This window comes from Lactuca saligna, chromosome 4 (assembly GCF_052625555.1).
Source record: "Lactuca saligna cultivar CGN05327 chromosome 4, ASM5262555v1, whole genome shotgun sequence".
Lineage (NCBI taxonomy): Eukaryota > Viridiplantae > Streptophyta > Magnoliopsida > Asterales > Asteraceae > Lactuca > Lactuca saligna.
The window spans coordinates 258,272,741-258,344,829 of NC_136420.1; the positions used below are offsets into that span (position 1 = coordinate 258,272,741).

The following is a 72,089-nucleotide window of genomic DNA, read 5'->3' on the forward strand; positions in this document are numbered from 1 at the left end:
TTAAAAAAATAGAAACTATGACTTTTCCAAAATGAACAAACATTTGAAATACTAACTTATTAGTTAAGATTGATTCCCCCACTCGACCGAATGGATAAGAACTAATATTACTCATCATCTTCTCTCTCATTTAGTGTGATTGTTTGAGTAATGTATTTTTCTTAATTTTCAATAAAGAGTTCTGGAGCAAATACATTAATTAATAACCAACAGTTAATTGACAACATAAGAGTTTTCATACATTAGTTAATAACCAACAATTAATTGACAACATAAGAGTTTTCATACCTATCTTTTTCTCTTAAAAGTAAACGATGAAAAAGAAACACGACTAGAAACATAGAAAGAAAATAAAAGTAAATAAATCATCATATTGAAGTCTTAAAATAAAAAATAACGATTCGACTAAACACAAAAAGCATAGCCAGTACAATTTACAGGATGAAGCAACATTGGCATAAATCAAATCACCATGTACATAGTCTGATTTTAAGATTAAAAAAGAATCAATCTTAACTGATAAAGATATATATTATTGTACTTAAAAAGACAAGAGTTCAAAGTAGCCGATTCGGATAGTAACCTAACACCTTAAGTCCCTAGCACCTTCTAAGCAATGAATAAGGTTCAAAGTGATGTTGTTAAGAATAAATTGGAAAAGGGTTTCGTCGTGGTGGTGGAGGGTATCGATGAAAAACTTTCGCACTGATTTTTCCAATTCATGGAGATTATGCCCTTAAAAGTGTTTTATGATATTATGTCCACGTAAGTGTTGATCTGGTTAAAATATGTAGATGTGACGTTTCTACGAGAAGATTTAGGTTAAAGGGACTAAAACGGTAGGTCACAACCCACCTTATGCCCTTATTAAGCCACATAAATACTTTTGGGACTAAAAGTACCGACACTAGAAACTTCATTGGGATTTGTTTCATTTCCCAGATATAAAATTATAATGAAAATATGGGGTTTTTTTCTCCTTTGTATTAATAAAAATTTTAATCTCATAAAACCAAGGTCGTTCATTTCCCCAAGCATGATAGAACTTGAAAACTGCCACACCCCAAAACAATTGAACGACAGAAACGTTCTGGGGCGGAGGACGTCACGTACAGTATCACAACAATGAAAAGTAGTAAACAAGCAACAACATCATCCATTGCATTAATAATATAATTTTAATACATGTGTGTTCTATCAAGTTATAATATAGACACTAAAGTACAATCAAAATAAAATATGAGTCTTGATCAGGCTCCATCTTCTCTAAACCTTGCATCGGTACCTGTCTATTGTTGACCTGAGGATACAAGTTATTTTGAAAGAGAGCATCAGCTTTAAAGCTGGTGAGATCATAAGTATTAATGTGTCTTAATTTGTAAAACTTGTAATTAAAGACTTGACATTATTTTGAAAGAAAGCTCGTATAAGTATGAAAATGTTTGTAGAACAACTGTAAATGTTTAAAAAACCCTAGAAATCCCTATGATTCCTACTATTATAAAATGGAGTCTTCTACCAAGACCTAACTGTTCGAAATGTAGACTTCTACCAAGACCCGACTGTGTTACTATTATTATTATTATAAGAAATTGTATCCTTTGGTACTAGTATACTCAATTATAATTCACCTCATCGGTTATGTGAACGAGTCACAAAATAAAGGTAATAATATAACTAACCTAAGTATTACCCTTTGGTAGTAGGGTAACTAACAGTGCTAACTTAAGACATCCGTAGATGTACATTTACCTCTACTGCTAACAGCTGGATGTAGGAATAGTTAATCCTTTAAAGTATTCCTGTAATGGTATCAACCGTTGACATCCGAGGATGTGCTTTTATCTTTGTAGCTAACAGAGATTCTAAGAATGGTTAATCCCGCAAAGTATCCTTTCGTACTAGGATATTACATCCAATCTATCTCGTCGATTATGTGATTGTATCACAAGGTAAAGATAAGAATGACGATTTTCTAACGTAATCTATACATATAAAATGTAATAATAACTCATCATATATTACTATGTAAATGTACTCATGTAAGCGTGTTTATGTAAATGTACTCATATAAATGTAATCATATAAATGTAATCATGTAAATGTACTCATGTAAATGTTCATATAAATGTAATCATGTAAATGTACTCATGTAAATCTTTTGCGTGTACTAGTTGTAACGTGTGTTCTCTCTCTATCTAGCAAGTATTGACTCATGAATGAACTGACTCATTGTATGATATTGTATTCTAATAATAGTTGTAGTATCTTCCTAAACTACCCCTATGGTAGTTTACTAGTAATATAACCGGTACGTATGAACATGGATGTATACCCTTGCTACCCAAGGGTATTGAATGAACTAGAAGAACCTTTATGACTATGTATGTACACATGATATATAACTAATATTTAAACGACCTTTGGATGGGTACCCATATCCCACCAGACCACATCTCAAGCGCGAAAAGGAAATAGGGTGGATAGCCTTCCTAAGTCTTTTAAACATTTCTTATATAACTATACATATATAGGCATGCAATTGATAATATAAAAGCATAAAATAAGTTTGCTAAAACCTTTGAACATAATTATTATCTAAGAAACGATCAACTTGATGTCAATCTATAAAATGGTTTGAAAGCGTGGGTTTGATAAAACAGTTTAAGTATAAAAGAACATTTGTTTGAAACACAATTATAAATGAGTTTGCTATTAAGCGTACAAACTAAAGTGTACAACTTAACAAGGAGTTTTAATCATATAAAATGTTTATGAAAATCATTTGAAGGAAACTGTTTGGTAAAATAGCTAATGAGTAGCTAATCATTTGAATGCTGCTTACTAATCACATGTGATTGATATAGTAACTAGCATAATTCTACTTGTATCCCCCCATAAAACATTTAAAAACAGTTAAAACATTGATTAAGGGGTATGAACTCACCTGTAGTAAGTGATTAGAATTGAATGAACCGTATCGTAAGGAAGGATTGGACAAGTACTTGGTGTCAAGTGAAGACTTTAGACGCACATAATGATCCTAATTACATATAAAGACATATGTGTATAAACAATTAGTGATTAAAACACTAATTAAACATGTATAAACATTCTAATGCGAGGTAAACACTTTGGTCAAGTGCTAGGAGGCTAATGGGTTGCAACAAAGGAGTGTAAGACCTCTCATGGAAGTTTATGGTCAAAAGACTATATATGTTGGAGTTTACGGCCCAGGGGAGTAAACTCCTGGCCGTAAACTCTCAATAAGGTTCCTAAATGAAGCCTAGCATTATTACAACTCAAGTGGTGAATTGCTTCAAGGCTTAAACAAGTGTTTGGGCTTCCTTTTAACTCCTTTGAGGAGTTCACGGCCCTGGGACCATATCCCTTGGAGATTACGGCCGTCATCTCCCTTGGGAGAATGTTTATGGTGTTTTCAAGTCCCTAAATTTACTAGGAACTAAACTAGGCTCTTGTACTAGGCATTGGAAGAGTTTATGGCACCATTTTATGGAGTTCACGGCCCTGGGACTTCTTGGGCCGTGAACAACTTACTCTTGGTGTTCTAAGTGTGTTTGCTAGTCCTAAACTCATTTAGGTACATGTCCAATTTAGTCTCTTGGCTTAAGGGGGTTTTTAGGGCATTTTGGCACAAAAACATGGAGTTCACGGCCCAAGAACTTCCTTGGCCGTGAACTCACTTCTAGCTTTGATTTTAAATTGTTTTGGTGGTCTAAACATGTAATGGTAGTCCCTATGTTGAGTTCCAAGGCTTTGAGGGACATTGGGCACACTTTCGGCCCTTAAAATGGAGTTTACTCTCCAAGTGTTGTTGGGTGGTAAACTCCCGAATCTTGGGGTTTTTGATCCGATTTTGATGTTATAAACTACAATCTAATCTATATAATATAACTAGATAGAAGTACTCATGATTTGGGATAAAAACCCGAAGATCCGTGAGAGAGAATTCGGCTTTTCTCTAGTTGGGAATGCAACTAATGAATGGATATGGTTCAGATTTCTATATATAGTCCTGAGATTTTTGGCAGAAAATATTTTATTCCCGGAATGAACTCTAATATCATAGAGTATTGGAATAACAGTGTTGCACAAAACCCTAGTGCATCCACTCTCCTGATATCTCCTTAAGTGTTAAACCTGAAATACTCAAACTTATACCTAAAGTCTGGAATTTCTCTGTAACTGTTCTAACTTCTATTGGCTTGGTATGGTTTGTTCAGAATGGAAATTTCGGGTTGTCACATCATCCCCCTATTAAAGGGAATTTCGTCCCGAAATTAGAATTTAGGCAAGGAAGTAGGTACGAATGATCAAGTTGTGAGGAGGAAACTTCCTAATCGACTGGTTCTAGCGCTCCTAAGTGAAATCGGGTTCTCAGTTGGTATCCCAATGAACCTTCACTAACCTACGACAGTGTTGCTTCGTCCGCTTGACCTCTTGGTCGAGGGTCACTACGGTTCTAATACGAAGGCGAGGATCTCGACGAGTGGACTTACAAGAGTCCTACCGGAAAGTTATGGTTTCACGATCGAGACGCGAAGAGTAGAATGTACGTCACTGAGTTTGCGGAGTAGATCTAGTCTACGAGATACAGGACCTATTCTGGTAAGAATCTAGGAGGTCCTATCTATCTTGGGTTTAGCTTTCCACGCTTTACGAAGCATATTGAGCCGTTCCCAGAGTGAGACTTTCTAAAGAACTTGGTCTGTCACTTGGAATTTCCAAGGTTTCTTTTTCTTGCTCAACCTCCCAGTCAAGGGCCACCCCTTGCTGGGTCAAAGTCATAAGGATTTCTGTAATTTGAGAGGATTTCTGAATGGCCTATGATAGTAGGTCGGTAAGACCTAGAATTTGACGAATGACTGTCGGCGTCTTTGGTTTCGACAAATTTTCAACAGTTTTGACAAATTGTAAGAGTAATCAAAATTTCCCACATCACTAATAGTGTGTCATAAAAATTTGACTCTTCAATTTTAAAACTCGTTCCTAGGGAACTTCGCGAAAAGTACCTCTAAAGGTAATGTTCCCATGGTTTTCTTCTTACTACGAGGGTAGATAAGTAAGTCGTTATATGGAGTAATGACGAACTGATCCAAGTAAGAAAGACATACCCTACTCATTTAGCTCATGAATACTATGGGCATATTGATCCTATCCGAGGGGTATCACTACGGAATCGAAGTGTCCGCATCGAGTTCGGAAGGTAGTGTTCCGGACATCCTTCCCTAACACTCGAACTGGTGATATTCGGATATCAGATCCATTTCTGAAAGTAATTCTTTCGTCGCGTATGCTCAACAAAATCATTTATGTGAGGCAGAGATAACGATTTCTACTGGAAAATATTGACGGAGTTCTCGATAGCCGAGGTACATACAATGCAATCCGTCGATCTCTGGAAGAATATGACCGGGGTTCTCGAGGGTGAGAAGCCTAGTCTTCTAATTCTATTTTTGTGTAGTTCGCTAAGTTGTCTGGGCTGTTCTTGTATCTCCGTAGGTGTTTAGACTATAGGGCAATCTGTTTACGGAAGTCATACTGGGTTCTAAGTTTTTTCACATGACGATGCGATTACTCGTAGGCTTGGGTAGTTCTCCGTCCTGAAGTTCATATTGGAATTCATACATGGTTTCACAATCACAATCTCGTGTATACGAGTCGTATATAATTAAGATTGAAAAGGTAGTCGAATAACTGATTCTTCTTTAAGCTCACATCCCATCGAGGAAAAAGAAGTTAAAGCGGAATCATCAATTCTAAACCTGTAGAACCTTGATTACATATCGTCCCTAGTATACATTCTTCAGCGATAGATTAACCGTATGGATCTTTGGATTGAACTTGACATACTATATGTGTGGTACTTCGGGGATTTCTTCGGAAAAGAAAAGAACTATGAGGTACTCCCTGCATGAGTACTTCATTGTTCTGATATGACGGCTTCGCTAAAACGATGTTTACTAACAAAGAGATGTACGTATGAAGATGTTTTTGTGAGGATCAAATTGAATCGAGTCGTATGATAATGTTGAATCATATAGAAACTTAAAGACATTAGATTTGAACATAAAACGTTTACAGACAAAAACAACCATGCAACCATGAATAGAGTTACAGTACTTTAGATTTACTACAAGACTATTGTTGCGAATAAGATATACTACAAAAGACAAGTATACGCAGCACGAGCATCCCTATACCGATAGGATCCCGCAAAAGATAAGACTCTAGTTACACTAGTTTTAAACATGTTTTTGAACATACAAAATACTGACGATTTGGAGGGAACCTATACTATATTAGGGTCCTTAATCGCCTCTTTCCATTCTGAGACCAAACTCCTCCGGGTTCGTCGTTGTCCTTCTCTACTAGACAGTCCCTCTTGAAGTGTCCCATGACACCACATAGATGGAATATCTGAGAGGTTTGGACATTGGTGGTTGAAGTAATGTGTTGGATCTGGATCCTGCAGCAGCTGGTAGTATGTCCATTCCTGTTGCACTTAAAACAGTGTAACGGACGACAACTACCTAGATGATGAAAGCTACACTCATGGCATTTCGGTAGGTTTCCGGCATATTGCCTGGCTGGTGTAGGGACAATTGGGACACCAGAAGGAATGGTAGTAGGAGGTGCAGATGTCGTAGCTGTGAAGGTCGTTACCGGTGGTTGTTTCTTATTCGTCCCTCGAAGCGATTTGTCCTTCTTTTTGGCCCAAAACTTCCGTTTGTTACTCTTGGTCCCTACACTTGGGGTATCATGGTAGTTTGTTGCTCGTTGAGGTACTGGGTTGTCACCTGGATTGGCATTGTTGTTAACAGCGCCACTAACATTCGCATCCTTAGCGTGAAGGTGGGTCAGAATAGCTGACACAGCAGCCGAGACTGCAGCTTGAAAGGTAGCCGCATCAATCTGAAGGGTCGGTGCTTGGTTGATGGGTTGATCGTTTTTCTTTGGCGACATGATTGTGTTTCACAGAAAGAAAATGAATTTGTGAGCGAGCATGATTGAACCTAGACTTAGTTCGATTGTTTATGAAAAGAATAGAAGTATGTTCTCGTGAGTTTTACCTACATCCCTATGATGCAGTCCTTGTACTGAGTGAGAGTAAGTTCGTAAAATGGTCTCAAGACGTTTGTCGTTCAAGCCGGGGTATCGATGGTTGGTGAATACATGATTCAACTACTAAAAGAGACTTGGAAATGTCTCTGAAGTTAAATTACTATAGTCCAATGACTTGACTAAAGTATGTTTCAGATAGACTCAAATGAAAGTATGATAAGAGTACTTGAATAAGGACTGACACAGAAGTTAGCCGACTGTCAATATCTTTGATATTCATGACGTAAAAGTTCGGGAAAATGACCTTGTAAAAGGTCTTACATCATATCTAGAGAAGATAGTCCTTGGCAGTATAAAGACCTAATCAAAAGTACTTACGGTACACGATAATTTCATAGAAAATGCCACTTCGGGAATAGACAAAAAACAATTCCTTTTAACAAGGAAAAATAAAGTAAAAAATTTATTACTGGCGATGGTAATCCCTCTGGTGAAGTCTTAGCTCAGCTAGTTGACGTTCCATATCAAGCAGGTATCTTTCGTATACCCTCTGATGTACTCGGAGCTCAATGACTTCGGCTCGGGTTTCAGCTAGTGTTTGCAGCAGGGATTCGTGGTTTCTATTAGATCTCTCGCGAGCATGTTTAAGGTTGTTGGTGCGAAGGATATGCATCCCTCCATTGGTGTCAACTTCCGCGATCCAACGTAGAGCTGTCCTGCCCTGAATTTCATTTCGGGAAACTCTACGGATCAGGATTGGTAGAACTCTATCTGCTATGCTCCCTTCATTTACGTTGTAGAAGCTTCGATCTCCATTAAATGGAATTGGTTGATCTTGATCTTCGCTCCATGTTTCCAAACATTTGACCCACGGAGGCGTCGGGCCATGAAAAGCCGGACGAGGGTTAGGAATTGGAACGGGAGCTGCCTGGGGTAGGTTCTTAACCTGGGGTTCGGAGTTAGAACCATCCGAAAGGTCTTCATCATGGTGATCATTCAAAGGAATCGGATGATCATTCTCTGGTTCTTCTTCAAACCATCCAGCAATGACTTCATTCGGAAGGTACTGGTTGCCGTGGGGATGGAGTCCAGCCATGTTATCTACGCGAGAATTGGGGTAAGAAAATAATTATTGGACGAAACTATCTAGATAATTATTTATAAAATCTTCATCAGTTACATTGCTATTTGTGAAGTGCATACCAGTTATATGTAACCGAAACAGGATAGACCTTCGAATAAGTGATATTAACTCCAAATTCACACATAACAGGGGTAAAGTAAAATTTTCACAGATTCTAAGTCTATAACATCCTAATTACATATAGCCTTAGTGTATCCACTTAGCAACTATCAACTTAATAATGATGATCCCGTTTTAGTTCTCAAGTATAAAGTACTTATAGTAACACCAAATACTCCTATAGTATTTTAAGTTTAATGTTATGTTCTATTGTTCTCATTGTGGTAGGGTTGGTAAGATTTTAGACTTGTTGCAACCACACAACTACACTTAGGCACATGCTAGTCAACCCTCAGATAATATAGGTGATCAGGCTATATCTTCCCAGTTTTGACCATATGTCTCTAAGCCCACCTGTGTTGCCCAACAATAGTAATTCTTTTGTACTGTCCTAGTGACACTGATTTTAGTATGAATGCAGCACATATACCTAATTAAATATTTTATTATTTAAGGTATAAACTCTTGGTCAGAGTGTTTAAATCCCTTATGTATTTATAGTTAGTATATCTTTTCTGGGTTGATATACTTAATTCACTATAAACAATGCTCTGATACCAATCTGTCACACCCCAAAACCATTGGACGGCGGAAACGTTCTGGGGCGGAGGACGTCATGTACAGTATCACAACAATGAAAAGTAGTAAACAAGCAACAACATCATCCATTGCATTAATAATATAAATTTAATACATGTGTTTTCTGTCAAGTTATAATATAGACACTAAAGTACAATCAAAATAAAAGATAAGTCTTGATTGGGCTCCATCTTCTCTAAACCTTGCATCGGTACCTGTCTATCCTTGACCTGAGGATACAAGTTATTTTGAAAGAGAGTATCAGTTTTAAAGTTGGTGAGATCATAAGTATTAATGTGTCTTAATTTGTAAAACTTGTAATTAAAGACTTGACATTGTTTTGAAAGAAAGCTCGTATAAGTATGAAAATGTTTGTAGAACAATTGTAAATGTTTGAAAAACCCTAGAAATCCATATGATTCCTACTATTATAAAATGGAGTCTTCTACCAAGACCTAACTGTTCGAAATGTAGCCTTCTACCAAGACCCGACTGTGTTACTATTATTATTATTATAAGAAATTGTATCCTTTGGTACTAGGATACTCAATTATAATTCACCTCATCGGTTATGTGAATGAGTCACAAAATAAAGGTAATAATAACTAACCTAAGTATTACCCTTTGGTACTAGGGTAACTAACAGTGCTAACTTAAGACATCCGTAGATGTACATTTACCTCTATTGCTAACAGTTGGGTGTAGGAATAGTTAATCCCTTAAAGTATACCTGTAATGGTATCAACCGTTGACATCCGAGGATGTGCTTTTATCTTTGTAGCTAACAGAGATTCTAGGAATGGTTAATCCCGCAAAGTATCCTTTCGTACTAGGATATTACATCCAATCTATCTCGTCGATTATGTGATTGTATCACAAGGTAAAGATAAGAATGAGGATTTTATAACATAATCTATACATATAAAATGTAATAATAACTCATCATATATTATCTATGTAAATGTACTCATGTAAGCGTGTTTATGTAAATGTACTCATGTAAATGTAATCATATAAATGTAATCATGTAAATGTACTCATGTAAATGTTCATATAAATGTAATCATGTAAATATACTCATGTAAATCTTTTGCGTGTACTAGTTGTAACGTGTGTTCTCTCTATCTAGCAAGTATTGACTCATGAACGAACTGACTCATTGTATGATATCGTATTCTAATAATAGTTGTAGTATCTTCCTAAACTACCCCTATGGTAGTTTACTAGTAATATAAGCGTTACGTATGAACATGGATGTATACCCTTGCTACCCAAGGGTATTGAATGAACTGGAAGAACCTTTATGACTATGTATGTACACATGATATATAATTAATATTTAAACGACCTTCGGATGGGTACCCATATGCCACCAGACCACATCTCAAGCGCGAAAAGGAAATAGGGTGGATAGCCTTCCTAAGTCTTTTAAACATTTCTTATATAACTATACATATATAGGCATGCAATTGATAATATAAAAGCATAAAATAAGTTTGCTAAAACCTTTGAACATAATTATTATCTAAGAAACGATCAACTTGATGTCAATCTATAAAATGGTTTGAAAGCGTGGGTTTGATAAAACAATTTAAGTATAAAAGAACATTTGTTTGAAACACAATTATAAATGAGTTTGAAATTAAGCATACAAACTAAAGTGTACAACTTAACAATGAGTTTTAATCATATAAAATGTTTATGTAAATCATTTGAAGGAAACTGTTTGGTAAAATGGCTAATGAGTAGCGAATCATTTGAATGCTGCTTACTAATCACATGTGATTGATATAGTAACTAGCATAATTCTACTTGTATCCCCCCATAAAACATTTAAAAACAGTTAAAACATTTATTAAGGAGTATGAACTCACCTTTAGTAAGTGATTGGAATTGAACGGACCGTATCGTAAGGAAGGATTAGACAAGTGCTTGGTGTCAAGTGAAGACTTTAGACACACACAATGATCCTAATTACATATGAAGACATATGTGTATAAAGAATTAGTGATTAAAACACTAATTAAACATGTATAAACATTCTAATACGAGGTAAACACTTTGGTCAAGCGCTAGGAGGCTAATGGGTTGCAACAAAGGAGTGCAAGACCTCTCATGGAAGTTTATGGTCAACAGACCATATATGTTGGAGTTTACGGCCCAGGGGAGTAAACTCCTGGCCGTGAACTCTCAATAAGGTTCCTAAATGAAGCCAAGCATTATTACAACTCAAGTGGTGAATTGCTTCAACGCATAAACAAGTGTTTGGGCTTCCTTTTAACGTAGTTCACGGCCCTGGGACCATATCCCTTGGAGATTACGGCCGTAATCTCCCTTGGGAGGATGTTTATGGTGTTTTCAAGTCCCTAAATTTACTAGGAACTAAACTAGGCTCTTGTACTAGGCATTGGAAGAGTTTATTGCACCCTTTGGCACCATTTTATGGAGTTCACGGTTGTGGGACTTTTTGGGCCATGAACACCTTACTCTTGGTGTTCTAATTGTGTTTGCTAGTCCTAAACTTATTTAGGTACATGTCCAATTTAGTCTCTTGGCTTAAGGGGGTTTTAGGGCATTTTGGCACAAAAACATGGAGTTCACAGCCCAAGAACTTCCTTGGCCATGAACTCACTTCTAGCTTTGATTTTAAATTATTTGGTGGTCTAATCATGTAATGGTAGTCCTTATGTTGAGTTCCAAGGCTTTGAGGGAAATTGGTCACACTTTTGGCCCTTAAAATGGAGTTTACTCTCCAAGTGTTCTTGGGCGGTAAACTCCAGAATCTTGGGGTTTTGATCCGATTTTGATGTTATAAACTACAATCTAAGCTATATAATATAAATAAATAGAAGTACTCAAGATTTGGGATAAAAACCCGAAGATCCGTGTGTGACATCCCCATTTTCACGGCTAGAAAAGACCGATTTTGTTTATGCTTTATAAAAATAAGAGTACCTCTTTTAATAAAAATGTTGCAGAATTTGTTCCCAGAAAAATACGATAAATACGTTATTAAAACATTTTCGAAGAAACTTATTTTATTCATTTCAAAACGTTTGGGATGTCATTGTTAATACAGAAACAAAAGCATAAACAGAACTTACATTTATTTATTCTAGTGATCTACATCTCTTTAAATCTCTCAGTGTAATGTGACTTCATATCAACACCTGTGATATAAATAAACTAAGTAGGTCAGGTTAGGAAACCTGGTGAGTACATAGAGTTTTCAACCCACAATAATATAATTATTATGTTTAAACAATCAAACAATCAACCCAATTACCCATCCCCATTATCTTCTTTAATCTTCAGGATCTACCCTAAGAATTAGCTATTCCTCGTTCATTCATTCCTAAGGAATCGGCACAAAGTCCATCGTTGCCACGGTTTACAACGGGCACTAAGTCTGCATAGTCGTCGGGGTTTAGGCATCAAGTCTGCATCATCACCAGGGTTTAGGCATCAAGTCTGCATGATCACCAGGGTTTAGGCATCAAGTCTGCATGATCACCAGGGTTTAGGCATCAAGTCTGCATGATCACCAGGGTTTAGAGTACACCGGGTGAACACATCGTTCACAACACCTACAGGTTGCGAGCCTGCTAGTGTTCCACTGACTGTCTAGAATAGTCTGTGGTTGTCATCCATACTCTGCTGAATGATGGGGCCATCATTAGGTAAAAAGGCTTCTCACATCATCCACGTCTCACTCTCACCTCGTGGTCTATAAGACCTCTCAACTCATCATTCAACTCATATTCCATCTATTATATCTACCCATGTTTACCCCCAACATTATCGTAGATATAAAATACATATACAGTTTAAATCATTTAAAATATGTATAAAATCGTTCATATAGCATAGACAACAAGTACTTAGATAATATGCACACATAGCATGTAATTTATATAAAATACTTCATATCTATGTGTACGATGAAAGGGAACTATGCACTCACCTGAAAGGTGGTGACTCAGCACTCGGACAACGCTTCGATACACTCAAAACAATTTCCTTCGATAAAACCTACTACCGATACCACTAGGGTTTAGTCTAACGATAACCGCGACAAATTAATTAGTCTGACTATTATTATTATTATATAAGCGTTAATAACACTCAATATAACTCATAATAATAGCCCAAGTAATTATTTTAAGGACCTAATAGCATTTCTATAATTATTCGAAAGCTATACTAAAAGTTGCGTAAGCGTAGCTCACTTACATCGAATTTTATCGAAAACCGGAACTTTATTTGGAGCAACATTTCGAAACCGAATGGCTCTTTTTCTCGGGACTCCGGGAGTCTCGGGGCTTCCCTCGGGAGCTAGGGGTTTTATCTAGGGCTTAGGGGTGTTTAGAGGTACTACAGAGAGAAAGTAGTGAGAGAAAGAAGAGGTTTTGGGGTGAAGAGAAATGGCAGCCTCGGTCATCTATTTATAGCCCAGACTTTAGACTTACGCTGGGCGTAAGTTCGGATAAGGTCTCCACATGTCGCAGTCTCGGTGGTGCTACGCGTTCACTCCTCGGACCAAGTAGAACAGCTGTACGTGAGGCGTACTCCGGACGCTAGGCGACCCTTTGCTACGCTGGGCGTAAACCTCACACCTGGTGTCACCATCCGAGGCGAGTTCATCCGACTGCTGGGAGCTAGGCCACATCATCAATCTATGCATCAGTTTCGCAAATCTCACCCTCAACTTCTAAAAATCGTAACTTTCACATACAAGTTCCGTTTTCGACATTCTTTATATCCACGCGAAGGTGGGAATGTACTCTACAACTTTCTTTTAGACTTCATCGGCTAATTTTGAATCGATTTTAAATTTTATATTATTAACAGGTCGGGACAGGATTGGTCCGTTAAATCCTCATAACTTCTTCATCTGACATCCGCTTTCACCCATCTTTTTCTCATTACGCTACTCTTAAAGAAATCTTCGATTCTTGTTCAGGTTGTGTTGGCTAGAAACCGCTCGATCTAATATTCGAATTTCGGGTTGTACATTGCTAGCTCGAAACTTCGAAAAATCGAAACTTCTTCATACGAAGTCAGATTTGGGCGTTCTTTTTTATTGATGTTCTTAGTTTAACATATTCTACGACTTTTGTTTAGATCACTAAGGCTAAATCTCGCTCTATCGTAACTTCACTATTTACGCTTTCCGGTGCCGTGCCAGTACCGTCGCGAAACTTCGACGAGTCATAACTTCTTCGTTATAACTCGGATTTTGGCGATCTTTATATGTACGGAACCCTTGTGACATAGTCTACAACTTGGTTAGGATTATTTATTCTAAATAATATTTTGTCAAAAAATCGTTTTCGACCCCTATTGCCTCTAAATTCACTAGCCCAGATCTATGGGCATTATAATTATCCCCCCTTAGGATGATTACGTCCCGAAATCATCAAAGAAACAGGGCTCACATGATGACTCCATTCATTATCTATTCATCCTACGTCATAACTTCGATGTTTCTTCGAACGTGTATCTAACTCTTAGACTCCTTCACTACAAGCGGTGCTCGATCTTACATCCGCCCTCTATCTCACATTAGACTCCAAATTATGACCTTCAACTCACAATCGTCAATCCTCAGTTGATACACATTTAATGGAACGATGCGTCATATTCTAATCACCTATCATCGTGCGATGCATTGCTTGGACTTAGGTCGTTTAGAGTCAAATTCCGGAACAGTCTATACCTTCCTTCATGTTCTAATTGACATCGTAAAAGGTAGAATTTTTAGCAACCGTCGCGATACGTGTACTGATCACTTTGATTAATTCTTCTGGCTTAAGTTGGTGCTACATCGAACTTGGTTCTCTAAACCACGTAACATACTTATCGTAGTCAGACTCAATTCGATATGACCACTCGGGTCGGAATATCAACAATCTTCTTGGTCATTACCGAAACGATGGTAACGACATGTTTGAATAAAACGAAATCATTTACTAGCTTCTTGGTAACCTTGTGACTTTCCCTGATCCAAGCGTGAGTCCTGTGCTTCCGGTAGTATATGCATCTACTACCTTTCACACCTACTCATACTCGTCCCAAGTATTGTCTCGCAGTTTTCTCAAGTCACCATACAAGAAAATCACATAACAGTTTAACACATCAGATAACAAAACGAAGGTTTTATTATTTCTTGAAACTATTACATAGGCGTTCAAGTTCACCCTAGACTATGCCTCTAATAGGCTACATCATACGATACTATGGCTACTGTATAACTCGATCTTCGGATACGAAGTCCTCATCCTTGATTCCTTGCACGGTTTTCTGCTTCGTCGAGGATCATGTGGAATGCCCGTGGTCTCGGTGGCGTTTCTGGTCTTGCTGCTTTATTTTTCCCTGGGCAGTCCCTTGAAATATGCCCTTCCTTGTTACATCCATAACACACCTTCTTGTTGGACGCACACTTGCTGGCATAATGCCTTGTCTTTCCACATTTGTAGCAAGTCACCTCCTCGCTACATTTCCCGAAGTGCTTCTTTTTACACTTCTCGCACCACTTGGTTTCACTTCCTCCTCCTTCTTCAGTCTTTGAGAATTTCCTTTCTTTGTTGGATTTTGAAGATCCTTCATGCTTCCTTTTCTCGCCAACTTCAGCTCTCTCCAGATCTTTTTCCCTAATCTGGGTCTCAACATTCCTGGCTGCCCAGATGGCTCCTTTCAAAGTGGTTGCTTGCTTGACCATTGGTCCAAAGTCTGCTGGTAATCCATGGGCAAACTTATTGACCTTGGAGAGCTCAGTTGGAACTAGGTAAGGAACAAGCTTCATTTTCTCTGTAAAACTTGCAGCATACTCGATGACACTCATCTTTCCCTTCTTTAGATTCTGAAACTCGTTGTTCATCTCTAGAAGATCCTGCTCAGAGCAGTATTGCATTTTTAACTGCACCAGAAAATCCTCCCATGACATCTTGCTCACTTCTTCTTTGGGCATCGAATCGGCTAGTAGCTTCCACTAACTTAGTACTCCAGATTTCAACAAGGGAACCACGAGAGCAGTATTCTGCTTGTTGCTACACTCGCAACTCTTAAACATCGTCTCCATCTCAGAGATCCAGTTCATGACTTCCACCGGCGTCGGGCTTCCAGATAGACTCGGTGGTTTAAACGCCATGAAATCCTTGTATTTGCATCCACGTCCATTATTTCCTCCATCCTGGTGGTTTTGCCTAACTATTGGTGGGTTGGCTTGACCAACAGTCCCACTGTAGTTTCCCTCCTCAGTCTGCCCTTCGTTCAACTCGGGCTGTTCGATCTGTATGGTCGCTTCTTCTCGATTTTGCAGGAGCAAACGTCTCGTTTCCTCCATTTGACGATCCAACATCGCCCGGATCATCGCTTGCACTCCGGCCATTGTTATTAGCTCAGCAGCAGCTACCACAACCGATATTTGCTTAATCACTGGGGGTTGGTTTCGGCTCGCATTTGCATTCATGTTTCCGCTACGGGTCCTTGCCATCTTGATCTATACACCGAATAAGGTGAATCTAGATCTTTATTTAGGATTGACGTTTAAATCATCCTTATCACTCCGAAACGTTTATATGCTAGTTCTAATATCGTAGTTAAATGCTTAGAATCCTAAACACATTAGGTTTCCAAATCCGGTCGGCAATAGACCATAGATCCGAACAAATTACAGCATATCAGGCACAAGCATTTAGCACATAAAAGCATTTTAGGCACAATCCCTAAAATAATCTAGTGCTCACACCTCACAATCATCGCTTAGCATTCTAAGTTTAAGTCTAGAAATAAATCCATATTCTTAGTTCGCTTAAACTAATGCTCTGATACCAACTGTGACATCCCCATTTTCACGGCCAGAAAAGACCGATTTTGTTTATGCTTTATAAAAATTAGAGTACCTCTTTTAATAAAAATGTTGCAGAATTTGTTCCCAGGAAAATACGATAAATACTTTATTAAAACATTTTCGAAGAAACGTATTTTATTCATTTAAAAACGTTTGGGATGTCATCGTTAATACAGAAACATAAGCACAAACAGAACTTACATTTATTTATTCTAGTGATCTACATCTCTTTAAATCTCTCAGTGTAATGTGACTTCATATCAACACCTGTGATATAAATAAACTGAGTAGGTCAGGTTAGGAAACCTGGTGAGTACATAGAGTTTTCAACTCACAATAATATAATTATTATGTTTAAACAATCAAACAATCAACCCAATTGCCCATCCCTATTATCTTCTTTAATCTTAAGGATCTACCCTAATAATTAGCTATTCCTCGTTCATTCATTCCTAAGGAATCGACACAAAGTCCATCGTTGCCACGGTTTACAACGGGCACTAAGTCTGCATAGTCATCGAGGTTTAGGCATCAAGTCTGCATGATCACCAAGGTTTACGCATCAAGTCTGCATGATCACCAGGGTTTAGGCATCAAGTCTGCATGATCACCAGGGTTTAGGCATCAAGTTTGCATGATCACCAGGGTTTAGGCATCAAGTCTGCATGATCACCAGGGTTTAGAGTACACTGGGTGAACACATCGTTCACAACACCTACAGGTTGCGAGCCTGCTAGTGTTCCACTGACTTTCTAGAATAGTTTGTGGTTGTCATCCATACTCTGCTGAATGACGGGGCCATCATTTGGGAAAAAGGCTTCTCATATCATCCACCTCTCACCCTCACCTTGTGGTCTATAACACCTCTCAACTCATCATTCAACTCATATTCCATCTATTATATCTACCCATGTTTACCCCAACATTATCGTAGATATAAAATACATATACAGTTTAAATCATTTAAAACATGTATAAAATCATTCATTTAGCATAGACAACAAGTACTCAGATAATATGCACACATAGCACGTAATTTATATAAAATACTTCATATCTATGTGTAAGATGAAAGGGAACTATGCACTCACCTGAAAGGTGGTGACTCAGCACTCGGACAGCGCTTCAATACTCTCAAAAAAATTTCCTTCGATAAAACCTAGTACCAATACCACTAGGGTTTAGTCTAACGATAACCGCAGCAAATTAATTAGTCTGACTATTATTATTATTATATAAGCGTTAATAACACTCAATATAACTCATAATAATAGTCCAAATAATTGTTTTAAGGACCTAATAACATTCCTATAATTATTCGAAAGCTATATTAAAAGTTGCGTAAGCGTAGGTCACTTATAGTGATTTTTATCGAAAACCGGAACTTTATTTTGAGCAGCGTTTCGAAACCGAAAGGCTCTTTTTCTCGGGACTCCGGGAGTCTCGGGGCTTCCCTCGGGAGCTAGGGGTTTTATCTAGGGCTTAGGGGTGTTTAGAGGTGCTAGAGAGAGAAAGTAGTAAGAGAAAGAAGAGGTTTTGGGGTGAAGAGAAATGGCAACCTCGGTCATCTATTTATAGCCCAGACTTCGGACTTTTGCTAGGCGTACCAAAGCCTTACGCTGGGCGTAAGTTCAGATAAGGTCTCCACATGTCGTAGTCCCGGTGGTGCTACACGTTCACTCCTCGGACCAAGTAGAACAGCTGTACGCGAGGCGTACTTCTTTCCAACGCAGGGCATACTCCAGACGCTAGGCGACCCTTTGCTACGCTGGGCGTAACCCTCGCACCAGGTGTCACCATCCGAGGCGAGTTCATCCGACGGCTGGGAGCTAGGCCACGTCATCAATCCATGCATCAGTTTCGCAAATCTCACCATCAACTTCTAAAAATCATAACTTTCGCATACGAGCTCCGTTTTCGACGTTCTTTATATCCACGCGAAGGTGGGAACGTACTCTACAACGTTCGTTTAGACTTCGTCAGCTAATTTTGACTCGATTTTAAATTTTATATTATTAACAGGCCAAGACAGGATTGGTCCGTTAAATCCTCATAACTTCTTCATCTGACATCCGCTTTCGCCCATCTTTTTCTTGTTATGCTACTCTTAATGAGATCTTCGATTCTCGTTCAGGTCGTCTCGGCTAGAAACCACTCGATCTAATATTCGAATTTCGGGCTGTACACTGCTAGCTCGAAACTTCGAAAAATCATAACTTCTTCATACTAAGTCAGATTTGGGCGTTCTTTTTATCGATGTTCTTAGTTTAACATATCTACGACTTTTGTTTAGATCGCTAAGGCTAAATCTCGCTATATCGTAAATTCACTATTTACGCTTCCCGGTGCCGTGCCGGTTCCGTCGCGAAACTTCGACGGGTCATAACTTCTTCATTATAACTCGGATTTCGGTGTTCTTTATATGTACGAAAACCTTGTGACATATTATACAACTTGGTTAGGATTATTTATTCTAAATAATCTTTTGTCGAAAAATCATTTTCGACCCCTATTGCCTCTAAATTCACTAGCCCGGATCTACGGGCGTTACACCGTGAAAGAGAATTCGGCTTTTCTCTAGTTGGGAATGCAACTAATGAATGGATATGGTTCAGATTTCTATATATAGTCTTGAGATTTTTGGCAGAGAATATTTTATTCCCGGAATGAACTCTAATATCATAGAGTATTGGAATAACAGTGTTGCACGAAACCCTAGTACATCCACTCTCTTGATATCTCCTTAAGTGTTAAACTTGAAACACTCAAACTTATACCTAAAGTCTGTAATTTCTCTGTAACTGTTCTAACTTCTATTGGCTTGGTATGGTTTGTTCAGAATGGAAATTTCGGGTTGTCACAAAAATAGGGACCATTCGTGTAATTTATAATAACTGGTTTTACAAGGATAAGTTAAAACTAACGAAACTGACTTAATAGAAAGATAAGTTGTAACTTTAATGACATAGTGTGCTAAAAATACTTTAGTGACCAAATCGATTCATATACATAACTATAATGGGCAACAATGACATTTTCCATACATAATTTGATTTGTTAGACGCGCCACATTCCTCTCTGGATAGGTTGTGTTCACGACGAGACTACAAAAATATAACTGTTTAGAGGATGCGATCTGTACCTTTCTCGATCTAGCACTTACATGCCCTAAACATATTCATTTTTTGTTTTTCATTTTATACATCTGAATGTGCTTTATTAACTTAGGCATTAGATTCAGTTTCATTAATCCATGCAATTAGTCTACTTGCATTCAACTTTATGATGATTAATTTAGGCTAAAAGTTGTAATCGAAGTTCAAATAATCGTTTATTTTAAATGTATGGATCCGATACACCGTGCCTCGACTTGATCTATGTTTTTTATGTTTTTTGTCAAAATTTTCGTCTTTGTGAACTTCATTAATTTTCCTTTTGTAATTTGTAATATTTCTTTTAAATGTAAAAGTTCTCTTAGGAATCTTATAAAATAGAATAGAAAATTGTAATTTGATGAAGACCGATGATGAAGTAAAGAACATAGGAGATTGAAGTTCTATGGTGTTCGAGCTAGCATGAAGAGTTGGTGGCTGATCAATTGGAGGATTTGAAGAGTCTCTATTTTTCCATAGCATGTCTTGTTTCTCCTTGATGGCTCATAGGGAGACATATAGGATCGATGATGACGGACTCGTTATTTGTACTTGATAAGTGTGTGATTACATGTTTCCTATTTAGATGTTTATATAAATTCAAAATTGATGCTTCCAACACAATCTTTTTCTTTAAAGCTATTGATGTTAATTACTTTTTGTTCTTTTCGTATACTTTCTCGAGGTTGTTTCTTGCAAGAAACAATCTTAGCAGACAACATAATTTGGTGGTAAGATTTTAGGGTCCACGAGGAAGTAACAATTGTTGCCACAAAATGTTTGTCGTAGAACTTTCACATGCTGAGGATGGTGTGTGCTTTTGCTACAAGTTGATGTATCCCTACTTTTCGTACAAAAATATTTTACTCAGATGACGCTCGGACTATAGTGAAGTCAACTGTAACATGTTTAGTTACTTTGCTGATGAGATATATATGCCAATCTGAATGGTCGTAAGATTTCTTCGATTAGCCGTATTCTATTATCAGAAACCCCTTCAATGAGCCTCTAGGACTACATAATCAATCTTTCCACAATCATGACACTTTTTGGAAGCAATGTGTTTGTGTGTGTGTGTGTCTATATATATATATATATATATATATATATATATATATATATATATATATATATATATATATATATATATATATATATATATATATATATATACATATATACATATAGAATGTATGTTGCACTCCCACCATCAAGGTAGACTATGCTGGTGTTCATGATATCACTTAGTCTACTGATTACTATGTGCTCTATTCCAAAGTGTTATGCATGTGTAGGGACCATATCTGAGAATTTGAGTTGATCTTTACCATGCTCATCATACTTCAGAACTCTAGGTACCAGTGATGTTTGGTCGATCATTACATTTTCCGGACCCCAATACACCTATGCAATTGTTCTCAAGGAACTCAACATGGTGGTTGCGGTAGTTGTGCTTTCTTGTCTCTAGACTTGATGATTTTGATATATAATGTTAAACACTTTCCTCTGTTACTAAGTCTTTTTTTGAATACTCCACAATTTTTTGTGCAATGTACTTACATTTCATTATATTCACAATACTTCGTATTATCTCGTGCACTGGGTTTCTCATTTGATCTGTTAGCGAACTAAGGTTTGTCAATTATCGCAAGGATTTCTACCGTCGATATTAGATTCATAATCAATATGTTATGATTTATCGATATACTTTTGATAGATTTATGTTTGTTAAGGGAACATTTAAAAGCAATGAGAAAAACATATGAAATTAAGGAAAAACTTTTTATGTTCAAAATGAGAAACACATTCGTACGAAAAATGAGAAAGACATCGGCAATGCAAATTTTAGTTACATAATTGCATAAAATTCTTATTATGCTTGAAAAAATTATAAGATGTTTCATATCACTTTATAATGTACCATGATCTTGTTATATGATTACGAATTAATCAGCTAATCGTATCTCGTTAATGACAGGTTCCTTTATTTCAATTTATAATATTAAAGATGTACCCTTTGCTATAGGGTGTTCATTAAATTGCGTAAACTGCTCACAACGCGATTTATAACATTCTGGTACGTTTTGAAGTTTAATTAACTGTATAATGCATTGCGATTTTATGGAGTTTTTAACCAAAACGGGGTTATTGGAAAAAATATTTACCAATCTAGTATAGTTTGAAAAATATTTACCAAATTAGTGTTTTTCTTCATTTTTATTAATTTTTCAATATTTCTTATTGTTTTTCTATTTATTTAAAATATCGACTATTTTACTTTTTTTTTTATTTCAGTTTTTTACTATTTTTTTGTTATTAAATACCACTTTATTTTTTATTTTATTTTCGTTTCAGATTTTTTTTAATATACATTTAACATAAACATCTAACACACAAAAGAACTTTATTATTTTCGTTCATTATATGCCTATTTGAGTAATTTTTTTCCACGGTTTATATAATGATTATGAGTTTACTTTAATTTCCTTACCATTTATTTATACATATATTTTAAAAACTTAATCCAAGAAGTTTTTTCTCATGTCTTTATTTATACAACATTTGCATGCTTCTTAATTGAGTTTCTTTACATTGAAAATAAAATATAAAAAGCAAAAATTTACATATTTTTTATGTCTTTACATAAAAACAAATATGTAAAAACATAAAAAACAAATTAAAAAAAAATCTAATTTGTAAAACGAAAGAAATCATAAAATACATGCATAAAACTACATATGTAAAAAAACATTTTGAAAACAAATTTCCAAATCTATAAAAACTTTTATTTCAAAACATGTGAAAACAAAATTGTAAAAAAAAATATACGGACAAAATTTGATAACATAAATATTACTTTGTGCAAATTTGTAAAAGTGAATAGTTGGGTAAGAAACCTGCAAGTTATGGTGATAAATGTATAAAAAAAACTGAAATTGAAAAATAAAATAATAGTAAAAAAACTGATATTTGAAAACCATAAATAGTAAAAGTAAACTGATATTTGAAAACCATAAATAGTAAAAAAAAAAGTAAAAAAAAACTGATATTTGAAAACCATAAATAGTAAAAAAACTGAAATAAAAAAAGTAAAAAAGCCGATATTTTAAATAAATAGAAAAACAATAAGAAATATTGAAAAATAAATAAAAAATGAAGAAAAACACTAGTTTGGTAAATATTTTTAAAACTATACTAGATTAGTAAATATTTTTTTCAACAACCCCATTTTGGTTAAAAACTCCGATTTTATGGTGTATAGTGACATACTTTTGGTTCAAACCGCAGTGCATGGAAAGTGTTTTTTATTTTTTATTTTTTATTTTTTTATTTACATTTTTTAGGAATGGCGTAATTTTATTGACCTAACAAGATGCTAAAAAGAAACAATTACATCAAAATAAAAGCTAAAGCTAGGTTAAGCCAAACAATCCAAGCTATCTTAGATTTGCTACATCTATTAGAGATCCAAAAGAAAGTTTTATCTACTACATCGTCAAATAAAAAAAAAGACCTTTTTGGGATAGCCGTTCCAAAGATGACAAGATTTCTGAAATTCCAAATACTCCAAATTGTAGTCAATATGACTGCATAAAAAGCCTTTCGTTGATCCTTCCTCAACTTGACAACATCAGACCAAGAGAGTATACACTGCACACTAACGCACCAGATAGCAATACGAATCCAAATATCAATCAATTCTGGACATCCTGGAAAAAGATGCTCAATGGTCTCCATTGCACAAGAAAAAATTGGGCACATAATCGACGCCACCATAATACCTCTCGAAGAAAGTCTCTCCCTCATAGGGATACTTCGAAGTTGCATCGTCCAAATGAGAATATTGAGTTTAATAGGAACCGAATTATTCCATCTAGTAACCATACGGTGCGAGGTAATCAACCCACTATCTAGAAAAATACGAGCCGAAGAAACTGAAAAAATATCAGTATTATCTAAAGTCCACCCTAGCCTATATGGTATTAAAGTAAGATGCATAGCGTGCATGAATATCAAGAACATCTCCCATTGAGACTCCTCAGTACCTCCCATAGGGATACGTCTAAGAGTAGCCATATCCCATCCAAGCTCGATATCGTCTTGAACATTACAAGTACAATGGATATCCGCATGCCACGAAAAGTTAATATTATCTATTAAAAATATCTTTTAATTTTATATTATTAGTTAAAATAATACATATTTCTAAGGTGTACAATTTATAAACTATGTTTTTTTGGAACCGGTGGAAATATTATTAAAACCATTGCCTACCAAGCGACAAGGCATGACAAAAAAAACAAGCACATTACAAAATGTTTAAAGGGTAACAATACCAATTTACCCGATTACAATTCTCAAAACTCCCTCTATTTTCAATCCAACTAAACACCCTTGAGAGAATTATATCCTCCAGCTTATATAGGGAAATGCACCAAAGGTACCCATAAAAAAATATGAGTCTTATTAAGGACTATATCATTTCTGGTCCAGCAAATACACCAAAGGTAACCATAAAAAATAGCAAGCAAGGTCTTATGTTTTTAGGGCAATTCACCCAAGATGTCGCATACAAGATGAGCCCTCCAGCTGAATCAAATTGCTGAAAGGGCAGGTTACACTAGTTGAAGATCCAACCAAAACAACTTTGGCGAAGCGACACCTAGTGAGAAAATGGTCAGTCTCATCAATCACTGAAACGCAAAATTGATAGGAGGTGGATGGGAGCCTAATACCCCTTCAAGAAAGCGCACCTGCAGAGGGAATACGGTTAATGCCAGCACGCCAAACGAACACCATGACCTTAAGTGGGACCAACCAAACCCATTTCGTCGGGTTGCACATCGGAGTAGTCACCTTGGAGTCAATTAATTAGAGCTTTAAAATCATGCACATAAAAGGATTCATCAGCCGAAAGCTTGGATTTCCAGGAATCACTCCCATCAGAAAACGAGTAAAACTCGACGATTACCTTTAGAGATTCCAACTCCAAGATCTCAAGAGGACTACTAGGCGATTTTTTCCAAGCCCAATCCATATTATGAGGGCTGCATCTTTCGAGACACACGATTTCTTTCTATCAAGTTCGAATGAGATAAAAAGTTAAAGTTGGATATTAAAAGACACGATAACAATAAATAGGATCTAAAAGGCATTAACAAATTGCTCTTCAGACAAAAAAATAAAATAACAATTAATTACATTTTTATTGGCATGAAAGTTAAAGTGGCACGAGCTATCAAGTTCGAATGAGATAAAAAGTAAAAGTTGGATATTAAAAGACACGATAACAATAAATAACATCTAAAAGACATTAACAAACTGCTCTTTAGACAAAAAAATAAAATAAAAATTAATTACATCTTTATTGACATGAAAGTTAGAGTGGCACGAGCTACACTATAATTATGAGGAGTGTAAACTATATGATCTATAAATAACAATACATGCAACCGATTACTAAGTGACATTGAGGGAAATTATCTCATAAAAACTAAAGTAGATACCGTTGAAATCATTGCAAAAGTTTGGCCGATCGCAGGTTTTGGCAAACAAGATTATAATGTATGTATTGTAACTTCAATAAATTTAAAAATACCTTAAAAAAGGATTATGATGTATTACGTACATACAAAAGTTTGTAAATTTAACAAACTCTCTGAACATCAGAAACTGCAACCTAAACCGTATTAATTGACTGCACCACACCGTAAACCCCTCTACCTTACACAGCTAATATATCAGTTAAATTACAGCCACATATGAATTGTAATTTACGTCTATGAGAGGTTTCTAGGTTCTCACATAATTTGAGGTTCTCCTTAATTAAACATATGTATTCATTCAATTATTAAATTAAAAACGTTTCATGAAACAGGAGAAAAAACGGTGCTTATCAAATAAGTTACCGAAGCATCAACAATACTTCAATGGTAAAAAAGAACTGATTGGCGACGGAGAAAAGCGCCGCACATAGCATTAATTTTTTATTTTATTTCAACGGCATCACATATAGCATTATTTAGCTTGCAGAAAGTGCGTCGGACCCATCTAAATAGAGAAACGATTTATTAAATAATTACACATTTACACATACCTTAGTGGAAGATCTAAATGGTGGAGATCATATAAATTACAAAGACAATAGATAAATCCCTCATGGTGGCTCAAATACTATACTGATATCCTCTTTTTTTTGGAGATTATATTTATTACAAAAGCGTCGAGATAAAATCCCAGATGGTGGCTCAAATCCAATACTATATACTCTCTTTTTTTTTATTATTATTAAAATATAGTAAGCAGGACCCCACTGTAATCACCCCTATATATACCTAAATGTTGGACATACATGGTATTCTCATCTAAACAAACCTTGATCATTACTCACAAACAACTTAACATGTCAAGACTATCTACTGAGCTCTTTGAGAATGAAATGAAGCATTTTATTTCAAGAAAACTTCTACTTGACACGTACTCATACCAACAACCAGCGGCTGCTGTGACAGCTCCATCATCGTCAAGCCCACATACAGAACATAACAACTTTGATGCGAATGTGGTGATGGTGCTGTCAGTGCTGCTATGCGCTCTGATTTGTTCACTAGCGTTGAACTCCATCATCAGGTGCGTATTAAGATGCACGGGATTATCTAGTTCAGAAAGCAGCGGTAGCGTGGAAATTACTTTAGTTAAAGCCAACACTGGAATCACGAAGAAAGCATTAAAGAGTTTCCCAACAGTCAGCTATTGGGAAGGACTGAAGCTACCAGGATTAGACAAGGAATGTGTGATATGCTTGGGTGATTTTTCAACAGGAGAGCTAGTAAAAATCCTGCCCAAGTGCAACCATGGATTTCATGTGCGTTGCATCGATAAATGGCTGAGTTCACATTCATCTTGTCCAACTTGCAGGAACTCCTTACTCGAAACATGTCAAAAGATCGTCACAGGTGGGAATTATAGCGACATTGCCTCTTCGCAACCCCTAGAGCAAGGTCCAAGAAATACTACTATTCTAACCATATTGCCTGTACCACATGAAGGTCTTGTACGAAATTATGAGACGTAACTATAGATCTTCACAAAATGAACAAATCAAATGTAATTACTGTAATACTCATAGGTAGATAGGTAGAAATTTTCCATTGAGTAATTTAAAGTATCATGGACAGCAAAAGTTCTTTCCCTAGAACAAATTATATGTAATGTTGCAACTTTGCAATTGTTATAAAAGTCTTTTTTGCTAAACTATATATCGAAAAAAATACAATTCGCTATCATTTTACTGTAATATATTTTTTTCTACATATAAGTATGTTAAAATTTGTATTAAAATAAGAAACTTGTTTTACTAAAGATTAATAAATAATATAATATCACTACTAGAAACATGGGTTTTAAAGGGGGACGAATCCATCACTATTCCGCCGCTAAATGTTGTTTGCCATGGATAGCGACAGATACACTCCATAGGTAATTAAAACATGGCCAATGACATAGTGTGGGTGTTACCGATGGATCTGTTTTTCCTTGCGACAAAATTAGCGACAGAACATCCATCGCCAAATGGTGACTCAATAATTAGTCAAGACATGGCGAAAAAATTTCTTAACAACATTTCGTAGATGTTCTGTCGCAAATCTCCGTTTGTTTTTGTATTCAATCGTCGAATCCATCGCAAATATTCGGTCATGTTTTTTCGTTTTTGGTCGCTGATCCCTTGCAAACTTTATATATGATTTTTTTTCCATTGCTAATCCGTCACAAAATTCATATATAATTTTTTTTCCATCGATGATCCGTCGCAAACATATAATATCATGTTTTTTTCTATTACGATTCTAAAACAAAAATACTACGATCATAAAATTATTATACAAAAAACAAAACATCAAATAATGATACAGCCACACATTACAATGACAAAACTATCAATGCATCCAAAAACATTAACATTACAAAGCCAGAACAATCAAAGTTTACCAAAAACATCAAATACCATTCAAAGACAAAAAAACGGTTTGTAAAAGTTTTTCCAAGAGAATCAAAACATCCAAAAACTAAACTGTCCACATAACATCAAACTCCCAACAATTGAGAAAATTTTAGCAGCAAGAAATCGAAAGTATGCAAAAGAGGTACAAATAAAAAAAGTTTAACCTTCACAATAAGCATTAGAAATTAATTTTCAAAACAAAAGAAATTCAAAATAACATTTTAGTTGCTCTCCTCATTTCATGTTCATACAAGCATCTCCAATTCTCATTCATATAAAACTTTATTCAAAACAATCAAAAATATCAAATACCAAATGTTACCAATATATTCAAAAACTTCAAATATGAAAGGTTACCTTCATATTACCTCTGATTTTCAATTTCTCATCATATTTGCAAGACTGCATACATCTTCTCCATTACTTCATATTTTTGCATCAATTTTTTGTTGTGTGACATCTATTGTTTCAACTTTGGCATCCATTTCTTCACGTATTTGTCGATCGTAAGCTTTCATTTTTGCAGCTTTAACATCCATTTCTCCATGCATCTCATTTCTTACATGTTCATCGCAACCTAAAGTACACTACTATGATAGGAAACTTTGTAAGTATAATGCGATGATAGGAAACTTTGTAAGTACAATGCCATGATAGGAAACTTTGTAAGTATAATGCCATGATAAGAAACTTTGTAAGTATAATGCCATGATAGGAAACTTTTTGATAGAAAATTTTTATAAAGTAGAAAATTGAACGAACCTCTTCGGATGTTATTGTACTAGATGTTCCTTCTAAAACGCTCATTGAATCAGATACAAATCTGAATCCATATATTCTTCCTTTCTTGACTCCTCTAGAAACATCACACCATGTTTCATTATCCAAGAGGGGGTGACAACTAATATCATCATCATACTTGTAACATCACAATTTTCAAGGCCAAAAATTTTGTTTTTGATTAAGTGGCATATACAACAGCTTACTGAAAAACATCTTAGATTCATATCATTTCATAAAACATACACACGTGTCTCAAACCATAACATAAAATAGTAATCATGTCAGAGTACAGTCCCAAGAATCCCATAAGGAGGAAATCATGTGTGTGAGTGATGCGTTGCTACCGTGCCGGCTCCTTCCCCTTTGAAGAAGAGGTACCTGAAACAAAACTGAAAAATGTAAGCATGAAGCTTAGTTAGTTCCTCTATCATACCATATACCATATAACAAACATATTAACTGGAAATTTTGGGGTGCCCGACCTACTCTGTCTGGCAATTCTTGGGTGCTGACCTACATTTTCTGGTAATTCTAGGGCGCCGACCTGCCCTGTCTAGGAATTCTAGGATATTGACCTACCCTCCGGTTCATGTCAACCGGGTACGGGGACTATTTCACCCATACCACTATCAGTTAATAACATAGTATAAACATATTGTCAGGCATATCTGGGGTGCCCGACCTATCATTCGGTCCTTACAACCGTAACATGGGGACTATTCCCCCTACTATCTACTACCACATAACATCATACCATGCTAGCACATAATCATAACAGAGCATAAAATACCAAATAATTATCACGAAGGCGATTATCTCTACTATAACTCTTACTAGTGGGTTGACTTTAATGCCTTAGACCCACTTCTACTAGAAGGTAACTCACCTCAATGTCATGAAGTATCTGAACTTTCCTCGGTGTTGGGATCAATTCCTCTCAAACTGCTACACATAATTGATGGGTTTTCATCATAAGACATCCTATGTGCTCATACAAACCCTAATGCTTGGATCTAGGTTTCTCTATTGTACATGCTTTGACTCCAAGACTATAAACCCTAATTCTAGCATTCAAGTAATCATATTAATATGTAATTAGGTTTAAGATCATACCTTGATTGTTATAGAGTAATAACAATCCCAAATCTCCTTGAATTGACTTTGGAATGCTTAGAGTCACAAGTGTCACTCCTCTAATTGCTTACAAACACCAAGAGAAAATGGAGAAGGTATAAAGAGAGAGGAGAGAGAGGTTAGAATTCATCCTTAGGACTCCTTGGGAACAAGTACATGAATTCTAAGGCCTTAGGTCTTTATATAGGTGTAGAGATAGGGTTTCAGTCATTATCCTTATCTAGTTGCTTATCCACAAAGCAACCATAAGATAAGCCTTGAAAACCCTTATCCTTTATCCTTTGGACGATTTCAAGGATCCTTATCTCCTTGAATTCGTTCAACCCATATTTAGAATAACCATTACCATATTTTGTAACTATCACATAATTACAATTCAACCCCTCTAGTTTAATTAATTTGTAACAACCCGTTATTTCAAGTCAGTAAAAATCGAGTCTTGTAACCTCTTTGAGAAAGGAAATAGAATATCATCGAAAAATGAAGTATTCAAAAACTCTATTTGGAGTACACTATGTGGTAGTTATCGTCTTAAGGTTTCCAAACATATAAATAACACAAAAATCCGAGTTATAACGAAGAAGTTATGCTCATTCTAAGTTTTCCGACAAAAACCAGCAATACGAAGTTGCGTAAAAACGCAAAGTTTCAATAAAACACTTTTCGACCTTAGGTGTCTAAATGAAAGTCGTAGATATCGTTAAACTACAGACATGCATAAAAAGAACGCTCAAATCGGACATCGTATGAATAAGTTATGAATTTTTAAAGAAATTCCTTAATCACGTCATTTTAATAAATAAATAATAAAAATAATTCCGGAATTTGCCAACAGAATCTAAATGAAAGTTGTAGATCGTAGTCTCACCTTCGCGGGGATATAAAGAACGTCAAAAACGGAGTTCGTATGAAGGAGATATGAATTTTCAAAGTTTGATAAATAATTTATATATAATTTTTATTAAAACTTCGGTATTATCCGAAGGGGAGTCAGCGTCCTCATCCGAGGTACGCGCTGCGTACCCCTGTACGCCCCGCGTACCCGAGGAACTTGGCCTCAAACCGTCCACGTCGCCCTATGCGAGGCACCCGACCCGCCCGTCCGACCCGCCGTCCCATCCGACCCGACTGCCTGAGCCGTCCCATCCGAGGTCGAGGCAGTCAAGGCTTCGGTCACGCATGACGTACGCGTACGCGTTGCATACGAGCGTACGCCCCGCATACGAGGCCTCTCAGGCCCCCCTATAAATAGCATGCGAGGGTTCCCAGGAAAATAGCCCATTCTCTCTCCTTTTTCTTGCATTTTACCTCGTTTTCCGTGCTCGCACTACCCCGAAGCCCTGGTCATTTTGTGCAGGTCCCGAAGGTCGATTTTACTCCCGAGGAATCCCGAGATTTCCGAGAAAAATCCATTTCCCGAGACGAAACTCTGCCCGGTTTTCCATCTTGCTATCTTCAAACTTTCAAGTGAGTTCATACCCCTTTCAAACACACTTTAAATACATTTTCAAATGCTTTTATACTCTTTTAGGGGGGGAATACAAGTAAACATACGGTTATTATCGTGTATTTTATAAAGTTTCACTTAGCTTGTTTTACCGAATAAATCACTTGGAACTCATTACTATTATGGAAAACTCTTGTCATACTTTGTGTGCATTAGACTTATACAAAGTATATAACGATTTCAAAGTACCTTTCATTGCTAAGTCGTTTTATACATTCTAAAAACTTATGATTTTGATTTGTCAAACATTGTGAAAAAGGATAAACTTTTCATAGAAAACTATCACTTTAATACGGGCTTAATTGAGAATCCATGAGACGTGTATATCTTCAAACGTTACTTTTCTTTATTAGAAAGTAATGCTGCAAGTCCTGTCTATAACCAGAGTCTCCCGTTCGGAGAACGTGTCAAATGTGTATAGATCTATACGGGAAGTCATGATCCCGCGCCCTGACTGTTAGCTACAGTCTATCTTTTGGGGTGACAGTTGTCATAATGCTGCGACGCCTGAAGAACGTCGTTACAGGCATATTATGTTTAGTATGGTTATAAAACTCATCGGATATACAATTATTATGGTATTATGCTTTTATGAACGAGTAGCTATTAAAGCTATTCTTCATCTAACAAATGCGATCTTCGTATAGCATTATTATATAAAACTATGACACAACTTTTGAACGTCGGTTTCTTGCAAAGTTTTGGTCTTAGAGACTGCCATTTATGTTAGGAAAATAAGGGATTTTCCTGGTGCAATTATTTACAACTTATAACACGAACATTCATATGCATTTCATACTTTTATAAGAAAATAAGGGTTTTTCTTGGGAAACACAACAACTCGTATCTCAACCATTAGGGAAAATATGGGATTTTCTGGATTTAATACATTCACTTTCAACAAAACAAATCACAACTCTTTACATTTGAAATGCTGCGTTTTCTGGAAAATATACACCCGTTTTGGAATGGCATCTAATTTTTCTAAACTACTTATGAACTCACCAACTTAATTGTTGACACTTTTTCTTTGAAATAACTTGTATTCTCAGGGAACCGCTAAGCAAGTTTGGGAATCAACTTTTGGGATTAACGCGCGGGCGTTAATTACTTCTTTTGAATGATGTTTATGTATTTATCTTTTTAACATGTAATGAATACAATTATGTAAACATCTTGGAAACTTTAATATATATGGTGGTGTGTACTTTCCTTTCTATGAACTGTTATGATACTGAATATGACGTCCTCCGCCCCCGAACGTTTCCGCCGTTCTGGTTTGGGGGTGTGACATAATTACACTTGATCACAAAATTAATTCCTAATTAATTATTGACCAATATTAATTAAGCAAATATGATTTATCCTTTAATATGTTATTCTTATAACATATTAATAAATCATAATAACCTTTCTCTCTTTATTTATTTCTCCAATCAAGTTGCTTTGGTGAAGGCAACCCAAAAGGACCATGCACCATCGGGTCAAGTACATACCAAAATAGTTATGGACTTAGACACTAATCCAACAGTCTCCCACTTGGATAAGTCTAATAACTATTTTGCGTATGACTTCAGATCCTGATCTGCAATCGTAGCTTTCCAAAGCCGCTGTCAACTCTGATCCTATCAGATACATGTGTCCTTAGATAAGGGATCATATATTCCTCCATTCTAGATATCGTATGAGATATGATTTCAAATCATTCTCTTTGTACTACTTCTCGATTTCCGATTTATGACGACAGACTAATTGAACAAATCAAATTAGCCCTAGCCCGGCCGAGCGTTTACGTTTGTCATCACTAAACCATCCAGGGTCCCAAAGATATCGCTTTTATCCTTCTTTGGATAAAAGGAATGGATAAACTTTGATACAATGCTTGCTTGCACTCACTAACCAAATCACACACAACAATATGTTTTATAACACCAAGTTACTAGTGCGTTTTCATATTATCAATGTGCAACCGATTAGCAAGATACAACTCACACATCTCGGTTTCAAGAATATAAGATGTTATCGTCTCACCAATCACTCGTGATACAATTCATGGAGTGATCCAAGTGAGCGTGGGTTTAATCCAATGCTCAAATCATATTCATAAGCACTCATGAACGTTGCAGCAAACATTTGCTTATGTCTAATTCTCTTTTAGACAATCCACACACCAATTCATGACATTTTTCATTCATATCTACTTCCAACATATGAACGACTGTGGCCCGTTTGAATAATTCGATTATTCTTAATAAACTCAAATATTCTGGAAGTCAAAACATGCAAGGTGAAACACAAGAATAATACTAATCCCATATGGCCTCAAACCTTTGAGTATAAATGAAACTCCTTTTATTTATCACCATACCGATTACTCATTATTTGTCGTTTCGGGTAATCAACTTCTTACTTGAATTCCAACACTTGTCCCATGCTCCTAGCATGCACACAATGTTTACCTATGGTTCTTACTTTTGTGAAATAGTCAAATTGAACACATTTCCAATCATTCTCATTTTACAACTCCAAATCCTTTTTCATAATTGAAAGAATATCAAAATTCTTGCTCCTTATAGAATATGCTAGATTCTAACACTTTATGCAACGATCCTTTCGTAATGTCACTGCACCAAAGTCACGAAGACTATTGCTAATGATGTTACAAAATCTTCTATCGGAGATTGTTACAAGATAATTCCTTAGATATGATGTCTCTCACTCAAAGTACATTCCTTTGAACATCCTTTTGCATAAAAGTTTCTAATCTAGTCATAGATTTTCAATATTTACTTCCCAATATGGACACGCTTCCATATTTTCGATATGACAACTTATTCTTAATAGAATCTTATCTATTCATAATAATGTCAATATGGTCCATCCATCACCATGCTTCCAACTACTCATAAGCAACCAATCCTCGTCGAACTTTGGATTGTTCTTTGATAGTTGTTTAATTATTTTAGTCAAAACCAATTCTAGTCCCTTTTCCCTCTAAATGCGCTAGACATTTGGAAAATTTAAGAATGGTCAAACATTAAAGCATTTGCAATCGATCCTATACCCGAAGCATATGGGACACGATGCACAATGTTTTATTTTCTATGTTCTCAAAATTCGAATTGTGAAAAGGAATTCCGTAATCATAATCAAAATTTTAAGAACACACTATGTACCTTTGACTAAATTTATTAACATTTCTCAACCTAAGCCTTTAGATTTGAAATGAAGCATAATATTCTCTCCCTTAATTATAGCAAAACAACTTTACAACCCTTACAACTCTGCAAGGTATAACTTTTGTTTTCCTATAATTAATATTGCCAACTTGCAATACTTTCCATAATAATCATACAATCATAACTTTTATGCTCTCACTATCATGATGATTACTATAAAACATAACACTTATGCTCCCACTAGCTTCGACATGTATTCATAAACATCTTAACTTTCAGAAAGACAATACCTATTGAATTTCTTAAGTCCATGTTTCTAATACTTAGTGCTTTGATAATCTTTTATCAAGGCTTCTTGAACTTATACACCTTTGCCTTAGATAGTTCATATGTGTGTCTTAAAAATTAAGACTAATTGCCAAACCTCACAATTCAAATTATGGAAAGGGATACCGTAACCATAATCGAATTCGAGAATGCAAATTTACAATCACTATCTTCTTAAAATCTTTCTTAGTGAAAGCATTTCCTCACAATCATTTTCATGAAGGAGGAAATCTTATGAGACTTAGATTTAAACGGTGGATGTGTTCCTATCCATGTGAATTTGTTAAAACCAAAGTTTACGACAAATTCAAACTCATATGGACCGAGCCTTTTTTAATCTTGATTTCTTGCCTTATGGTAGCACAGCTGCCCACCACGTCTTCCAAGTAGTTAAGCAGCTCAGCTTTTCCTATCAATGTACCTTTCATTGATTAAGGTGCCTTGCCTTTTATGCGTTCAAAATGAGAACTCATAGGACTCACATGCATAATTAACTCAATTGGAACAACACAGAATCAAAATATTCTCAACACGATAGGTTGTAAACCTCAACTCGTGTGCTAGTGATGATCGATAAGGTTTATTTGATTTGTTCTTGAAACCTTTCAAGACCATTAAGACTCCCACTGACTCCTTGACATATAAGATTCTCTTATCAATAAACATTTGTTGACAACCAAATATTCAAGAGTTAGTGTAGCTTTTATCAAAACACTTCATAAATTGGTCCTAGTTGGCCTTTGTCTTATCCAAGACATCACAACTTTCCACATTTGATGAATGTTATAGACCTTTAATACTTTTCACTCATTGTCACACTCTTAACTTTAAGACTTGTTATTGGAACGAAGTGTGATAGACTTCTTGATTTAACCATTTCTTCAATCCGTGATTCCTCTTCTTAAACATACAATTGTCCTAAGACTTACTTAGAGGATCAATTGAGATATGGTTCTTAATCATTAAGACCTATCATAAAGCATAAAAGCTACTCTCCCTTCTTCTTAGAACGGAGAAACTTTTATCTTTCTGCCTACTTGATTCTTCTTATTCGTTTTGCTATTGATTTAAACCTTTTTTAATCAATTCACAATTACACTTAATCATATAAGTATAATCATATTTATTAAACCTTTAGTAAATCATGACGAATATCTTGTTACTCTTATGGTGAACTTGATCAACACACAACTTTGTGTACTCGATCTCCTAGTCCTTCACTTGACGCTTTGTCAATGAATTTGTCTAATTTCCAAATATGAAATTTCTCATTCATCATGCAACCAAGTTGCGTGATTCCAAATTTCAGTCCAATTAAAACTTTGGGTGATGAGAAACTCTCCGTATTTGGTAAATTCTCGACATTCCCATAAATAACATAACTAAGAATCATATCCATTCGTTGTAGAAATATGCAAACATCAATTTTCATAACGATTTCATTGCAAGGAAGTAAACAAATAAATAAATAAGTCAAACAAAATTTATTTTATTTATAAAAGCAACGGAAAAACATTTGTCCTTACAACGCAAAATCTATTGAAAACTATGTAAAAGGAAAATTTCTAACAACTATATCATAACTATCTAAGCTCAAAATCTAATCTTCAAGTCCATGCGATCAAGATCCATCTCTTGTGATTAGATTCATCTTGCTCTCTTATCAAGCTTCCTTTCTTTTCACCGATCCTTCAAAACATTCAAATGCAATCTTATCACATCATGTATTAAGAATTAATGAATAGGAACTTAACGGAGTTAGATAGTGGATTTTACCTGAAGCGTAGTCATACTTTTAACTCTCCCATCTCTTAGATCTCTTAGGTAAATAGGGAAACTTCGTCTCCAATGCCCCTTCTCTTGGCAATAAAAGCAAATTGACTCTTTTGGAACAACACATGGAACTACTTCAGACATCGCCTTTTTCTTATGATCAAACTTTTCGATCATTGCATGTCTTTCATTGCCATTGTCTATATCCATAGAGGTCCTGAAGGCAGATTCACCAATCAACTTTGCTTTTCTATTGCGCCAAACCATTGCTGATTCAGCAGCAATAAGCATATAGGTGAGATCTATAAGGGTCACGTCGTGGTTTATCATATAGTACTCTCTTGCGAACTCACTATATGAGTTAGGAAGTAACTGAAGAACCCAATCAACAGCCATTTCCTCACAGACAACGGATCCCAACATTCTTAACCTATCAATGTGTGACTTCATCCCTAGGACGTGTGCATACACCGACTTTCCTTCTTTATGTTCACCTGCCAAAAGGGCTTGAGTGATCTTGAACTTTTCAAGCCTTTGAACTTGTGGGTTAGGGAGAATAATTGGAGGAGGAGGAGGAAGTGAAGCATGATTTCTTGTTCCTCGATCGAATCATGGAATATCATCTTCATGTGGAATGCTTGTTCCACGGGATTTGGGAAGACCATAGTTGTCGAACTTTGACATCTACAAAACGGGAGAAAAACGAATTCAAGTTAGTTGATAGATTGAGTCCTTAGTAAATCACCCAAATGAAATACTAAGGCTAGGACCCAACACAATATTCTACAACTCGGGAGAGGGATGCCGTAACCCTAATTGCAGAATATTTGAAGGTAAGTGAATGACGATTCACTAATTTCCACCACGAAAAACGAAAAAGGAATTTAAGTTTTAAATCTATGAAAACTCCTAGATCCTTTGAGATTCATTGAACTTTCAATGGCATGTTTAAATCTCGATATGCCCCTCTTGTTTGTGACTGGGATGCCGAGGATCACAAAGCGGGTGTGAATAACCATGCAAAATTACATGGTGCCCTCACATGTTACAGTCACCTATTCGATGTGCCGGTAAACCACACACGCTCCACCGAACTATGACAAACATTGAGTCACCCTTTGCTACCTTTGCTTAGAACCATTTAGTGTGCCGGTAAACCACACACGCTCCACTAACGTCTTCGCAAGGGCACAAAGTGTAATTTCATGGAATTGCATCAATTCACTTTTGCCTAAGTAACTAAGATTGGGAATTTAAAAAACATTTAGTTACTTTGTATTTCATTATACTTATAATGGAAGGTTTCATCCTATCCTACCCGTTCGGCTAACGACCCTCCACTAGTCAAGAGTGCGGTGGGTAAGAGTGGATACCCATTCAATCGCCATATTATAGGCAATGTCCTTAAACACCCCTTATAGACCAGCTTCGTGAATGAGGCCTACTAACGGTAAGACTGACTTTTACACATACATATATATAATGTTAGACTTTTAATGTTATATATAGTATAGCATTTTACACTTTTAAAATATTAGGTGATCAAATTTGACAATTATACTTTTAATTCAATTAAATTGGAAACCTAAACTTTTATGGATTTATTAAACTTCTTTTAATTATACACCTTAATTGATTAATAAAACCATAAGGGTGTGATTTGAACTTTTCAAAACATTACTATGGTTTTAGAATTTAACATTCCTAATTAAACTTTTAATCAACTTTTAAATTCCAAAACTTGAGGGCAAGTTTTGAAACATTTCAAAACAATTTAGTTTTAATCTATCTTAAAATTTCGAATTTATGACATTTAAATTAAAATTTTAAATATTAAAACTCTTGATTTAATAATTATCTTGAATTAGACTATTAATTTAATTATTAAATCATAAGGGATTATCTAAATAATGAGGATAATTACCATTTAGATATTTAAGTTATCCTAATCCCTTAAATATCTATATAGATTTCGAAAATATGGATGGATAATGCAAGATCTTGAATTACCATATATAACAATTAGAGGATAATTACAAGATATGGGATAATCCAAATCCCTAAAAATTAGGACCTTATCTTGGGGATGAGGCAAATTTCGAAAATCAAGGGATTATAACAAACCCTAGATTTCGAAATTTAAGGGTTTAAGGAAAGGATTTGAAGATCTTATTCAAACTCTTGCAAATTAGGGTTTGCAAACCCTAATCTCGAAAAACCCTAGCCTCTTAGGGTTTATTGGCAATAAACCCTAATATATCAAGTTCATACAATTGAAACCAAACCAATGCCTCTGATACCACTGATGGGTTTTCATCATAAGACATCCTATATGCTCATACAAACCCTAATGCTTGGATCTAGGTTTCTCTATTTTACATGCTTTGAATCCAAGACTATAAATCCTAATTCTAGCATTCAAGTAATCATATTAATATGTAATTAGGTTTAAGATCATACCTTTATTGTTATAGAGTAATAACAATCCCAAATCTCCTTGAATTTACATTGGAATGCTTAGAGTCACAAGTGTCACTCCTCTAATGGCTTACAAACACCAAGAGTAAATGGAGAAGGTATAAAGAGAGATGAGAGAGGTTAGAATTCATCCTTAGGACTCCTTGGGAACAAGTACATGAATTCTAAGGCCTTAGGGTCTTTATATAGGTGTAGAGATAGGGTTTCAGTCATTATCCTTATCTAGTTGCTTATCCACAAAGCAACCATAAGATAAGCCTTGAAAACCCTTATCCTTTATCCTTTGGACGATTTCAAGGATCCTTATCTCCTTGAATTCGTTCAACCCATATTTAGGATAACCATTACCATATTTTGTAACTATCACATAATTACAATTCAGCCCCTCTAGTTTAATTAATTACACTTGATCACAAAATTAATTCCTAATTAATTATTGACCAATATTAATTAAGCAAATATGATTTCTCCTTTAATATATTATTCTTATAACATATTAATAAATCATAATAACCTTTCTCTCTTTATTTATTTCTCCAATCAAGTTGCTTTGGTGAAGGCAACCCAAAAGGACCATGCACCATCGGGTCAAGTACATACCAAAATAGTTATGGACTTAGACACTAATCCAACAATAATAACCTCCCAGAATTACCATTTCATACTCTTATCCCTTTCAAGGGTCAAATCAGGTCAAAGTCAACGTCAAGGTCAACACTCTGGTCAAAGTCAAATTTTTGGTCAAAGTCAACATCTGGTTGACTCAACTCGCTGAATTATCCACCAACTCATCGTGTTCCAAAACCTATAACATCCTGGAGCTTCGATCCTACTCGCCGAGTCTTTCAAGAACTCATCGAGTTCTCCTTTATACAGAATGAAGACCTTTTGCTTATGACTCGCCGAGCTCATCCTTGAACTCGTCGAGTCCTACTTCATACAAGTTGAAGTGTTTAGTCCTTGACTCACCGAGTTCATCCTTGAACTCGTCGATTTCTTCTTCATATAGTTGGGATATTGCCTTGAACTCGCCGAGTTCATCCTTGAACTCGTCGATTTCTTTGATCTTCAAGTCCATTTTCACATCCATCTTGTTGAGTCCTCTTCTAAACTCAACCAGTTCGATAAAAAACAGAAAAGGTTGGGGAACTATAGCCCGAGTCGCTGAGTCCCTATGAGCGACTCGCTGAGTCCCCCAAACTCCAAGTCTACCAAGTCGATTTTAGTCGGGCTCATTGCATCCAGAACATAAATCTGACCTCCTAGGATCGATATAGCAAGTAAAGTTACAAACTTTATGTGCATGCATGGGTTAACTAGCTCATAAGGACCCAAAATGAAGTCTAAAATGTGCATGAGACTCCCATGGCCATAAAGCTAGCACCTTTATGCCATGGGGACCCTTAAAGGTTGAAGATCAGAATGTACAACCCCAAAGATGCACACAATCCCGAAAATGGCTTCACTATGACTTAGAAAAGGTAGAAACTAGCCCTAAATAGATATCTAAGAAATGAATAGTCAAGGTATCATATTTATACCTCAAATGAGCTGGAAGTGTGCCAAAATCTCTAGATCTACTTGCTTTCTCTTGATCTCCCAAGCCTCCTCTTCCTTCTTAAGCTTCAACGACAGACAAATGGCACACAAAGCTCAAGACCACTCAATAACCGATTAGGGTTTTGTGAAGAGAGTTTGAGAGTGATGGGGGCTGAAGTGGAGGCCCTATAAGTTGCTTAAATAGGGTGAAAACCCTCAAATTTAGGGTTTCATCCAGATAGGTCTACTCATCGATTCGGGGCTTCCGACTCGGTGAGTAGATTCTTCCACTCGTATCCAAATTTAGCCTCCACTTGACGAGTTGGGGCCTCCAACTCGTCGAGTCCCAGAGTAAAATATGTACCAGGAATCGGGCGTTACAAATCTCCCTTGCTTATTTTAGACTTCTTCCTCAAAGTCTGGTGTTGCATCTACAAAAAGCTCGAGGTAGTGCTCTCTTATCTCTTCCTCCGGCCCCCAAGTCCATTCTAAGCCCTTGCGGTGCTACCATTGCACCTTCACCAACTCGAACCTCTTGTTCCTCAGATCCTTCAACTTCCTGTCGTGGATAGCTATTGGTCACTCAATGTAGTTCAGGTTGTCATCCACTTGAATATTTCTAAAGGAGCCACTGCAGAGTCGTCTACCAGGCAATTCCACAGCCGGGAGACATGAAAGGTACTGTGATCTGGCTAAGCTCGGCTGGCAGATCCAATATATACGCCACCTTGCCCACCTAGGCTACAACCCTGAAAGGACCAATATACTTGGGGCCTAACTTGCCCCGCTTCCTGAATCGGATGATACCTTTTCGAGGTGACACCTTCAGGAGGACCATATCCCCGACCTAGAACTCTAGGTCCTAACAACGCTTGTCGGCATAACTTTTCTGCCGACTCTAAGCAGTCTGAAGCCTGCTTTGAACTTGTTGGATCGTTTCTGTCGTCCTGAGCACCACTTCGGTACTCCCTATGACTCTTTGCCCAACCTGACCCTAGCATATCAGGGTCTTGCACTTCCTCCCGTACAACATCTCAAAGGGAGGACGATCGATACTCGCGTGGTAGTTGTTGTTATAGGAGAACTCAGCCAATGGAAGATAGTTATCCGAGATACCATCGAAGTGCCTGGAAGTGAACCCACACCCTAAAGTGTAGTGTCAACAACCCACGAATATCATAGTCGAAGGAGGAAACCTGCCCCACAATACGCTTGCTCTTCCGATGTTCCTCTTTCATAACCTCCTATTAGGCCTCTCGAATCTGCTCCAGAAGCGGAGTCACTACTGTCTTCCACAGGAAAATGTCTCTAATTAGGGCCGCCTTGCGGCTAAGAGCATCGGCAACCACATTAGCCTTCCTCAGGTGGTAGAGGATCTCACAGTCGTAATCCTTTGCCACATCTAGCCACCAACGCTGCCTCATGTAAATTTAGATTCGGCTGATCCATGAGGTACCTTAAACTCTTGCGGTCCGTGTAAATGGTACATCGGACCCCGTAGAGGTAGTGTCACAAAATCTTGAAGGCGAAGACAACCGCCCCCAACTCCAAATCGTGCGTTGGGTAGCTCGCCTCATGAGGCTTCAACTGCCTCGAGGTGTAGGCGATAACATGCCCTCTCTGCATCAATACCGCACCCAACCCTGAGATGGATGCATCGTAGTATACCACAAAATCCTCCATGCCCTCTGGAAGGGTGAGGATCGGCGCCTCACATCGTCTCTGTTTCAATGTGCCAAACGATGCCTGCTTCTCAGGCCCCCAACGAAAAACCACGACTTTCTTTGTTAATTGGGTCAAGGGTACGACTATCTTGGAGAAGTCTTGAATGAATTTCTGATAATAGCCTGCTAATCCCAGGAAACTCCGAATCTCAGATGGAGACAAAAGGAAGATTAATTGGGTCTCATGGAGAAAAATTACCACTACAAAAGAAAATAGTGGGCTTGGTGTTGGATCAATTGATGATCTAAATATTGCCTTGATATGAAAAGGGTGGTGGAGACTAAAAGTGGATAAAGGTTCATTATGGAATAAAGTAATTACCAACATAGACAACTTGGATATTAGAACTGCATATCAATTATCAAACAAATCCAAACCTGGGTTACGGAACAACATTGTTAGAATACAAGGAGAATTAGTCAAGAGAGACATCCCGATGAGTAAGATTATCATGAAAAAAATAAAGTCTGGTACTGACACACTATTCTGGAGTGACGGTTGGTTTGGTAATGGCCCTCTGAATCTCAATTTCCTTGAATTGTTTTCAATGGAATCGCATAAACGGTGCAAAATTTTAGATTGAATATATGAAGGTGGTTACTCATGGTCCTGGTCAAGACAAACCCCTCCAACCAGGTGAGACAACTGGTTCAGATGATTGATATGTTTAGTCTCAACTCAAACAAAGATGAATGGATTTGTGGTCTCGATTCGAACATCTTATTCACGATTGAATCATGTAGGCATTTTTTGAGTTCATCAAATCATGATCCAACATTGCATTCCTTTGCCTGGATATCATAAATCCCTATAAAGATAATATGTTTTGTTTGGAGAGCCAGAAAAAATCGCATTCCTTCTACGATGACACTTCTACAAAGGGGAGTGAATTCCCTTTCAGTGACTTGTAGTGTTTACAACATGGATGATTCGTCAACTAACCATCTATTATGGACTTGTGCATTTGAAAAGGTCACATGGGAGTGGATATTCAGATAATGTGGTATATCAGTATTTCAATATGATAATATAAATGGAGTATTGGATTTCGCTGCAACCTAGGGAAATTGTCGCAAAAAGAGAAGAATACTATTAGGAATTAGCTATGGTACGATTTGGAGTTTATGGAAAGCACGACCTGATAGAATTTTCAGAAAAAAGATGCCAACTCCTGCATTGTAACTGATATCGTAAAAGCATCAGTATTTATGTGGTTCAAACATTGGAGTAACAGTGGTAGCAACAATTTCAGTTGGAATAAGTGGTGCATTAATCCCTTTGCAGATTAACTTTTCATCTTAGAGTTTAATTTGTTTATATTGAACTCTAAAAGGAGGTTATTTTTATTATTTATCTGTAAATGTAACTCTCTGTTTCCCTCCTCCTGCATTAATACATGCCAAGGGTTTGGGTTATTCTTCTTAATAAAATTTTACGGTTAAAAAAAATAACTATGAAGAGCGTAAACTAACAATACATGCAACCGATTACCAGGTGAATAAGAGAAATTATCTCATAAAAAACTAAAGTACTTAGTGTTGAAATCATTACAAAAGTTTGGCCTAGTGCAGGTTTTGGCAAACAATAGTGTATTATATCTTTAACAAATTTAAAAACACATTAAAACCAGATTATAATGTATTACATACAAAAGTTGTAAACTTAAACAACTCTTCAAACATCATCAACTGCAACCTAAACTATATAAACTGCCTGCAGCACCTCACAAAACACCTTTACATCCACATATAAATTGCAATCTACGGCAATGAGAGGTTTCTAGGATCTCACATAATTTGAGGTTCTCATTTATATATTTTTAATCCATTTTGTACAAAATGAAGATCAAATAAGAATAGACTATTTTTTAGGAAAGGTTAGAAATACATCATTTGCATGATTTTTGACGAACCAACAAAATAATCATTAGATAATACAAAAATAACAAAATTTGCAAAAACACAATCCCGAAAAAACTATGGTTGATTCAGTTTTTTACCGAATCAAATTTTGATTTATTTTTCGGACAACTTTAGTGAATCATCGCAAATATGATTCATGGATGCGTTTTTTTTTTTCTGACTTTTTGCGAGTCATATTGTTTTTGTATTATGTAATGATTAAGTTTGTTTGATTCCCCAAAAATCATGCAAATAATGTATTTCTTACCATTCCTACCAATTTTTTTTTTCTTACGGCATCCACATCCATTAAATGAAACAGGAAAAATAACGTACGGTGGTTATCAAATAGTTATCGGAAGCATCAACCATACTTCAATGGCAAAAAAGAACAGATTGGCGACGGAGAAAAGCTCCACACATAGCATTATTTTTTTTAACGGCATCACACAGCATTATTTGACTTGCAGAAAGTGCGTCGGACCCATATAAATAGAGAAACCATTTATTAAATAATTACACATCTACACATACCTTAGTGGAAGATCTAAATGGTGGAGATCATATAAATTACAAAGACAATAGATAATCCCACATAGTGGCTCAAATACTATACTAATATCCTCTCTTTTTTTGTGATAATATTTATTACAAAAGCGTCGAGATAAAATCCCACATGGTGGCTCAAATCCAATACTATATACTCTCTTTCTTTTTTATTATTAAAATACAGTAAGCGGGACCCTACTCTAATCACCCCTCTATATATACCTAAATGTTGAATTCTCATCTAAGCAAACCTTGATCATTACTCACAAACAACTTAACATGTCAAGACTGTCTACTGAGCTCTTTGAGATTGAAATGAAGCATTTTATTTCAAGAAAACTTCTACTTGACACTTATTCATACCAACAACCAGCGGCTGATGTGACAGCTCCATCATCGTCAAGCCCACATACAGAACATAGCAACTTTGATGCGAATGTGGTGATGGTGCTGTCAGTGCTGCTATGCGCTCTGATTTGTTCACTAGCGTTGAACTCCATCATCAGGTGCGTATTAAGATGCACGGGATTATCTAGTTCAGAAAGCAGCGGTAGCGTGGAAATTACTTTAGTTAAAGCCAACACTGGAATCAAGAAGAAAGCATTAAAGAGTTTCCCAACAGTCAGCTATTGGGAAGGACTGAAGCTACCAGGATTGGACAAGGAATGTGTGATATGCTTGGGTGATTTTTCAACAGGAGAGCTAGTAAAAATCCTGCCCAAGTGCAACCATGGATTTCATGTGCGTTGTATCGATAAATGGCTGAGTTCACATTCATCTTGTCCAACATGCAGACACTCCTTAATTGAAACATGTCAAAAGATAGTCACAGGTGGGAACTGTAGCATCATTATATCTTCGCAACCTCAAGAGGAAGGTCCAAGAAATATTACTACTCTTAATATATTGCCTCTACCACATGAAGGTCTTGTACGACATTATGAGACTTAACTAGCTTCTTCATAAAATTAACAAATCAAATGTAATTACTTTAATACTTGTAGGTAGATAGGTAGGAATTGTCCATTGTGTAATTTAAAGTATTATTGACACCAAAAGTTCTTTCCCTAGAATGAATTACATGTGATGTTGCAACTTTGCAATTGGTTTACAAGTAATTTATTAGAAAATATATCAGCAAATTACAATTAGCTAGCATTTTACTCTAATATATTTTTTTATACTTAAAATATGTTAACACTTGTATTAAAATAAAAAGCAAACTGTTAATAAAGAGTTAATAAATAATATAATTTGAGTATCATAATTTTTCTCCATAAAACTGTATAATACCCAAATTCTGGTGGTGCTATGATGTCTAAGTAGAGTTGCACAAACCGGACTAGTTTTGAAATAGATAAATAAATAAATAAATAATAAACAAACACGTTTTTTATATTACAAGTATATATATCCGGTTAGGATTTAACACATCCGTGGGTTATGGAATCTCGAAAAAAAAAAAACATTTTTCGGGTTCAGTCTATTCGACATGATTTTCTTAAGAAAAATAGGTCATAAGACACCGTTAATGTAGCCGTTCGAAGGCTCAAAATTACCATTTTGCCCCTCTAATGTTACTATAAATAGGTATTGGTTCAATTGGTTTTAATACACCACAAAAAAGTGCATTTTCTTCTCAGAGTTATTATTATTATTATTATTATTATTATTATTATTATTATTATTATTATTATTACTCCAAATTACATCCTAAAGATCGTGATTATAAAACGTTAAAACAAGTCAATATCGAAAAAAAAAAAAAAACTTGTAACATGCACTCCGTCTTTATACATTTTTAAAAGCCTCAAAAAGTGTCATCATTTGTAATAGTGTCCTTGTTTTTATAAAATTTGGTACCACCAAATTTTTTTGACTTAAATTTACATAGAAGGTTACATCCAATATATGAAACTATAGTAAAACATATATATATATATATATATATATATATATATATATATATATATATATATATATATATATATATATATATATATATATATATATATATATATATATATATATCCGGTTCTTGATAATATATAAAGGATAACAGGCCTATGAACATTAAATTTATAACTATCTTGATTCTTTTGTCTCAAATGTTTTACCTCTTGCAAATATTTCCCTAAGCTTTTGCTTTTGACTTTTTTGTTTCCATTCTCTCGCTTCCCATTTTTTTATTTTACATAAAGGGTCCTTAGGTTTTGTTGAATTTGATTCTTTTGGTTTATTTTTGCTTTTTATACATATTGAAGATTTTTTTAGTGTTTCCTTGTGAGATAATTGACTTATTTTACATAAATGGTTTTTAGGTTTTGTTGAATTTGACATTTTTTGTCCATTTTTGCTTTTTATGTATCTTAAAGAACTTTTTTTTTAGGGAAATGACTCAATTTACATGAATGGCCCCTAGATTTTGTTGAACTTGACACTTTTGGTTCTATTTTTTTTTTTTAAAAAAAAGTTTTTGGCGAAGCCCGAATCACCTACTAGTTATAATTACAAATCATAAGGAAGATGAATTGCAGAAAATTATTGATGATGCTGCCAAAGATCTTGGAAAAGAGCCACCCATTTCGAGGGGTTCTGAAATTCCGCCTCAAGCTTCTAATGCTCCAGTTCAGGGTGAGGGTTCCACTTCAACCTCCACAACCTATACAATTGCTTAGGTGGAGAATTCAAATCCTGAAGTAAATGTTGGTATTTTGATCCAGGGGGAGAATTCGATTACGAACATAGAGTCACATGCAAACTTCCAGGGGGGAGAATGAGAATGAAAATAATGACTCTAACGCAAAATCGGAATTCGAAGACATGAATGAAAAATTGGATCCATCTTATGATTCGAACTATCCTCCATTGGTGAAATGGACCAAAGATCATCTCAAGTTATCGGAGCAACTTCCTCTGGAGTTCTCACAAGATCTTAACAAAAAGCGAATCAAGCTGCATTATTTTCAAAAATAGAATTTTGCATGTTTAATTCATTTATCTCTAAAATTAAGGCTAAAACTATGAATATTGCTCTTGATCATTCTGATTGGGTGCAAGCTATGTAGGAATAACTTAACGAGTTCGAACGTAACAAAGTATGGAGATTGATCCTAACTCCGAAGGATGCATCTGTGGTCAGATTAAAATCGGTATTTTGGAATAAGCTTGACAAAGAAGGAAACGTAATACGAAACAAGGCACAATTAGTAGTAAAGGGATACTGCCAAGAGGAAGGCAAAGACTATGAAGAGACATTTGCACCGGTTGCAAGGCTAGAATCTGTTTGGATTTTCTTTGCCTATGCAGCTCAAAAAGTTTTTGAAGTCTATCAAATGGATGTGAAATGTGTGTTTATGAATTGTGAATTAGAAGAAACAGTCTATGTGGAACAGCCACCATCTTTCGTAAATGACAAATATCTAGATCATTACTACATTTTGGATTAGGCTGTGTATGGTCTAAAACAAACACCTCGTGTATGGTATGAAACCCTAACTCGATTTTTTTTAAAATCCAAATTTAAACAAGGCTCGGTCGACACAACTTTCTTTCGCAAGAAAGATGGTGACCATCTGATGATAGTCCAAATTCATGTTGATGATATCATTTTTGGATCCACTAATCCTAGATTAACAGCCAAATTCCGAAAATTGATGGAAACTAAATTTGAGATGAGCTCAATGGATCCTATTAACGTTTTCCTTGGTTTAAATATTAGATAGAGTTCGGATGGTATATTTATCAACCAGGAAGCCTACACGAAGACCTTGCTTGTGAAATTCAGAATGATGGGAGATTCAAAAGTCAAGGTTCCAATGGCGTTCGGAACGAAGCTTATACCATCCTTAGACAAGCTAGCAGCAGATATGACTCTTTATCAACAAATGATTGGATCTTTAATGTATCTAACATCTAATCATCCAAATATAACGTTTTTTGTTTGCTACTGTGCCATGTTTCAGGCGAATCCTTGTGAACCACATATGACTACTGTAACGCCTGTAGATCCGGGCTAGTTACTTTAGAGACAATGAGCGTCAAAAATGACTTTTTGATAGAACATTATTTATAATAAATAATCTTAACCAAGTTATAGTATATGTCACAAAGGTTCTGTACATATAAAGAACGCCGAAATCCGAGTTATAACGAACAAGTTATGACCAGTCGAAGTTTTACGGCATAACCGGTGCGACACCGAAAATCGTAAAAAGTGAATTTACAACAAAATGATTTCTAGCCTTAGCGATCTAGATGAACTTCGTAGTATATGCTAAACTGAGAGCGTGCATAAAAAGAACGTCCAAATCTAACTTCGTATGAGGAAGTTATGATTTTTCAAAGATTCAGTATAGCAGTGCACAACCCGAAATTCGAATTTTAGATCGGTCGATTTGCAGCCAAAATAATCTAATCTATAAATGAATATATCATTAATAGGATTCAAACGATAAAAAGACAGATGACAACGGAGCTCGTATGCGAATGATATGGACGAAGCTTAGTCTATACTCTTCGAGTGCGACGAATTCGATACAGTTTTGTAATTCTGAGATAGAATGAGAAAGTCGACGGTGTCTAAATGAAAGTTATAGTACTCATAAATGCCAACACGTGGATATAAATAACATCGAAAATGAAGCTTGTATGCGAAAGATATGGACGAAGCTTAGTCTCTACTTTTCGATCACGTTGAATTCGAATACAATTTTGTAAATCTGAGATACAATGAGAATTAGCCAACGGGGTCTAAATGAAAGTTGTAGTGCTTGTAAATACCAACGCGTGGATATAAATAACATAGAAAATGAAGTTCGTACGCGGAAGATACGGAGAAAGCTTAGAGACTACTCTACGATAAAATCTCTATAAATAAAGGATGAATCTGTCACAACTAGAAATTTTGTGCCTTGTAACTACAACACTTAAGTAAGAATTTTGAATCAAAAACTTAAGAGCATGCATTATGCTTACTTTATGACAGCAAAATCTCAATCAAATACACCATACAAGCATTACAAATAGTCAACAAGTAATTGGAAACCCTAGAAGTTCTTGTTTAGGTCCATTTTGGACTAGGACTTTCTTATTGGGCCTAATGGACCAATAAGCTTCCAATTTGACTATCTCGGGCTTAGAACCCTTAAATGGGCTCTAATTGGACCCACTTCCATGTATTTCAACATTTTGGGCCATATTGGGCCTAGAATGAAATAAATCAAATATTATGAACTATTTTGGACCATAATTAACCTAATCTAGCCTATTAAAGCATAAAAATCAGATTTATATTTTTATAGGGCCAACAATCATTCAACCTAACTATAACATGTGCTTAGGGGCAAAAAGCCCAAAAATCCCCTCCTTCCCCTCTCCATACTCGGCCCAAGCCCACAAAGAAGAAGGGTTGACTTTGTTGGGTTGCCACCTCACTTTTGCACCAAGGATTTCCATGCAACACACATACTTCCATGCAACTATCTTGTCAAACCTCTCTCTTCTTCCCTCTCTTCTTGCTCTTGGCCTATTTCAAGCACACACACATACATTTCACTCATTTTTTCTATCAAGAAACTCTCTCATTTCTCCTCTAAAATTTCGAGATCTAAGGAGCTTTCAAAAAGATATATATCCACAAATTCTTCACCTAAGGTAAGATCAAGTTTGGATCTATGATTTAGGTACTTTTTTTTATCAAAAATCTCCTTCTAATCCATGTAAAAATCTTGATCACTCTCCTAGAAACTCTCTAAGTTCGAGATCTTCCAAGGAGAGGTACTAAGCCCAAATTTTCTTTTCACTTCCTCTAAAAGCCGAAACCACACCCAAAGGTGAGCTTCATGCCCCCTATTTTTCGGTTTTATAAGTTTTGTGGGGGGGGGGGGGGAATACAAGCAAATGTGTAGATCTATGTGTATATGTATGCTTTGTGTGATTTCTAAGTGTATGTATATGTTCTTATGTGATTGTGGTGTTGGATCTAGTCAAAAAGTCCTTAAAACCGAGAATTGCATTAGGTTTTATGAAACTAGTATAAATTATATTATTACATATAAATCATTTCTAGAAAAATAACCAAGTTGGTTAATATGAACATCTTTGGGCTAAAAACCCATTTTGGACTCAAAATGTTAAAAATATAAAATTAAAGGGCCCAAAATGACAAAATACAAATTCTGATGGTTGAAATGAGTCAAAACAGTTTCAACAATGTATTTTCTGGAAATATACCCTTTTGAAGGATTAAAATGTGAAATTTTAAGCTTAATGGGCCAAAAGTGAACTTTTCGGCCCAATAAAGCCCAAATTGCGAGATTTTCAAATTAGAGGGGCTGAAACTGTACTTTTCTATAAAACAGGGGACTACTAGTGCTCCAAGTCCATTTCAAGGGTTAAAAATACTTTCCATATTTAAAAGGGACCAAAGATGCAAAAAATTTCTATTTTGGGCCAAAAGTGTAAAAATTGCAAAAATAGAGGTTTCAACCGAGAAAACTTCATTTTGGAGGGACTAAAACTGTTTTTCAAATAAATTTGAGCTGAAAAAATACCTTTTCAACAAGTTTTGATACTAAAGTGTCAAGAAAAATGGTTGAAGGACTAAAATAGAAATTCTTTTATACAAGGGTCAAAACTGTAAATTTATTCAAAAGAAAGGGGCTGCAAAATGAAAAATTCTAATGTTTTAAACAATAAATCCGTTATGATGAAATACTAGTACCACGACTACCGGCGAAATATAATACACCTTCAACACCAAAATCGTTATCAAAACGAATTGATTCGGTCTCGAATCAATAACGAATCAGAAATTAATACACGACGATACTTTAATACACACGCGGAAATTTCGGGAAGTCAATACACACGTGGGAATTCACCAGACGTCGATACACCATCTCTGGGCTCGAAAGTTTCAAATCGTGCTTGTTGGGCCTAACTAGTCCAATGACATGATCTTTAGGCCTGAAGGAAACTCGCTTACATGACATTGGGTCTTATATGACCTAATTCCGTGTAAAAGGACTTTCAATGGCTTTTGTGTTGTTGGGCTCCAAGGGTCCTTTGGTACTGCTAGCAAAGTCGACTATTCACAAATGCGAGTCGGGCCAAGGGCCCTTCGCATTCACGATAGCCTTGAACAACCTATGGAAATATCGAGGGGGCTTCACACCCTCTTTTCTCCTCGGTTGTGAGGCTATGAGAAGTCGGGGTGGTTGAATTAAGTGAATAATACGGATGACGCCTAAGGGATCGTTTGTATAGTTGTAAACTAGTCGTTTTCATTAATGCGTGTTTATAACAATTCACAATCCATAATTAATCCAATGTCACCTGGAATTATCAAATACACACGTCGCCACGGTATAACAAACTATAAAATGCGTAATTCAAAGTATTAGGAAAACATCGGGTTTTCCTAGGGTTTTTAATTCATACACCTACGAGATGCATACCAAGTCTAACAATTTTGTTTTTTACATTTATAGAAACAAACAAGCATACTTACGGATCTCCACACTTTTTATACGATACTCTTTTCAGAAAATATCGGATTTTCTGGTGGTTTTCAAAACAATATAAAACATTATATTTCAAACATTACTTATGAACTCACCAACATTTCATATGTTGACGTTTTTCAAAATACTTGTATTCTTAGGTAGCAGGTAAATCGAAGGGAAATATGTACTTAGTGATGTCTTGTTGTTTGTTTAACTAGTATCGAACAATCTACTTTTGGGAATGTAATGTTTTGAAACAATGTACTAAATGTAAACACTACCAGTTGTACTATTTCAATGCATGGTGATGAATGATGTTATGTTTCATGTATATTCACTGTGATGGTATTCAATTGAGTCACAACAGCCCTCAGACGTTTCCGCCATCTGGTTCGGAGATGTGACAGAATCCTTCATATTTTCTTCACACCATAACCTCTCTAGCCTCCTTAAATCCCTCCTAATTCTAGGTAACCTCCCTAGCACGAGAAGGAAACCTCAGAGCACCCGACGGCTCCGAGAAGAAGAGCTTTCGGCTCGGAAACGTTGCTCAAACGAAGCCCGATAGTTTTTTAATAAAAACCCGTTGTAAGTGATTGTGAATTATGTCTAACTTCATTGTGTGAATGGCCTAATGGAGTGATGGACTTAATGGGTTAAGTCCTTAATGGGTTAAATGAGAAACACTTAACCCTAATCGTGATTTTATGTGAAAACGCTAATTTTGCTTGGGCCTTGAGTTGGGCCTTTCTTTTGGGCTTTGGTGATTGGGCTATTGATGGGCCATCCAAGAGTAATTATGTGGACTAGAATATTTATATGGGCTTTGGGGTAAGGCCCATATGATGGTTTGGGCCTAATTTGGAAAATTAGGCCATAGTGGGGCCATTAGTGGACCTTTGTGGACCCATTTGGTATTGGGCCTTGGTGGGCCCAATGGGCTTAAGTTATTTATGAGCCGGATTGGTGGACCATATTTAGACCTAATATGTGAAGGTTTGGTCTTACATCCTAATGAGATTAATTATGGGTTTAGCTCAGTGTTAGAGGTCGGAGTACAACATCAACATTTATAAGATCTGTCCGCCATCTGAGGTGAGTCTTCTCACTATACTTACCCGTGTGGTAATTTATGTGTGACCGGAGGGTCTTATTCGTGTTAACGACCGGATGGTCTTAATTAACTTATTAACCGATGGGTCTTAGTACATTATTGACCGGAGGGTCTTAATACATTGTAGACCGGAGGGTCTTAGTACATTATTTCCCGGAGGGACTTCGTACATTATTGACCGGAGGGTCTTTGTACATTGTAAACCAGTAGGTCTTAGTGCATTGTTAACCAGAGGGTCTTATTTGTTATAATGTGATATGTGTTACTGTACATATTGTCTTTGTAACTTATGATGTGATAGTATTCTGTGTATATGTTGATCCTATGTGTTTATATTGAGTTATGTGATATTCTATATTTCTTTTTTGTGATATATGCTATGTTATTCTGTGTTTTAATGAGATCAGGTTGGAGGGTCCAAACCGGGTTGTGAGACCGGAGGGTCGTCACCAAGATGTATGAGATCAGAGGGTCAATGCCGAGTTATAGCCATGAGAGGCTTATTATTGTGTATGTAGTATATTAAGAAACTCACTAAGATTTGTGCTTACCGTGTTGTGTGATATGTGTCTTAGGTACTTCCTAGGATCATGGGATGGCGCCGACTTGACTGTACAAACCTCTTAGAGACTGTGTGGATGATTCTGGGATAGTGACATTATTATGTGGATTTGTGTTAACACTTGAAACAATTATGTTTTTAAGAAATATACTATGAGTTTTTATGTGTTTTAAAAAAGAAAATTTTGGTTTGAAAATTTACGTTGTAAAATATTATGTAATTATTTGTTCTAGCTTCTCTCTAGTTTAATAAAATTCATCTATTCCAAAAAATAGTTGATAAACGATGAATAACACAATCATAGTTGAACTAAGGATTAATTCCATCGATTATGGATTTATGACTCAATGAGGGTGTATTCTTTGTCTGTAGAGAAGGTAAAGCATAAATGGAATAAACCTTGATCAGTTTTACTAAATTTATGGGATAAAGGAATGTTGAAAATATTTTTGGCAAATGATGAAAATAAATTGTAAAAAGTAACCATTCGAAAGAAGGTTGTTATAATTGGAAACTGCGGTAACAAAGTGTGTTGAAATTGAAAAGAAAAAGGATATGAGATGATGGTAACGGTGTTGTATATGTCAACTAAATGTAATTGACACATAATGGGAAACGTATTATATAAATCCAAAAGTGTGTATTAGGCTAGTGTGGTTAACAAGAAAAATATAATTTTGAATACGCAATACATTTAATATAAAGTCAGATATCACTACAAAAAATATGACATTTAGTGGCACACAAAAAGTGCCACAAAAAAACCCAAAAAAATGCCACTAAAGGCTTCACAGTGAATGAGCGGCACATATAATAAGTGTCACTAGAAATGCTCCCACTAAAACCTTTAAGTGTCACTTTTTTATTGTGTCGCTGCAGACTTTTTGGGTTTTAGTGGCACTTTTTTTTATGCCACTACAACCCTTTTAGGTTTTAGTGATACTATTTTATGCCTCTATATGTTTGTTAATTTTTAGAAATTAACTGTAATTTTTTAATCGGAATATAAATAGTGAAAATACGATTAAAATAATAAAGGAAAAATACAATATTATTACTTAAAACAAAAGTTAACATGTTTAACAACAATGTTATCAATATCTAAAACAAATGACTTCAGAAATATTTAGTACATGTAAACCTTCTATGGGCAGCACATAAAATCTAAAACTATTAAACTATTTATTTGTTGGTGAAAATTGCATATGAGCTTTGCATTATCCTTCCTCTTGTTGAGCCATGATTGTCTATCATATGGCCATGATTGACAAATGAAATATCGTGTGATGGCTGTATTATTTCTCATCATCAGGAAGAGTAGAGTGACCTATATAAAATAAGACAATTTAAATGGAACTTACAAGTTGTAAGAGCAATATATATATATATATATATATATATATATATATATATATATATATATATATATATATATATATATATATATATATATTACCTTTTGCTAAAAAAACATGAGTGTTCATTTATATTTTCCATCCTTTTCACAAAATAGAGTAAGGCTGAAATCCCTTGTTGATTAAGATGAGATGGCTTCAAGAACACCTGTGAAAACTCTCCTTACATGGATACAAAAATTATTTACCTCGTTAGAAAAGTTTATATTGCAGTTGTAACATCTTCCAAATTTAGCATAATATAAATATTTGAAAATAGATTAACATACAAAAAGTAAAACAATATGAGGAACAACTTATGGCCTACAATTTTAAAAGAAAGGGTAATGATTTTAGGGAAATATTACGTCAGTAGAACAATTAGACTAGTTTGTATGGAGAATAATTAATTTACCAATGTCTTTTTTGTTTTAAGCACATCCCACTTTTTATCTTTTAATTAGGGTAATTACATTGAATCATTTGGTTGGTTGCGAAGTAAAAAAAACCAATGAATGCCAATCTATTACCAAAAAGCCTTTTCGTGAAATTAAAGTTAAGTTCTATCATGTGGCACTGGAGAAAAAATAACTCACACATTTATTCGAAAGATATCCTTATATATGTTTTTTCATGTATGTTCATGTACCCTACTAAAATATAAAAGATTATTGCAAACCAAGATATTAATAAGAGGATAGTTTAGCAATTGAAAAGTCTAATGTTCCATACAAATTATAATCTGTAAATCAGTAAATAGATGTCACACTGCAGGTAGGAGTTTAATTGAAAAAAAAATCTTGTTGGCATTTTCACAAACACTTGATATGCAATCTTATCTATGTAGGTTTGTAAAATATTACTTCAAATTTGCATGACCTCCATTTTAAAAGGATGATAGAAAGGAATCAATGGCTTAAGCTTGAGTGTTTCCAAAGCTATGGATTAGTCATCCTATTTAGACCATGTACATGAAAGCCTCAAGGGATTATCCTTTAACATGTTTGTAAGGACTTATTAGGATGCACACTTTGATAATATATAAAAGGAAGGCTTTACAGAAAACAAGTATTGCATATCCTACCTATTCCTCTGGTTTGTTCAAAAGAGATCGAAAACTTTTAAGACTTCAAATTAAATAAAGAGAAAATATTGAAGAAATATAAGAGCTTACATCTGAAGTAAAGGTTTTCCTACATTTGGTTTGAGCAATGTAGCGCTAATCTGAGACATCTACACAATCATTCATAAACTTCATTTGTATTTGTATAATTCATATCCAACATATAAAAAAAGCATTCAACCTACACTAGTAATAAGTAGATAGAGAACATACCATCATCAAAGCAGACATCATCGAAGATTGGACACGATTTAATCTGATAAAAAAAATTGGGTTCTTCCGCTGATTCTGCCTATTTAAAACAAAAATTGCATGAAGTACAACGAAAATCAAAAATCAAAACCCTAAATATGATTTCACTTTTTAGAATTGAAATATGAATAATGTAACGACCGAAAAATACAACCAATTTAAATTTTTCAAAAACAACCCGATTTCATTAAATTGTTTACAAAAAGGTTTTCAATACAAATCATTTAGAGTATTCCCAGAATCACATTGCTACGAAATCATGAGGAGCGGTACGATCACGCCTTCGCCTTGCCACATTCTCCTGAAGAACCTGAAAAACATTAAACCACAACTGTAAGCCCGAAAGCTTAGTGAGATACCCCCAAAATACCAACCACATATACGCCCTTCCAGGCTACGACCTTCCAGTCCAAAACATATAAGACATACATACATAACAGAACATAGAAAAACCATGCATATCGAGTCTACTGTGTGACTGGTCCGCCATATCGGGCCTTCAGTCCACCGGATCCATCCTCCAAGTCTAGTCATGTCCTTCGAGTCTACAGTGTGGTTGGTCCGCCCGCACTGGGCCTACAACTCACCTGGTCCACTCTCTGAGTCTACAGTATGACTGGTCCGCCTGCATCGGGCCTTCAGTCGACCTGGTCCACTCTCCGAGCCTTGGCACTTCTGGTCCGCCCGCATGGGGCCTACAGCATATCCGGACCGCTCGCTGGGCCTTCGGAACAACCGGTCCTCCCTGAGTATCTTGGCCTACAGCACAAAGCAGGACCGCCTCAACCTATCTCCAGTCCAAGCAACCATGTACACATAAACATATAATCATATAACAGTTCACATTCAAACAAGCCGATCTAGCAGATCACATAGCATAACATACTCTAAGCAGGATACCAACCTAACAGGTCATTAGCATAGCATCTCCCTATCTCTCAGGATACCGATCTCAATCAGGTCTCTAACATATACCATCCTAACTCTCAGGATGCAAGCATATCACAACAACAAAATAATAACAACTACCTGGATCTCAATCCGATAAGGGCCGACCTTGGTGCCTTAGACCCTGTTGATATAGTGAGGATAACTCACCTCGAAACTGCCGGCTGAAAGGATAAGATCCCGCTGCTCCAACCCTGACACGAACTCCTCCACTGAACACCGGAACATTCAATTCAATAAATACCCTTAATTACCAAAATACCCCTGGAAGACAACTGGTCAACCTTGGACAAAGTCAAAGTCAACCCCTGACTGACCCTACTCGCCGAGTCAACCCGATGACTCGCCGAGTCCCTATGCTTAGAACTTCCCTCCATCAGCGACCCAACTCACCGAGTCACCCCAAGACTCGCTGAGTCCAACAACTCTGAGTCTATTCGCACCCAACTCACCGAGTCATCCCTTGACTCACCGATTCTCGACTCAACCAGGAAATATTGGGACTCTTCGACAAGTCTCGCCGAGTCCAAGAACAGACTCGCCGAGTCTAAGGCTATCTTCAACCTACTCGCCGAGTTGTTCTTCCAACTCGCCGAGTTCCAGGCCATCTTCAAGCAACTCGTCGAGTCCACCCATGTGACTCGCCGAGTATCACCGGTCTGAATCAATTCAGAAGCACTCCAGGCCATGCAATTGATCCAAAACATAGATCTAGCCTCCTACAACCCATCCATCACGTAAAGTGGCAAACTTTACGTGAATCCATGAAGATCTAGGCATTATACACATTAGGGCTAAGGTTTGGGACAAGATAGCTCCATTAACAACACAGGAACAGGGGCTTTAATGCTCTTAAGATCTTCTCCACTCCAGATCTGAGGTATCAACCTCAGATCCATCATTCAAACTCAGGATGTCACACAACTAAGCTTCCCACACAACCCCAAAATGAGAATCTAAGAGAACACAGCCCAAGAATGAAACATTACCTCCAAAGAATGCCCCAAAAGCAATGAAACTCGAATCCAAGCAAAGCCCTTTGATCCAAGCCTCTTCTCCTTCAAGATTTTCTTCAACCAACACCTCTCCAAGCTCCAACTTGCTCAACAATGGGGTTCCTCCACGAAATTAGGGTTTCTGGGACTCAAGGGGGATCAAGGAGGCTGTGGAGGAAACATAATGATCTTTATATAGGGCTCATTCCCCGGATTTAGGGTTTTCTTCGCCCAGCACCTACTCGCCGAGTCCATCTTTGGACTCTCCGAGTAGGTCACTTGTCACGCGACCAAAGTCGCGACTCTACTTGCCGAGTCCATCCATGGACTCGCCGAGTCGCCCTTCAAGATTTACACTTTTAGCCCTTCAACACTACTCTTTCTATTCTGGGATGTTACAATTCTCCCCCACTTAAATTAGGCTTAGCCCTCGAAGCTTACGGCAACTCAACACCAAAATACTCCCACGACGCACCACCTGGCTTTAACCGGACCAGGTCCCTCAAGGCACAACCATAGAAACCAGAAGCTCGCTTTCTCCTTTCATACGGTGTCCCAACCACCTACTTACCCCGAGCACCAGCTGTACCCTCCGATAACCGCACTCAACAACCGAGAATTACCCATAATCCATTACTCGACCCATATGAGCTAGAAGTTAATCATGCACCACCCGATTCCCGATCCGAGTCCAACTCTATCCATTCCATGACGACAGAAAGACCATTCTTCAATCCCGGAACAACTCCCACGAGTTCTCCTCTTGCAATCACACACACACATGTTGATCTAGCTCTAGCACCCTCAGGTTTGGAAAACCCGATACACTGATGATATCCTCAAACATCCCTCCCCGATGAACCACTAATACATACCCAAAACCCTGATCAGAATCTCACTGAGAGTCCAAGACTCTCTCCCTGCATCCCTTCCGAACCCCCCCCCCCCCTTGGCTCTATGCCTGCGGAATTCCCTTCGCACCCTGAGCAGACATCTCAAGTCTGATGAGCTTTTATTCCACTGCTGCAAACACGCTACTCAAGGACCACTGTCGGACCACTCCGATCATAACTCTACACTGCCGCTTTCACTTCCGCGAGTTTACACTTCCCTTTGGAATTCCATTCCTCCCTCTTTCCTTACCATGGAAACCAGTCGACCGCCTTGTCACCATGATAAGTACCACGGTGCTCACCCCACGCTACACCATCTCTTTAAAGCGCACCCGACATCCATACATCACCACTACTCTAACTCTCATCGTAGGGACTCTCAAGCCCATGCACTACCTTCACTGCTCAAGATTGCTACCCGGGGCCAGACCTCCCAATGTAATCACACTGCAACATAAGCAATACATGTCCTTGAACCGATCCAACAATACTCGTAGAGTCTTCAGCATGACTGGACCGCCTCCCCAGGCCTTCAGCCAATCTGGACCACTCTCAGAACCTTCAGCCAATCTGACTGGACCGTCGTCCGAGCCTTCGGCCTGACTGGTACGCCTACCGGCCTTCATTCTATCCGGACCGCTCAACAAGCATTCATCATTCCGAGCTATCTCTTCGGGAAATCCTCCCATGCATACCGTTCTAGCCCTCTAGGGGTTCCGAACTCCATCTCCATCATACATACTCGATCCCGGCCTACTCCCAGGCCTTCCAAAATCAAATTCCCTAGGTCTGTATTCCGCCCCGCGTGCCTGTTACTCAGCCATACGAGCCTACTCTCGGCTGATAGAAATACCGCTGAACTCCCAAGCCGCTAACCAACCTCTCAAGCCTAACGACCATCTGGAGAAATTCTAATTCTCCCCCACTTAAGACACTAACAATTAACCACCGGTCGCCATCACCGATCTCCCAAAACAACAATGCAGAGAAAAACAACACTTACACGCACTTAGTTCCTCACCAGCGCTAACAACTTTCATAAAAACATATTTCCACACTGAACAACCCGCTCGAAAGGAACCCAATCTTTAACTTTCCATTCCTCAGACTGCAGAAGCTACCCGGCCTTCAAACCAACGCCGCATCTGCCACTAATCCTCACATAGGTAATCCACGATAGCTCGAAGCACTAATCCATAACCATATCGATCCTTCAGGGAACAAGGATACCAAAACGAAATCTCGAACACAACTCGCCAAACCCTCAAGGAACAACGGATACCACACGAAAACCCAAAACGCAATTCCATAACCATCCAACGAGACTAGCAGATGACGATACTCCACAATAATCATAAATAATCAAAATAACAGAAAGAAACATACCCGCAGCAGCAAGCTGAAGAGCACGACCCTAAGCCCTTGGGGGCTCCGCTTGTGACAACCCAAGTTATCCCGTTACATTTCTCCGTTACCGTTAACGGAATATTCCACTGTTCAAAAGTTCTGTTAATGAGAAGTCTTCAAGTTTAATAAACATTTCAATTGTGTATGTTTATATGCCGTTAAGTCGTGATAAAAGGAAATAAAATACATAGCACATATTTCCATTTACTTGGAAAATATTAGTTTATTATTACGACCACTAAATCGGGTGCGACCAAAAGCCCCGTTTAACGGCAGTATCGGGTAGACTTCCACTGTGTCCCAACTCAAAACCCTATATAAGGGTGAGTGGAGTCTATTGGAGACTTTTTACACTCTCTCTCTAGACCCGTTTTCGCCCCGAAACCGCAACCAAACGCTTCCAAATAGTAAGTCCGCTTACCCTAGCTTATTCTAAACATATTGAATTGAGTTTATAGCCCAAAAATCGGACTTAGAAGCAATGAAAAAGGAGTTTACGGCCTAAGAACCTCCTTAGGCCGTAAACACCCAAAATGAGGCCAAAATGACCCAAACTTGTCCCTATAGGCTTGGAAATAAATTAAGGGGATTGCCTAGGAGTGTTTAAACATCAAAACACAATGATTTAGGGGACAAAAGAGAGTTTACGGCCCAAGCACAAGCTTAGGCCGTAAACACCTCAAAATCATGTTAAAAGGCCCCAAAAACACTCCCAAACCACCCTTAGGCTTCATACATAATTTAGGGACTTGGTATTTTGGGTTTAGATCACTAAAACACATCAAAATGAAGGATAAAAATGAGTTTACGGCCCAAGCACATGCTTAGGCCGTAAACTCCCCAAACATGCCCAAAATGTTGGTTTTTGTCCCCTAAATGGCCTTAGACTATTTCTATAAAATCCTAGGAAGGATTTAAGGACTTAAACACAATGAAATGAGGCTTGATTTGGAGTTTACGGCCCAAGAAAGTGTCTAGGCCGTAAACTCCCCAAAACCCCCTCAAATGTTGGTTTTAATCACCCAAAATAGCATCAAACTTCATAAGAAAATTCTAGGAAGGCAATAGGGGCTTAAAACTTCACTAAACTCAAAGGTTGAGAGTTTACGGCCGTAAACTCCCTTGGGAGAGTTCCTAGGCCATAAATTCTTGTTTAGTACCCTTAGAGGCCTCAAATCCACTCATGCCCTTTAGGAAAAATGCTTAGAATAATTCAATGAACAAGCTAGAAGCATCAAACACCCAAGAATAGAACCTTGGGAGTTTACGGCCGTAAACTCCCTTAGGTTGGGCCGTAAACTCCTTGTTTGGTCCATTTTGGTGTTTTAAATCCATTTACACACTTGATATGTGAGTATAGCAAAGTCCCACAACTGATAAGAGACCCTTAGCACCCGTAAACGTTACCTGGGACCCCAAACACTCAACCAAAAGTGTTTTCCACTCCTTTGAGTGTGTATAATTGTTTAATTAGTATATTGTATGCTAATTTTATGTGAACATATGTTATCATATGTTAAAATAGGTCCTTATGTGTGTTCAAGTCCTTGCGTGACCCCGAACGCCCAATCGGCACTTTCGTCGGACCTACTTACACCAGGTGAGTTCATACCCCTGAATGAACCTTTTAAATACTTTTAAATGTTTTATAGGGGGGGAATACAAGTTAAACATGCCAGTTATCATGTCAATCGCATATGATTGATAACCCGCATGCACAAGATTTTACCACTTTTACACTGTTTTACCGAGTGGGACACTAAAATGACTTTTACCTGTTTCATAACTTTTACTTATACTGATTTATTCAAATTCATCCTAAATTGGTTTATGAAAGATCCTCTAAGGTTTTAAACGTATTTTACAAAGGAATAAAATTTGTGATTTTCTCTGTACATAAAGGCTTTTCATTAAAGATTTCCCTTTTTGACGTATACTTTTACTTGTTAAACACTACTGCTTCACTTATACTTATTTTATACTCTGACTCGGTAACACTTTCACTTATACCTATAGTCGCTTATACTTGATGACGCTTATACTTATTCACGCTCTTACTTAGTGATACGATTTCTCCTTCACTTATACTGGATAACGACTTTACTCCACTTATACTTGATAGACGTTCTTACATCACTTATTGTCGTCTCTGCTTCGTGATACACTTATACTTGGTACGCTTATACTTCATGGTTCGATTATCCCACACTGTACACGTATACTTCACGACTCAGATGTTCCACTGTACTCTTATACTTCACGACTCAGATGTTCCACTGTAAACTTATACTTCACGACTCAGATGTTCCACTGTACACTTATACTTCACGACTCAGATGTTCCACTGTACTCTTATACTTCACGACTCAGATGTTACACTGTACACTTATACTTCACGACTCAGATGTTCCATTGTACACTTATACTTCACCGTATGATACACACTCAAGCGTAGTTAGATGTATGTTTATGCTTGTATAGATGTATATAAATAATGATTGAAGGACTTAGGAAGGCTTGTCCGCCCTATTTCCTTTTCTTCGTTGAGATGTGGTCTGGTGGGATCGGATGTCCATCTGAAGGTCGTTCGATTCATTAGTTATATATTACGTATATGAGCATAGACATACGAGTTTTCTTCAGTCAATTCAGTTAAGAGTCTATACCTCTAGTCTACACTTACATAAGAAACCCACTCCCTCCTAGTAACACACTATCCTCTATTTGGGATGCATCTTCGGGACGCGGCCTTCTCCGTCGTCTAGTTGTTAACCAGAGTCTCCTGTAGGGAGAGCGGACATTGTGTGTATAGGCCTATACGGGATTGACAACCCCGCACCCTGACTGCTAGCTACAGTCCACGGCCTACCAAGCCAAGGGGTGACAAATGTCACATTATATAGATGCTTGTAGGGCGTCTAGTACTCTAGTCAGTATGGTTATGAGTATCCTGGGTTGCCTTATAATTCATGGCTTTAAGGTAACAGTATTTCATCAGCGATTTACACTGTATGCTGATGTCACCTTTTTCAGAGTCACACTGTTTTGACCTTGCTAGATGTATCTTCATTTGATACCGTCTGGGGTCTGTTATCTCTGTTTGACCTTACAAGATGTATCTTTCATTTGATACCGTCTGGGGTCTGTTATCTCTGTTTGACCTTACAAGATGTATCTTCATTTGATACCGTCTGGGGTCTGTTATCTCTGTTTGACCTTACAAGATGTATCTTTCATTTGATACAGTCTGGGGTCTGTTATCTCTGTTTGACCTTACAAGATGTATCTTTCATTTGATACCGTCTGGGGTCTGTTATCACTGTTTGACCTTGCAAGATGTACCTTCCATTTGGTATCGTCTTCGGTCTGCGTTCACTGTTTTAGACCTTACCAGTTGTACCTTTCATTTGGTACCTTCGGGGGTCTGTTTCTCCATTTGTTAGACTAAACCAGGCGTGTCGTTAGTTCGATACTTTCCTGGAGTCTATGACTCTTTTGCCTTAGTCAGCAGTCCTCACTGCTGAGGCATATGTTATTCCCTGATGCCTCTGCTTTCTTTAATAATCAAATTTAGTATTTTGATATTATTAGCAATTAAGGGAAACTTCTTCTTACCACATTACACTGACCAGTCTTGGTAGAAGGCTGCTTTTATTAAAGAAAATATAGGATTTTCTGGAAGGAACTCTAATACACTGAAATCTCTTAAACTATCACTTTATTAAGTTATTTGAATGAAATGTCACTAAATGCTTATGAACTCACCAGCATTTGTAAAAATGCTGATACTCGCTTTTCAAATAACTTGTATTCTCAGGTTAGCATTAGACAGGTACATCCCCGAAGCTGTTGATGAAGATAGCTTTGTACCATGCTATATTTATTCTATTACTTGTATTACTTTAAATTGTTGTAATGTAACCTTGTAAAACTATTACTATTAATGCAATGTTTTGTTGTACTTTGATTACTATAATGCATGTGTTGTGATACTTGACATGATGTCATCCACCCCAGAACGGTTCCGTCGTTCCGGTTTTGGGGTGTGACACCGCTCCACCCTGACCTCCACCTGTGATCCTCAACGTAGCCGGTGCTGGAGCCTGCACCAGTCCTGCAGCAAGCTGTGGACAATTGACCCTCAAATGTCCAACCTGATGACAATGATAACATATCCTCAAATCCCGAACCGGCACTGACTGCCGACAATCCCTCGCATAGTGTCCCTTCTTTCCGCACTTGCGGCATGTACCACCGGACCGACAAACTCCGGCATGACCCCTTCCACACTTTCCATAGACGTGGCTACCCTGATCTCCCATCCTGGAATCAACGGTCTTAGACCGTTTCGTCGCCGGCTGCGACTGAACCGGAGCTTGCCTCAGCTCACGCATCTGCAACTCAATCTCTAACTCACGCCGCCTGGCGGCCTCCTTCAACTCCAGCAAGGTCTCGCACCTCTGCGCAGACACAAACTGCCTGATGTCTCTCTTTAGCATACTCAGATATCGGGACATCTGAGCCTGCTCCGAAGCGAACTCAGGGCAAAACATCGCCCTCTCAGTAAACATCCTGGTGATTTCCGTCACCAACTCCGAATCCTGTTTCAGCTCCAAGAACTCCTGAGCCAACCTCTCCCTCTCGACCTGCGGAACATAACGAGTGCTGAACATCTCTCTGAACTGATCCCATGAAATCGCAGCCCTCTGCGTATCCGAGTACGACCCTGTGGTCAATCTCCACCAATCCTTTACCCTGAGCCTTAACAGGTTCAGAGCGCACCTCACCCTCTGATCAGCAGGGCATGAACACGTGAAGAAACATCCCTCCACATCTAATAACCATCTCATAGCAAAGATCGGATCCTGAACTCCATCAAAAGTGGGAGGCTTCGTATTATCGAAGTCCCGATACTGAAAACCTCTACTAGCTCCTCCCCCTGCCGCTGCTACAGCTGTTGCAGCCGCCGCGGCAGCCGTCTCCGTGAGAGCCACATAGCGCTCATCAAAATACTCCACCATGGCGGTCTTGATCGACCCAAACAACTCCGACAGCTCAGCCCGAAACAATGCAGCAACCTCATCATGCAGGATCTCACGAATACTCGCATCCAACTCGTGCGTACTCACCTGACTGACAACCTCGGGCTGTACAGACCCACCCGGAACTCCCTCTCCTGCTCCTGATCCTGACCCGGATCCACTCCCAGCGTGCCCTGAAGTCTCCATATTGAAATAAACCACCATAAATCTTAGACACTTCCCACTATCCTGGGAACCAACACCCAATTCAACCCTAGAGGTCATGGTTTCCCTTGTACGCGTATGGGTCCTGTGCTTTCAGTAGTACGGGCCCATACTACCTTCCACACCTACCCATATTTGTATGAAGTACTTCCACAACACTCTAGAGACAAATATGCATAACAACGCTCTATCCTCACAACTAGAGGAACACTAGAAATCTATCACAAGAAAATCCTAGGCTAGCAGGCATCATAAATCAGGCAACACATCGAGAAATCCTGAAGATCGCTAGCATTAACTCTAGCATGCTGTTCTATCAAAGCTCAATAAAACAAATATCATGTATGGTATTTTGGGGTTACTTACTGGCTCCGGTTGATCGTACCTCCGCGTCCTCCTTTACTTATTTTGAAAACCATTTTAAATTCTCTTTTGAAAACTCTCCTCGATTTGAGACTGGAGTCACACAAGTGTTCCTCCAATTCACTCAAACCAAGGCTCTGATACCAACTTGTAATGACCGAAAAATACAACCAATTTAAATTTTTCAAAAACAACCCGATTTCATTAAATTGTTTACAAAAAGGTTTTCAATACAAATCATTTAGAGTATTCCCAGAATCACATTGCTACGAAATCATGAGGAGCGGTACGATCACGCCTTCGCCTTGCCACAGTCTCCTGAAGAACCTGAAAAACATTAAACCACAACTGTAAGCCCGAAAGCTTAGTGAGATACCCCCAAAATACCAACCACATATACGCCCTTCCAGGCTACGACCTTCCGTTCCAAAACATATAAGACATACATACATAACAGAACATAGAACAGCCATACATATCGGGTCTACTGTGTGACTGGTCCACCGTATCGGGCCTTCAGTCCACCGGATCCATCCTCCAGGTCTAGTCATGTCCTTCGAGTCTATAGTGGGGTTGGTCCGCCCGTATCGGGCCTTCAACCCACCTGGTCCACTCTCTAAGTCTACAGTGTGACTGGTCCGCCCGTATCGGGCCTTCAGTTGGCCTGGTCCACTCTCTGAGCCTCGGCACGTCTGGTCCGCCCGCATGGGGCCTACAGCATATCCAGACCGCTCGCTGGGCCTTCGGAACAACCGGTCCGCCCTGAGTATCTTGGCCTACAGCACAAAGCAGGACCGCCTCAACCCATCTCCAGTCCAAGCAACCATGTACACATAAACATATAATCATATAACAGTTCACATTCAAACAAGCCGATCTAGCAGATCACATAGCATAACATACTCTAAGCAGGATACCGACCTAACAGGTCATTAGCATAACATCTCCCTATCTCTCAGGATACCGATCTCAATCAGGTCTCTAACATATACCGTCCTAACTCTCAGGATGCAAGCATATCACAACAACAAAATAATAACAACTACCCAGATCTCAATCCGATAAGGGCCGGCCTTGGTGCCTTAGACCCTGTTGATATAGTGAGGATAACTCACCTCGAAACTGCCGGCTGAAAGGATAAGATCCCGCTGCTCCAACCCTGACACGAACTCCTCCACTGAACACCGAAACATTCAATTCAATAAATACCCTTAATTACCAAAATACCCCTGGAAGACAACTGGTCAACCTTGGACAAAGTCAAAGTCAACCCCTGACTGACCCTACTCGCCGAGTCAACCCGATGACTCGCCGAGTCCCTATGCTCAGAACTTCCCTCCATCAGCGACCCAACTCGCCGAGTCACCCCAAGACTCGCTGAGTCCAACAACTCTGAGTCTACTCGCACCCAACTCACCGAGTCATCCCTTGACTCACCGATTCTCGACTCAACCAGGAAATATTGGGACTCTTCGACAAGACTCGCCGAGTCCAAGAACAGACTCGCCGAGTCTAAGGCTATCTTCAACCTACTCGCCGAGTTGTTCTTCCAACTCGCCGAGTTCCAGGCCATCTTCAAGCAACTCGTCGAGTCCACCCATGTGACTCGCCGAGTATCACCGGTCTGAATCAATTCAGAAGCACTCCAGGCCATGCAATTGATCCAAAACATAGATCTAGCCTCCTACAACCCATCCATCATGTAAAGTGGCAAACTTTACGTGAATCCATGAAGATCTAGGCATTATACACATTAGGGCTATGGTTTGGGACAAGATAGCTCCATTAACAACACAAGAACAGGGGCTTTAATGCTCTTAAGATCTTCTCCACTCCAGATCTAAGGTAGCAACCTCAGATCCATCCTTCAAACTCACGATGTCACACAACTAAGCTTCCCACACAACCCCAAAATGAGAATCTAAGAGAACACAGCCCAAGAATGAAACATTACCTCCAAAGAATGCCCCAACAACAATGAAACTCGAATCCAAGCAAAGCCCTTTAATCCAAGCCTCTTCTCCTTCAAGATTTTCTTCAACCAACACCTCTCCAAGCTCCAATTTGCTCAACAATGGGGTTCCTTCACGAAATTAGGGTTTTTGGGACTCAAGGGGGATCAAGGAGGCTGTGGAGGAAACATAATGATCTTTATATAGGGCTCATTCCCCGGATTTAGGGTTTTCTTCGCCCAGCACCTACTCGCCGAGTCCATCTTTCGACTCGCCGAGTAGGTCACTTGTCACGCGACCAAAGTCGCGACTCTACTCACCCAGTCCATCCATGGACTCGCCGAGTCGCCCTTCAAGATTTACACTTTTAGCCCTTCAACACTACTCTTGCTATTCTAGGATGTTACAAATAAAATCGCACCATTTTTTTATTTAACCTATTATGTTTTTATGTTATAATAGAGCCAAATTGTACAAAATCAAAAATCAGTAAAGATTAGAATCGATTAAACAAAAATAATAATTAGGAGAGGAACATACTTACAGTGACGAGAAAAATGCAGTATAGTCATCACCAGTAGAGACGATGGCGAAGCATCCAGTGGTTGAGGTGTGAGGAGGAAATTTCGTGAGGGCTACAGAGAGAAGAAAGGTAGCGAATGCCGATAGATAGATGGTAGAGGAAGCGTTTTGGTCGTATAAAACCCTAAATCTTCCCATTTGTGATTAATGGGCGTGATGGAGGTAGATTGAAAAAGTTGAGCGGAAAATAGGATGACATCGCCTATATGTACAAAATTAAAGAACTGAAGAACTGGATCGTGCTTTTCTTAAATTTTGGAGAGCAAAGAGTGGCACAAATTAATGTCATTAAAAAAAATAATTTAGTGGCCCGAACATGTGTCATTAGTCTAATTTTGTATGTTTTGTTGTAGTGGCAAGTTAATTTATTATGCCTCAAAAGAAAATTAGTGTCATAAAATATAAAGTGATACTATATCTATTAAAAATTATAATAGCATAAATAAAAGTGCCACTAAAAATACGGTATAGTGGCACAAAAACAAAATGTTATTAAAACTGTATGCCACTAAATGTAAATTTATTTGTAGTGTATGTTATGCTATTTCCTATATGTGCGAAACCAATAAGGAATGTTGGAGCCTTGAAAGCATGAACTAAGTTCATTAAGGTGAGTAACCATACTTATCTTCTAGATAAATGTTATCTAAATGTATATATATTATTATAGTATGTAATAAATACAATATTATGGTCATTTGAAATAATATGTTATGGGTTACAAATTTGTAGAATTATATGTGGTTGAGAGTTGCGTTAAACTAGTATGATTGGGTTTGCTAGCAGGTTTTTGCTACGTGATGTAGTGAACAAAATTAGTTGAATTATAAATAAACTATGATATGCAAGATAATAGCTAGTTTAGTTTTAATTTTTATGAGAAAACTTGTCGTATCTTTAGGATATCATCTATGTACGATTGCTTGAATTTGAATTTAGTTGTATTGTGTTACACATTATGAATTGTGATGGAGGATGGAATCTAGTAGCTTTGGTGACTATAATGCTAAGGTTCGGGATGGATCTGTACTCTTAGGTAGTCTTGGTGACTATAATATCTCGAATGAGAATTATCAGATTTAGTGGTAGTCTTGGTGAGCACAATAACACTGCATTGAAAACGGCTGGTTATGGCAATTTTTGTGACTATAACACAATTGACCAGTGCGATGATAGTATTGGTGACCGTAATACCATCACTAAAGGAAAATACAAGTCAATGATGGACTTGGTGTCTATAATAACATACTTGTAAGACCGATATTGAAGAGTATTGGTAGATTACGCAATTATATGATAATACTGAAGAAAGGTTATATAGACGTAGTAGTAGCTTGCATAACTGTAAGTCTGCTATGGATAGTTAATTGTTTGATTAAAAATTTAATCAGCTATAATCTTGATAATTGTGGAATTTATGTAATAACATCGGCTACAAGTGTAAATTGAATTGTTTGAAATGCATTGTAAGAATAGTATTGATTTATAATTGATATATTTAGTCATGTAATTAGTCTATATTATGTTTGGAGGGTTACTCAGTAAGCTCCTTTTAGCTTACCTTTTTGTTGTTGTGTGCCTTTGATGTTGATGTAAATTGGGTAGAAAGATATGAAGTTTGTACTACCCAACACAAATCGTCGTGTCAATAATAAATACGATCCTTATGGTAACTACTTGTACTTATTTGTTAATATGAATGTACACCGTATGATTTTTGTAAACCATGTGTATAAAATTTGTATTATAAGTGAACCGAGTTTATATGATATTTTAAGGTTTTTTTTTTTTTTTTTTTTTTTTTTTTTTTTTTTTTTTTTGTAAATGAATAAACGCAAAAAAAATTAAAAAAGAAAGAGGACCATAATATACATTATGTACGGTTGGTGTAGGAATGACATGCCAGTGTTACATTTTTATTTTTTGATTTCTTAAAAAATATAACGACTAAACTATGACGACAATATCTTGTTTCTAAAAACGAACCTATGGCGACGACAAAACATATCTATAAAGACGAGGCGACAATATGTGGTCGCAGACACCTACATAGACTTACACCTATAGCAACAAAATTTGTCGTCACCACATATCCTTTTTCGTGTAGTGTTACGAGTATGATGTGTAAACGCCTCATCCCGATAAGACAATGGTGCTCCAATGGGTATTGTAGATCGTCTAGTGGCTTTTACATAGTAGTCCGCTAAAGATTTTTAATATGAACAAAAATGTTGCCCTTAATTATGTTGAAGGATGTTGTGCGAGTCAAGGATAAAAGCAAAATGAAACAGATTGAAATCAGTTTAATAGGTTATGAGATAGAACATTTCCTGGAGAATGGATCGATTATGAGATGCAAAACATTAGAAAAGAATAATTCAAATTCAATAGGATGAAATTGAAACAAATTGACCAAATATTTATTTTCATTCATTGATAATAATACACAAGCATAAAGTATCCAAGGATATTGATCATAAAGGTAATTCTGAAATGTATACAAATTTCGAAATTATATACCAAAATTTTCAAATGCTAACAATAAAATCAATTAAGTACACGTTAATGTTCACAAACCCATCTACATCCATCATATAAAGCAAACTAAATTGGGGGCATATTTTGTTATTCCTTTACAAGCATAACAAAATAATAATAATAATAATAATAAAAAAAAAAAACGATATAATGTCATGATGTAATGAGTCAGTCAAATCCCGTCCTATGTGAGTAGCTCTAAAATTTTTTTTTTTGAACCGGTAAATACAAATATACTAATCTACTCCTAAACTAACACCTAATTCCACCTATGATGGGACTTGAACCCTCGACCTCAAAGAGGGAGGGCACCACCTGATACCGCTAGGCTAGAAGCCCTTTGGTAGCTCTAAAAGTTATTTTGCATTTCACACATTTGTCATGTACAATGAATACAATGTAC

General features: G+C 37.1%; 1 long non-coding RNA gene and 2 pseudogenes across 1 annotated transcript; 2 read left to right on the forward strand and 1 right to left on the reverse strand.

The window, feature by feature from the left end:
• Positions 1-24,434: 24,434 nt before the first annotated feature.
• On the reverse strand, positions 24,435-25,009 carry LOC145039100 (uncharacterized). Its single transcript, XR_013679730.1, has 2 exons — positions 24,667-25,009; positions 24,435-24,575 (listed from the first exon to the last, which is right to left on the reverse strand). It is a non-coding gene; the product is annotated as an uncharacterized LOC145039100 (long non-coding RNA).
• Positions 25,010-26,288: 1,279 nt separating this feature from the next.
• On the forward strand, positions 26,289-27,105 carry LOC145043516 (RING-H2 finger protein ATL78 pseudogene; annotated as a pseudogene).
• Positions 27,106-45,066: 17,961 nt separating this feature from the next.
• On the forward strand, positions 45,067-45,907 carry LOC145043514 (RING-H2 finger protein ATL78 pseudogene; annotated as a pseudogene).
• Positions 45,908-72,089: the final 26,182 nt, after the last annotated feature.